Below are 69,870 nucleotides of genomic sequence, written 5' to 3'. Positions count from 1 at the left end.
TGACACATCTGGGGGACTCTTGGAATGGTGGCACGACCCTGGAGTTCCTCTCGCCTTTCCTGTGGAGAGCGCCTCCTCTTGAGATGCGACGGGAACGCCGGGATTTCTTTCCCTACGAAACAGGGAAAGGATCCCTCATCTCGAGCTAGGAGGCGGAAACGGGGCTCCCCTGGATGTGTGCGGTACACCACGTGCTTCCTCTCGAGTGGAGACGGGTATGTCGGGGAACTTCTTGAGTTGCAGCAAGGGTGAGAATGACCCTTTGGATGTTTCAGTGGTTAGATGTGATTAGCCTCGAGAAGCCTCAGCGGAAATGGGCCTCATCTCGCCTGGAGGGCAAAACCTCCTGGATTTTCTCGAGTTGCGGCAGGTGCTCTCGACTTACGACGGGGACCTCAGGGACCCTCTCTGGTGGCCTAAGGAAAGGCCAGTCCCCATGCGAGTTCCTCGGGGGCCTCTCGGGATTCCTCTCCCGTGGATGCCGGGGCCTAAGACCTTGTGTGGAGTCGGGGCCGGAACCTGAGGATTCCTCTCCAGTGCTGACATGGATCTTGGGGTACTTCTGGAGTCTCCCCAGGGGAGTCAGTTCTCGTCTCGAATGCGGGCATGCACTTGCGCTTTCCTCCAGGGCGGTAGGAGCAGTGTCACGCAGTCCGCCGCGTGGATCAAAGGATCTATGGTTTTCCCTCGAGTCTTTCCCACGAGGCTTTCCCACGAGGCTTTCCCACAGGGCTGTCCCACGTGCACACGTGTTGGGAGTCGATCATCGGCTTGAACGTCAAGGCAGTGCAGGGAAAACAGGTTCCTCTGGAATGGACTGACACATCTGGGGGACTCTTGGAATGGTGGCACGACCCTGGATTTCCTCTCGCCTTTCCTGTGGAGAGCGCCTCCTCTTGAGATGCGACGGGAACGCCGGGAATTCTTTCCCTACGAAACATGGAAAGGATCCCTCATCTCGAGCTAGGAGGCGGAAACGGGGCTCCCCTGGATGTGTGCGGGACGCCACGTGCTTCCTCTCGAGTGGAGACGGGTATGTCGGGGAACTTCTTGAGTTGCAGCAAGGGTGTGAAGGACCCTTTGGAAGTTCCAGTGGTTAGACGTGATTAGCCTCGAGAAGCCTCAGCGGAAATGTGCCTCATCTCGCCTGGAGGGCAAAACCTCCTGGATTTTCTCGAGTTGCGGAAGGTGCTCTCGACTTACGACGGGGACCTCAGGGACCCGCTCTGGTGGCCTCTGGAAAGGCCAGTCCCCATGCGAGTTCCTCGGGGGCCTCTCGGGATTCCTCTCCCGTCGATGCCGGGGCCTAAGACATTGTGTGGAGTTGGGGCCGGAACCTGAGGATTCCTCTCCAGTGCTGACATGGATCTTGGGGTACTTCTGGAGTCTCCCCAGGGGAGTCAGTCCTCGACTCGAATGCGGGCATGCACTTGCGCTTTCCTCCAGAGCGGTAGCAGCAGTGTCACGCAGTCCGCCGCGTGGATCAAAGGATCTATGGTTTTCCCTCGAGTCTTTCCCACGAGGCTTTCCCACGAGGCTTTCCCACACGGCTGTCCCACGTGCACACGTGGTGGGAGTCGATCCTCGGCTTGAACGTCAAGGCAGTGCAGGGAAAACAGGTTCCTCTGGAATGGACTGACACATCTGGGGGACTCTTGGAATGGTGGCACGACCCTGGAGTTCCTCTCCCCTTTCCTGTGGAGAGCGACTCCTCTTGAGATGCGACGGGAACGCCGGGAATTCTTTCCCTACGAAACAGGGAAAGGATCCCTCATCTCGAGCTAGGAGGCCGAAACGGGGCTCCCCTGGATGTGTGCGGGACCCTCGTGCTTCCTCTCGAGTGGAGACGGGTATGTCGGGAACTTCTTGAGTTGCAGCAAGGGTGTGAAGGACCCTTTGGAAGTTCCAGTGGTTAGACGTGATTAGCCTCGAGAAGCCTCAGCGGAAATGGGCCTCATCTCGCCTGGAGGGCAAAACCTCCTGGATTTTCTCGAGTTGCGGCAGGTGCTCTCGACTTACGACGGGGACCTCAGGGACCCGCTCTGGTGGCCTCAGGAAAGGCCAGTCCCCATGCGAGTTCCTCGGGGGCCTCTCGGGATTCCTCTCCCGTCGATGCCGGGGCCTAAGACCTTGTGTGGAGTCGGGGCCGGAACCTGAGGCTTCCTCTCCAGTGCTGACATGGATCTTGGGGTACTTCTGGAGTCTCCCCAGGGGAGTCAGTCCTCGTCTCGAATGCGGGCATGCACTTGCGCTTTCCTCCAGAGCGGTAGCAGCAGTGTCACGCAGTCCGCCGCGTGGATCAAAGGATCTATGGTTTTCCCTCGAGTCTTTCACACGAGGCTTTCCCACGAGGCTTTCCCACAGGGCTGTCCCACGTGCACACGTGGTGGGAGTGGCTCCTCGGCTTGAACGTCAAGGCAGTGCAGGGAAAACAGGTTCCTCTGGAATGGACTGACACATCTGGGGGACTCTTGGAATGGTGGCACGACCCTTGAGTTAATCTCGCCTTTCCTGTGGAGAGCGCCTTCTCTTGAGATGCGACGGAAACGCCGGGAATTCTTTCCCTACGAAACAGGGAAAGGATCCCTCATCTCGAGCTAGGAGGCGGAAACGGGTCTCCCCTGGATGTGTGCGGGACCCCACGTGCTTCCTCTCGAGTGGAGACGGGTATGTCGGGGAACTTCTTGACTTGCAACAAGGGTGTGAAGGTCCCTTTGGAAGTTCCAGTGGTTAGACGTGATTAGCCTCGAGAAGCCTCAGCGAAAATGGGCCTCATGTCGCCTGGAGGGCAAAACCTCCTTGATTTTCTCGAGTTGCGGCAGGTGCTCCCGACTTACGACGGGGACCTCAGGGACCCGCTCTGGTGGCCTCAGGAAAGGCCAGTCCCCATGCGAGTTCCTTGGGGGCCTCTCGGGATTCCTCTCCCGTCGATGCCGGGGCCTAAGACCTTGTGTGGAGTCGGGGCCGGAACCTGAGGATTCCTCTCCAGTGCTGACATGGATCTTGGGGTACTTCTGGAGTTTCCCCAGGGGAGTCTGTACTCGTCTCGAATGCGGGCATGCACTTGCGCTTTCCTCCAGAGCGGTAGCAGCAGTGTCACGCAGTCCGCCGCCTGGATCAAAGGATCTATGGTTTTCCCTCGAGTCTTTCCCACGAAGCTTTCCTACGAGGCTTTCCCACAGGGCTGTCCCACGTGCACACGTGTTGGGAGTCGATCCTCGGCTTGAACGTCAAGGCAGTGCAGGGAAAACAGGTTCCTCTGGAATGGACTGACACATCTGGGGGACTCTTGGAATGGTGGCACGATCCTTTAGTTCCTCTCGCCTTTCCTGTGGAGAGCGCCTCCTCTTGAGATGCGACGGGAACGCCGGGAATTCTTTCCCTACGAAACAGGGAAAGGATCCCTCATCTCGAGCTAGGAGGTGGAAACGGGGCTCCCCTGGATGTGTGCGGGACCCTCGTGCTTCCTCTAGAGTGGAGTCGGGTATGTCGGGGAACTTCTTGAGTTGCAGCAAGGGTGAGAAGGACCCTTTGGATGTTCCAGTGGTTAGATGTGTTTAGCCTCGAGAAGCCTCAGCGGAAATGGGCCTCATCTCGCCTGGAGGGCAAAACCTCCTGGATTTTCTCGAGTTGCGGCAGGTGCTCTCGACTTACGACGGAAACCTCAGGGACGCGCTCTGGTGGCCTCAGGAAAGGCCAGTCCCCATGCGAGTTCCTCGGGGGCCTCTCGGGATTCCTCTCCCGTGGATGCCGGGGCCTAAGACCTTGTGTGGAGTCGGGGCCGGAACCTGAGGATTCCTCTCCAGTGCTGACATGGATCTTGGGGTACTTCTGGAGTCTCCCCAGGGGAGTCAGTCCTCGACTCGAATGCGGGCATGCACTTGCGCTTTCCTCCAGAGCGGTAGCAGCAGTGTCACGCAGTCCGCCGCGTGGATCAAAGGATCTATGGTTTTCCCTCGAGTCTTTCCCACGAGGCTTTCCCACGAGGCTTTCCCACACGGCTGTCCCACGTGCACACGTGGTGGGAGTCGATCCTCGGCTTGAACGTCAAGGCAGTGCAGGGAAAACAGGTTCCTCTGGAATGGACTGACACATCTGGGGGACTCTTGGAATGGTGGCACGACCCTGGAGTTCCTCTCCCCTTTCCTGTGGAGAGCGACTCCTCTTGAGATGCGACGGGAACGCCGGGAATTCTTTCCCTACGAAACAGGGAAAGGATCCCTCATCTCGAGCTAGGAGGCCGAAACGATGCTCCCCTGGATGTGTGCGGGACCCCAAGTGCTTCCTCTCGAGTGGAGACGGGTATGTCGGGAACTTCTTGAGTTGCAGCAAGGGTGTGAAGGACCCTTTGGAAATTCCAGTGGTTAGATGTGATTTGCCTGGAGAAGCCTCAGCGGAAATGGGCCTCATCTCACCTGGAGGGCAAAACCTCCTGGATTTTCTCGAGTTGCGGCAGGTGCTCTCGACTTACGACGGGGACATCAGGGACCCGCTCTGGTGGCCTCAGGAAAGGCCAGTCCCCATGCGAGTTCCTCGGGGGCCTCTCGGGATTCCTCTCCTGTCGATGCCGTGGACTAAGACCTTGTGTGGAGTCGGGGCCGGAACCTGAGGATTCCTCTCCAGTGCTGACATGGATCTTGGGGTTCTTCTGGAGTCTCCCCAGGGGAGTCAGTCCTCGTCTCGAATACGGGCATGCACTTGCGCTTTCCTCCAGAGCGGTAGCAGCAGTGTCACGCAGTCCGCCGCGTGGATCAAAGGATCTATGGTTTTCCCTCGAGTCTTTCCCACGAGGCTTTCCCACGAGGCTTTCCCACAGGGCTGTCCCACGTGCACACGTGGTGCGAGTCGATCCTCGGCTTGAACGTCAAGGCAGTGCAGGGAAAACAGGTTCCTCTGGAATGGACTGACACATCTGGGGGACTCTTGGAATGGTGGCACGACCCTGGAGTTCCTCTCACCTTTCCTGTTGAGAGCGCCTCCTCTTGAGATGCGACGGGAACGCCGGGAATTCTTTCCCTACGAAACAGGGAAAGGATCCCTCATCTCGAGCTAGGAGGCGGAAACGGGGCTCCCCTGGATGTGTGCGGGACCCCACGTGCTTCCTCTCGAGTGGAGACGGGTATGTCGGGGAACTTCTTGAGTTGCAGCAAGGGTGTGAAGGACCCTTTGGAAGTTCCAGTGGTTAGATGTGATTAGCCTCGAGAAGCCTCAGCGGAAATGGGCCTCATCTCGCCTGGAGGGCAAAACCTCCTGGATTTTCTCGAGTTGCGGGAGGTGCTCTCGACTTACCACGGGGACCTCAGGGACCCGCTCTGGTGACCTCAGGAAAGGCCAGTCCCCATGCTAGTTCCTCGGGGGCCTCTCGGGATTCCTCTCCCGTCGATGCCGGGGCCTAAGACCTTGTGTGGAGTCGGGGCCGGAACCTGAGGATTCCTCTCCAGTGCTGACATGGATCTTGGGGTACTTCTGGAGTCTCCCCAGGGGAGTCAGTCCTCGTCTCGAATGCGGGCATGCACTTGCGCTTTCCTCCAGAGCGGTAGCAGCAGTGTCACGCAGTCCGCCCCGTGAATCAAAGGATCTATGGTTTTCCCTCGAGTCTTTCCCACGAGGCTTTCCCACGAGGCTTTCCCACAGGGCTGTCCCACGTGCACACGTGGTGGGAGTCGATCCTCGGCTTGAACGTCAAGGCAGTGCAGGGAAAACAGGTTCCTCTGGAATGGACTGACACATCTGGGGGACTCTTGAAATGGTGGCACGACCCTTGAGTTCCTCTCGCCTTTCCTGTGGAGAGCGCCTCCTCTTGAGATGCGACGGGAACGCCGGGAATTCTTTCCCTACGAAACAGGGAAAGGATCCCTCATCTCGAGCTAGGAGGCGGAAACGGGGCTCCCCTGGATGTGTGCGGGACCCGCGTGCTTCCTCTCGAGTGGAGACGGGTATGTCGGGGAACTTCTTGAGTTGCAGCAAGGGTGTGAATGACCCTTTGGAAGTTCCAGTGGTTAGACGTGATTAGCCTAGAGAAGCCTCAGCGGAAATGGGCCTCATCTCGCCTGGAGGGCAAAACCTCCTGGATTTTCTCGAGTTGCGGCAGGTGCTCTCGACTTACGACGGGGACCTCAGGGACCCGCTCTGGTGGCCTCAGGAAAGGCCAGTCCCCATGCGAGTTCCTCGGGGGCCTCTCGGGATTCCTCTCCCGTCGATGCCGGGGCCTAAGACCTTGTGTGGAGTCGGGGCCGGAACCTGAGGATTCCTCTCCAGTGCTGACATGGACCTTGGGGTACTTCTGGAGTCTCCCCAGGGGAGTCAGTCCTCGTCTCGAATGCGGGCATGCACTTGCGCTTTCCTCCAGAGCGGTAGCAGCAGTGTCACGCAGTCCGCCGCGTGGATCAAAGGATCTATGGTTTTCCCTCGAGTCTTTCCCACGAGGCTTTCCCACGAGGCTTTCCCACAGGGCTGTCCCAGGTGCACACGTGGTGGGAGTCGATCCTCAGCTTGAACGTCAAGGCAGTGCAGGGAAAACAGGTTCCTCTGGAATGGACTGACACATCTGGGGGACTCTTGGAATGGTGGCACGACCCTGGAGTTCCTCTCGCCTTTCCTGTGGAGAGCGCCTCCTCTTGAGATGCGACGGGAACGCCGGGAATTCTTTCCCTACGAAACAGGGAAAGGATCCCTCATCTCGAGCTAGGAGGCGGAAACGGGGCTCCCCTGGATGTGTGCGGGACACCTCGTGCTTCCTCTCGAGTGAAGACGGGTATGTCGGGGAACTTCTTGAGTTGCAGCAATGGTGTGAAGGACCCTTTGGAAGTTCCAGTGGTTAGATGTGATTGGCCTCGAGATGCCTCAGCGGAAATGGGCCTCATCTCGCCTGGAGGGCAAAACCTCCTGGATTTTCTCGAGTTGCGGCAGGTGCTCTCGACTTACGACGGGGACCTCAGGGACCCGCTCTGGTGGCCTCAGGAAAGGCCAGTCCCCATGCGAGTTCCTCGGGGGCCTCTCGGGATTCCTCTCCCGTCGATGCCGGGGCCTAAGACCTTGTGTGGAGTCGGGGCCGGAACCTGAGTATTCCTCTCCAGTGCTGACATGGATCTTGGGGTACTTCTGGAGTCACCCCAGGGGAGTCAGTCCTCGTCTCGAATACGGGCATGCACTTGCGCTTTCCTCCAGAGCGGTAGCAGCAGTGTCACGCAGTCCGCCCAATGGATCATAGGATCTATGGTTTTCCCTCGAGTCTTTCCCAAGAGGCTTTCCCACGAGGCTTTCCCACAGGGCTGTCCCACGTGCACACGTGGTGGGAGTCGATCCTCGGCTTGAACGTCAAGGCAGTGCAGGGAAAACAGGTTCCTCTGGAATGGACTGACACATCTGGGGGACTCTTGGAATGGTGGCACGACCCTGGAGTTCCTCTCGCCTTTCCTGTGGAGAGCGCCTCCTCTTGAGATGCGACGGAACGCCAGGAATTCTTTCCCTACGAAACAGGGAAAGGATCCCTCATCTCGAGCTAGGAGGCGGAAACGGGGCTCCCTAGGATGTGTGCGGGACCCACGTGCTTCCTCTCGAGTGGAGACGGGTGTGTCGGGGAACTTCTTGAGTTGCAGCAAGGGTGTGAAGGACCCTTTGGAAGTTCCAGTGGTTAGACGTGATTAGGCTCGAGAAGCCTCAGAGGAAATGGGCCTCATCTCGCCTGGAGGGCAAAACCGCCTGGATTTTCTCGAGTTGCGGCAGGTGCTCTCGACTTACGACGGGGACCTCAGGGACCCGCTCTGGTGGCCTCAGGAAAGGCCAGTCCCCATGCGAGTTCCTCGGGGGCCTCTCGGGATTCCTCTCCCGTCGATGCCGGGGCCTAAGACCTTGTGTGGAGTCGGGGCCGGAACCTGAGGATTCCTCTCCAGTGCTGACATGGATCTTGGGGTACTTCTGGAGTCTCCCCAGGGGAGTCAGTCCTCGTCTCGAATGCGGGCATGCACTTGCGCTTTCCTCCAGAGCGGTAGCAGCAGTGTCACGCATTCCGCCGCGTGGATCAAAGGATCTATGGTTTTCCCTCGAGGCTTTCGCACGAGGCTTTCCCACGAGGCTTTCCCACAGGGCTGTCCCACGTGCACACGTGGTGGGAGTCGATCCTTGGCTTGAACGTCAAGGCAGTGCAGGGAAAACAGGTTCCTCTGGAATGGACTGACACATCTGGGGGACTCTTGGAATGCTGGCATGACCCTGGAGTTCCTCTCGCCTTTCCTGTGGAGAGCGCCTCCTCTTGAGATGCGACGGGAACGCCGGGAATTCTTTCCCTACGAAACAGGGAAAGGATCCCTCATCTCGAGCTAGGAGGCGGAAAAGGGGCTCCCCTGGATGTGTGCGGGACACCACGTGCTTCCTCTCGGGTGCAGACGGGTATGTCGGGGAAGTTCTTAAGTTGCAGCAAGGGTGTGAAGGACCCTTTGGAAGTTCCAGTGGTTAGATGTGATTGGCCTCGAGAAGCCTCAGCGGAAATGGGCCTCATCTCGCCTGGAGGGCAAAACCTCCTGGATTTTCTCGAGTTGCAGCAGGTGCTCTCGACTTACGACGGGGACCTCAGGGACCCGCTCTGGTGGCCTCAGGAAAGGCCAGTCCCCATGCGAGTTCCTCGGGGGCCTCTCGGGATTCCTCTCCCATCGATGCCGGGGCCTAAGACCTTGTGTGGAGTCGGGGCCGGAACCTGAGGATTCCTCTCCAGTGCTGACATGGATCTTGGGGTACTTCTGGAGTCTCCCCAGGGGAGTCAGTCCTCGTCTCGAATGCGGACATTCACTTGCGCTTTCCTCCAGAGCGGTAGCAGCAGTGTCACGCAGTCCGCCGCGTGGATCAAAGGATCTATGGTTTTCCCTCGAGTCTTTCCCACGAGGCTTTCCCACGAGGCTTTCCCACAGGGCTGTCCCACGTGCACACGTGGTGGGAGTCGTTCCTCGGCTTGAACGTCAAGGCAGTGCAGGGAAAACAGGTTCCTCTGGAATGGACTGACACATCTGGGGGACTCTTGGAATGGTGTCACGACCCTGGAGTTCCTCTCGCCTTTCCTGTGGAGAGCGCCTCCTCTTGAGATGCGACTGGAACGCCGGGAATTCTTTCCCTACGAAAAAGGGAAGGATCCCTCATCTCGAGCTAGGAGGCAGAAACAGGGCTCCCCTGGATGTGTGAGGGACCCCACGTGCTTCCTCTCGAGTGGAGACGGGTATGTCGGGGAACTTCTTGAGTTGCAGCAAGGGTGTGAAGGACCCTTTGGAAGTTCCAGTGGTTAGACGTGATTAGCCTTGAGAAGCCTCAGCGGAAATGGGCCTCATCTCGCCTGGAGGGCAAAACCTCCTGGATTTTCTCGAGTTGCGGCAGGTGCTCTCGACTTACGACGGGGACCTCAGGGACCCGCTCTGGTGGCCTCAGGAAAGGCCAGTCCCCATGCGAGTTCCTCGGGGGCCTCTCGGGATTCCTCTCCCGTCGATGCCGGGGCCTAAGACCTTGTGTGGAGTCGGGGCCGGAACCTGAGGATTCCTCTCCAGTGCTGACATGGATCTTGGGGTACTTCTGGAGTCTCCCCAGGGGAGTCAGTCCTCGTCTCGAATGCGGGCATGCACTTGCGATTTCCTCCAGAGCGGTAGCGGCAGTGTCACGCAGTCCGCCGCGTGGATCAAAGGATCTATGGTTTTCCCTCGAGTCTTTCCCCCGAGGCTTTCCCACGAGGCTTTCCCACAGGGCTGTCCCACGTGCACACGTGGTGGGAGTCGATCCTCGGCTTGAACGTCAAGGCAGTGCAGGGAAAACAGTTTCCTCTGGAATGGACTGACACATCTGGGGGACTCTTGGAATGGTGGCATGACCCTGGAGTTCCTCTCGCCTTTCCTGTGGAGAGCGCCTCCTCTTGAGATGCGACGGGAACCCCGGGAATTCTTTCCCTACGAAACAGGGAAAGGATCCCTCATCTCGAGCTAGGAGGCGGAAACGGGGCTCCCCTGGATGTGTGCGGGACCCCACGTGCTTCCTCTCGAGTGGAGACGGGTATGTCGGGGAACTTCTTGAGTTGCAGCAATGGTGTGAAGGACCCTTTGGAAGTTCCAGTGGTTAGATGTGATTGGCCTCGAGAAGCCTCAGCGGAAATGGGCCTCATCTCGCCTGGAGGGCAAAACCTCCTGGATTTTCTCGAGTTGCGGCAGGTGCTCTCGACTTACGACGGGGACCTCAGGGAACCGCTCTGGTGGCCTCAGGAAAGGCCAGTCCCCATGCGAGTTCCTCGGGGGCCTCTCGGGATTCCTCTCCCGTCGATGCCGGGGCCTAAGACCTTGTGTGGAGTCGGGGCCGGAACCTGAGGATTCCTCTCCAGTGCTGACATGGATCTTGGGGTACTTCTGGAGTCTCCCCAGGGGAGTCAGTCCTCGTCTCGAATGCGGGCATGCACTTGCGCTTTCCTCCAGAGCGGTAGCAGCAGTGTCACGCAGTCCGCCGCGTGGATCAAAGGATCTATGGTTTTCCCTCGAGTCTTTCCCCCGAGGCTTTCCCACGAGGCTTTCCCACAGGGCTGTCCCACGTGCACACGTGGTGGGAGTGGATCCTCGGCTTGAACGTCAAGGCAGTGCAGGGAAAACAGGTTCCTCTGGAATGGACTGACACATCTGGGGGACTCTTGGAATGGTGGCATGACCCTGGAGTTCCTCTCGCCTTCCCTGTGGAGAGCGCCTCCTCTTGAGATGCGACGGGAACGCCCGGAATTCTTTCCCTACGAAACAGGGAAAGGATCCCTCATCTCGAGCTAGGAGGCGGAAACGGGGCTCCCCTGGATGTGTGCGGGACACCACGTGCTTCCTCTCGAGTGCAGACGGGTATGTCGGGGAACTTCTTGAGTTGCAGCAAGGGTGTGAAGGACCCTTTGGAAGTTCCAGTGGTTAGATCTGATTGGCCTCGAGAAGCCTCAGCGGAAATGGGCCTCATCTCGCCTGGAGGGCAAAACCTCCTGGATTTTCTCGAGTTGCGGAAGGTGCTCTCGATTTACGACGGGGACCTCAGGGACCCGCTATGGCGGCCTCAGGAAAGGCCAGTCCCCATGCGAGTTCCTCGGGGGCCTCTCGGGATTCCTCTCCCGTCGATGCCGGGGCCTAAGACCTTGTGTGGAGTCGGGGCCGGAACCTGAGGATTCCTCTCCAGTGCTGACATGGATCTTGGGGTACTTCTGGAGTCTCCCCAGGGGAGTCAGTCCTCGTCTCGAATGCGGGCATGCACTTGCGCTTTCCTCCAGAGCGGTAGCAGCAGTGTCACGCAGTCCGCCGCGTGGATCAAAGGATCTATGGTTTTCCCTCGAGTCTTTCCCACGAGGCTTTCCCACGAGGCTTTCCCACAGGGCTGTCCCACGTGCACACGTGGTGGGAGTCGATCCTCGGCTTGAACGTCAAGGCAGTGCAGGGAAAACAGGTTCCTCTGGAATGGACTGACACATCTGGGGGACTCTTGGAATGGTGGCATGACCCTGGAGTTCCTCTCGCCTTCCCTGTGGAGAGCGCCTCCTCTTGAGATGCGACGGGAACGCCGGGAATTCTTTCCCTACGAAACAGGGAAAGGATCCCTCATCTCGAGCTAGGAGGCGGAAACGGGGCTCCCCTGGATGTGTGCGGGACACCACGTGCTTCCTCTCGAGTGCAGACGGGTATGTCGGGGAACTTCTTGAGTTGCAGCAAGGGTGTGAAGGACCCTTTGGAAGTTCCAGTGGTTAGATATGATTGGCCTCGAGAAGCCTCAGCGGAAATGGGCCTCATCTCGCCTGGAGGGCAAAACCTCCTGGATTTTCTCGAGTTGCGGCAGGTGCTCTCGACTTACGACGGGGACCTCAGGGACCCACTCTGGTGGCCTCAGGAAAGGCCAGTCCCCATGCGAGTTCCTCGGGGGCCTCTCGGGATTCCTCTCCCGTCGATGCCGGGGCCTAAGACCGTGCGTGGAGTCGGGGCCGGAACCTGAGGATTCCTCTCCAGTGCTGACATGGATATTTGGGTACTTCTGGAGCCTCCCCAGGGGAGTCAGTCCTCGTCTCGAATGCGGGCATGCACTTGCGCTTTCCTCCAGAGCGGTAGCAGCAGTGTCACGCAGTCCGCCGCGTGGATCAAAGGATCTATGGTTTTCCCTCGAGTCTTTCCCACGAGGCTTTCCCACAGGGCTGTCCCACGTGCACACGTGGTGGGAGTCGATCCTCGGCTTGAACGTCAAGGCAGTGCAGGGAAAACAGGTTCCTCTGGAATGGACTGACACATCTGGGGGACTCTTGGAATGGTGGCACGACCCTGGAGTTCCTCTCGCCTTTCCTGTGGAGAGCGCCTCCTCTTGAGATGCGACGGGAACCCCGGGAATTCTTTCCCTACGAAACAGGGACAGGATCCCTCATCTCGAGCTAGGAGGCGGAAACGGGGCTCCCCTGGATGTGTGCGGGACCCCACGTGCTTCCTCTCGAGTGGAGACGTGTATGTCGGGGAACTTCTTGAGTTGCAGCAATGGTGTGAAGGACCCTTTGGAAGTTCCAGTGGTTAGATGTGATTGGCCTCGAGAAGCCTCAGCGGAAATGGGCCTCATCTCGCCTGGAGGGCAAAACCTCCTGGATTTTCTCGAGTTGCGGCAGGTGCTCTCGACTTACGACGGGGACCTCAGGGAACCGCTCTGGTGGCCTCAGGAAAGGCCAGTCCCCATGCGAGTTCCTCGGGGGCCTCTCGGGATTCCTCTCCCGTCGATGCCGGGGCCTAAGACCTTGTGTGGAGTCGGGGCCGGAACCTGAGGATTCCTCTCCAGTGCTGACATGGATCTTGGGGTACTTCTGGAGTCTCCCCAGGGGAGTCAGTCCTCGTCTCGAATGCGGGCATGCACTTGCGCTTTCCTCCAGAGCGGTAGCGGCAGTGTCACGCAGTCCGCCGCGTGGATCAAAGGATCTATGGTTTTCCCTCGAGTCTTTCCCACGAGGCTTTCCCACGAGGCTTTCCCACAGGGCTGTCCCACGTGCACACGTGGTGGGAGTCGATCCTCGGCTTGAACGTCAAGGCAGTGCAGGGAAAACAGTTTCCTCTGGAATGGACTGACACATCTGGGGGACTCTTGGAATGGTGGCATGACCCTGGAGTTCCTCTCGCCTTCCCTGTGGAGAGCGCCTCCTCTTGAGATGCGACGGGAACGCCGGGAATTCTTTCCCTACGAAACAGGGAAAGGATCCCTCATCTCGAGCTAGGAGGCGGAAACGGGGCTCCCCTGGATGTGTGCGGGACACCACGTGCTTCCTCTCGAGTGCAGACGGGTATGTCGGGGAACTTCTTGAGTTGCAGCAAGGGTGTGAAGGACCCTTTGGAAGTTCCAGTGGTTAGATGTGATTGGCCTCGAGAAGCCTCAGCGGAAATGGGCCTCATCTCGCCTGGAGGGCAAAACCTCCTGGATTTTCTCGAGTTGCGGCAGGTGCTCTCGACTTACGACGGGGACCTCAGGGACCCGCTCTGGTGGCCTCAGGAAAGGCCAGTCCCCATGCGAGTTCCTCTGGGTCCTCTCGGGATTCCTCTCCCGTCGATGCCGGGGCCTAAGACCTTGCGTGGAGTCGGGGCCGGAACCTGAGGATTCCTCTCCAGTGCTGACATGGATCTTTGGGTACTTCTGGAGCCTCCCCAGGGGAGTCAGTCCTCGTCTCGAATGCGGGCATGCTCTTGCGCTTTCCTCCAGAGCGGTAGCAGCAGTTTCACGCAGTCCGCCGCGTGGATCAAAGGATCTATGGTTTTCCCTCGAGTCTTTCCCACGAGACTTTCCCACGAGGCTTTCCCACAGGGCTGTCCCACGTGCACACGTGGTGGGAGTCGATCCTCGGCTTGAACGTCAAGGCAGTGCAGGGAAAACAGGTTCCTCTGGAATGGACTGACACATCTGGGGGACTCTTGGAATGGTGGCACGACCCTGGAGTTCCTCTCGCCTTTCCTGTGGAGAGCGCCTCCTCTTGAGATGCGACGGGAACGCCGGGAATTCTTTCCCTACGAAACAGGGAAAGGATCCCTCATCTCGAGCTAGGAGGCGGAAACGGGGCTCCCCTGGATGTGTGCGGGACCCCACGTGCATCCTCTCGAGTGGAGACGGGTATGTCGGGGAACTTCTTGAGTTGCAGCAAGGGTGTGAAGGACCCTTTGGAAGTTCCAGTGGTTAGATGTGATTGGCCTCGAGAAGCCTCAGCGGAAATGGGCCTCATCTCGCCTGGAGGGCAAAACCTCCTGGATTTTCTCGAGTTGCGGCAGGTGCTCTCGACTTACGACGGGGACCTCAGGGACCCGCTATTGCGGCCTCAGGAAAGGCCAGTCCCCATGCGAGTTCCTCGGGGGCCTCTCGGGATTCCTCTCCCGTCGATGCCGGGGCCTAAGACCTTGTGTGGAGTCGGGGCCGGAACCTGAGGATTCCTCTCCAGTGCTGACATGGATCTTGGGGTACTTCTGGAGTCTCCCCAGGGGAGTCAGTCCTCGTCTCGAATGCGGGCATGCACTTGCGCTTTCCTCCAGAGCGGTAGCAGCAGTTTCATGCAGTCCGCTGCGTGGATCAAAGGATCTATGGTTTTCCCTCGAGTCTTTCCCACGAGACTTTCCCACGAGGCTTTCCCACAGGGCTGTCCCACGTGCACACGTGGTGGGAGTAGATCCTCGGCTTGAACGTCAAGGCAGTGCAGGGAAAACAGGTTCCTCTGGAATGGACTGACACATCTGGGGGACTCTTGGAATGGTGGCATGACCCTGGAGTTCCTCTCGCCTTTCCTGTGGAGAGCGCCTCCTCTTGAGATGCGACGGGAACGCCAGGAATTCTTTCCCTAAGAAACAGGGAAAGGATCCCTCATCTCGAGCTAGGAGGCGGAAACGGGGCTCCCCTGGATGTGTGCGGGACACCACGTGCTTCCTCTCGAGTGGAGACGGGTATGTCGGGGAACTTCTTGATTTGCAGCAAGGGTGTGAAGGACCCTTTGGAAGTTCCAGTGGTTAGATGTGATTGGCCTCGAGAAGCCTCAGCGGAAATGGGCCTCATTTCGCCTGGAGGGCGAAACCTCCTGGATTTTCTCGAGTTGCGGCAGTTGCTCTCGACTTACGATGGGGACCTCAGGGACCCGCTCTTTTGGCCTCAGGAAAGGCCAGTCCCCATGCGAGTTCCTCGGGGGCCTCTCGGGATTCCTCTCCCGTCGATGCCGGGGCCTAAGACCTTGTGTGGAGTCGTGGCCGGAACCTGACGATTCCTCTCCAGTGCTGACATGGATCTTGGGGTACTTCTGGAGTCTCCCCAGGGGAGTCAGTCCTCGTCTCGAATGCGGGCATGCACTTGCGCTTTCCTCCAGAGCGGTAGCAGCAGTGTCACGCATTCCGCCGCGTGGATCAAAGGATCTATGGTTTTCCCTCGAGTCTTTCCCACGAGGCTTTCCCACAGGGCTGTCCCACGTGCACACGTGGTGGGATTCGATCCTCGGCTTTAACGTCAAGGCAGTGCAGGGAAAATAGGTTCCTCTGGAATGGACTGACACATCTGGGGGACTCTTGGAATGGTGGCACGACCCTGGAGTTCCTCTCGCCTTTCCTGTGGAGAGCGCCTCCTCTTGAGATGCGACGGGAACGCCGGGAATTCTTTCCCTACGAAACAGGGAAAGGATCCCTCATCTCGAGCTAGGAGGCGAAACGGGGCTCCCCTGGATGTGTGCGGGACACCACGTGCTTCCTCTAGAGTGGAGACGGGTATGTCGGGGAACTTCTTGAGTTGCAGCAATGGTGTGAAGGACCCTTTGGAAGTTCCAGTGGTTAGATGTGATTGGCCTCGAGAAGCCTCAGCGGAAATGGGCCTCATCTCGCCTGGAGGGCAAAACCTCCTGGATTTTCTCGAGTTGCGGCAGGTGCTCTCGACATACGACGGGGACCTCAGGGACCCGCTCTGGTGGCCTCAGGAAAGGCCAGTCCCCATGCGAGTTCCTCGGGGGCCTCTCGGGATTCCACTCCCGTCGATGCCGGGGCCTAAGACCTTGTGTGGAGTCGGGGCCGGAACCTGAGGATTCCTCTCCAGTGCTGACATGGATCTTGGGGTACTTCTGGAGTCTCCCCAGGGGAGTCAGTCCTCGTCTCGAATGCGGGCATGCACTTGCGATTTCCTCCAGAGCGGTAGCGGCAGTGTCACGCAGTCCGCCGCGTGGATCAAAGGATCTATGGTTTTCCCTCGAGTCTTTCCCCCGAGGCTTTCCCACGAGGCTTTCCCACAGGGCTGTCCCACGTGCACACGTGGTGGGACTCGATCCTCGGCTTGAACGTCAAGACAGTGCAGGGAAAACAGGTTCCTCTGGAATGGACTGACACATCTGGGGGACTCTTGGAATGGTGTCACGACCCTGGAGTTCCTCTCGCCTTTCCTGTGGAGAGCGCCTCCTCTTGAGATGCGACGGGAACGCCGGGAATTCTTTCCCTACGAAACAGGGAAAGGATCCCTCATCTCGAGCTAGGAGGCGGAAACGGGGCTCCCCTGGATGTGTGCGGGACCCCACGTTCTTCCTCTCGAGTGGAGACGGGTATGTCGGGGAACTTCTTCAGTTGCAGCAAGGGTGTGAAGGACCCTTTGAAAGTTCCAGGGGTTAGACGTGATTAGCCTCGAGAAGCCTCAGCGGAAATGGGCCTCATCTCGCCTGGAGGGCAAAACCTCCTGGATTTTCTCGAGTTGCGGCAGGTGCTCTCGACTTACGAAGGGGCCCTCAGGGACACGCTCTGGTGGCCTCAGGAAAGGCCAGTCCCCATGCGAGTTCCTCGGGGGCGTCTCGGGATTCCTCTCCCGTCGATGCCGGGGCCTAAGACCTTGTGTGGAGTCGGGGCCGGAACCTGAGGATTCCTCTCCAGTGCTGACATGGATCTTGGGGTACGTCTGGAGTCTCCCCAGGAGAGTCAGTCCTCGTCTCGAATGCGGGAATGCACTTGCGCTTTCCTCCAGAGCGGTAGCAGCAGTGTCACGCAGTCCGCCGCGTGGATCAAAGGATCTATGGTTTTCCCTCGAGTCTTTCCCACGAGGCTTTCCCACGAGGCTTTCCCACAGGGCTGTCCCACGTGCACACGTGGTGGGAGTCGATCCTCGGCTTGAACGTCAAGGCAGTGCAGGGAAAACAGGTTCCTCTGGAATGGACTGACACATCTGGGGGACTCTTGGAATGGTGGCACGACCCTTCAGTTCCTCTCGCCTTTCCTGTGGAGAGCGCCTCCTCTTGAGATGCGACGGGAACGCCGGGAATTCTTTCCCTACGAAACAGGGAATGGATCCCTCATCTCGAGTTAGGAGGCGAAACGGGGCTCCCCTGGATGTGTGCGGTACCCACGTGCTTCCTCTCGAGTGGAGACGGGTATGTCGGGGAACTTCTTGAGTTGCAGCAAGGGTGTGAAGGACCCGTTGGAAGTTCCAGTGGTTAGACGTGATTAGCCTCGAGAAGCCTCAGCGGAAATGGGCCTCATCTCGCCTGGAGGGCAAAACCGCCTGGATTTTCTCGAGTTGCGGCAGGTGCTCTCGACTTACGACGGGGACCTCAGGGACCCGCTCTGGTGGCCTCAGGAAAGGCCAGTCCCCATGTGAGTTCCTCGGGGGCCTCTCGGGATTCCTCTCCCGTCGATGCCGGGTCCTAAGACCTTGTGTGGAGTCGGGGCCGGAACCTGAGGATTCCTCTCCAGTGCTGACATGGATCTTGGGGTACTTCTGGAGTCTCCCCAGGGGAGTCAGTCCTCGTCTCGAATGCTGGCATGCACTTGCGCTTTCCTCCAGAGCGGTAGCAGCAGTGTCACGCAGTCCGCCGCGTGGATCAAAGGATCTATGGTTTTCCCTCGAGTCTTTCCCACGAGGCTTTCCCACGAGGCTTTCCCACAGGGCTGTCCCACGTGCACACGTGGTGGGAGTCGATCCTCGGCTTGAACGTCAAGGCAGTGCAGGGAAAACAGGTTCCTCTGGAATGGACTGACACATCTGGGGGACTCTTGAAATGGTGGCACGACCCTTGAGTTCCTCTCGCCTTTCCTGTGGAGAGCGCCTCCTCTTGAGATGCGACGGGAACGCCGGGAATTCTTTCCCTACGAAACAGGGAAAGGATCCCTCATCTCAAGCTAAGAGGCGGAAACGGGGCTCCCCTGGATGTGTGCGGGACCCGCGTGCTTCCTCTCGAGTGGAGACGGGTATGTCGGGGAACTTCTTGAGTTGCAGCAAGGGTGTGAAGGACCCTTTGGAAGTTCCAGTGGTTAGACGTGATTAGCCTAGAGAAGCCTCAGCGGAAATGGGCCTCATCTCGCCTGGAGGGCAAAACCTCCTGGATTTTCTCGAGTTGCGGCACGTGCTCTCGACTTACGACGGGGACCTCAGGGACCCGCTCTGGTGGCCTCAGGAAAGGCCAGTCCCCATGCGTGTTCCTCGGGGGCCTCTCGGGATTCCTCTCCCGTCGATGCCGGGGCCTAAGACCTTGTGTGGAGTCGGGGCCGGAACCTGAGGATTCCTCTCCAGTGCTGACATGGACCTTGGGGTACTTCTGGAGTCTCCCCAGGGGAGTCAGTCCTCGTCTCGAATGCGGGCATGCACTTGCGCTTTCCTCCAGAGCGGTAGCAGCAGTGTCACGCAGTCCGCCGCGTGGATCAAAGGATCTATGGATTTCCCTGGAGTCTTTCCCACGAGGCTTTCCCACGAGGCTTTCCCACAGGGCTGTCCCACGTGCACACGTGGTGGGACTCGATCCTCGGCTTGAACGTCAAGGTAGTGCAGGGAAAACAGGTTCCTCTGGAATGGACTGACCCATCTCGAGGTCTCTTGGAATGGTGGCACCACCCTGGAGTTCCTCTTGCCTTTCCTGTGGAGAGCGCCTCCTCTTGAGATGCGACAGGAACGCCGGGAATTCTTTCCATATGAAACAGGGAAAGGATCCCTCATCTCGAGCTAGGAGGCGGAAACGGGGCTCCCCTGGATGTGTGCGGGACCCCACGTGCTTCCTCTCGAGTGGAGACGGGTATGTCGCGGAACTGCTTGAGTTGCAGCAAGGTTGTGAAAGACCCTTTGGAAGTTCCGGTGGTTAGATATGATTAGCCTCCAGAAGCCTCAGCGGAAATGGGCCTCATCTTGCCTGGAGGGCAAAACCTCCTGGATTTACTAGAGTTGCGGCAGGTGCTCTCGACTTACGACGGGGACCTCAGGGACCCGCTCTGGTGGCCTCAGGAAAGGCCAGACCCCATGCGAGTTCCTCGGGGGCCTCTCGGGATTCCTCTCCCGTCGATGCCGGGGCCTAAGACCTTGTGTGGAGTCGGGGCCGGAACCTGAGGATTCCTCTCCAGTGCAGACATGGACCTTGGGGTACTTCTGGAGTCTCCCCAGGGGAGTCAGTCCTCGTCGCGAAGGCGGGCATGCACTTGGGCTTTCCTCCAGAGCGGTAGCAGCAGTGTCACGCAGTCCGCCGTGTGGATCAAAGGATCTATGGTTTTCCCTCGAGTCTTTCCCACGAGGCTTTCCCACAGGGCTGTCCCATGTGCACACGTGGTGGGAGTCGATCCTCGGCTTGAACGTCAAGGCAGTGCAGGGAAAACAGTTTCCTCTGGAATGGACTGACACATCTGGGGGACTCTTGGAATGGTGGCAAGACCCTGGAGTTCCTCTCCCCTTTCCTGTGGAGAGCGCCTCCTCTTGAGATGCGATGGGAACGCCGGGAATTCTTTCCCTACGAAACAGGGAAAGGATCCCTCATCTCGAGCTAGGAGGCGGAAACGGGGCTCCCTTGGATGTGTGCGGGACCCCACGTGCTTCCTCTCGAGTGGAGACGGGTATGTCGGGGAACTTCCTGAGTTGCAGCAAAGGTGTGAAGGACCCTTTGGAAGTTCCAGTGGTTAGATGTGATTAGCCTCGAGAAGCCTCAGCGGAAATGGGCCTCATCTCGCCTGGAGGGCAAAACCTCCTGGATTTTCTCGAGTTGCGGCAGGTGCTCTCGACTTACGACTGGGACCTCAGGGACCCGCTCTGGTGGCCTCAAGAAAGGCCAGTCCCCATGCGAGTTCCTCGGGGGCCTCTCGGGATTCCTCTCCCGTCGATGCCGGGGCCTAAGACCTTGTGTGGAGTCGGGGCTGGAACCTGAGGATTCCTCTCCAGTGCTGACATGGATCTTGGGGTACTTCTGGAGTCTCCCCAGTGGAGTCAGTCCTCGTCTCGAATGCGGGCATGCACTTGCGCTTTCCTCCAGAGCGGTAGCAGCAGTGTCACGCAGTCCGCCGCGTGGATCAAAGGATCTATGGATTTCCCTCGAGTCTTTCCCACGAGGCTTTCCCACGAGGCTTTCCCACAGGGCTGTCCCACGTGCACACGTGGTGGGAGTCGATCATCGGCTTGAACGTCAAGGCAGTGCAGGGAAAACAGGTTCCTCTGGAATGGACTGACACCTCTGGTGGACTCTTGGAATGGTGGCACGACCCTGGAGTTCCTCTCGCCTTTCCTGTGGATAGCGCCTCCTCTTGAGATGCGACGGGAACGCCGGGAATTCTTTCCCTACGAAACAGGGAAAGGATCCCTCATCTCTAGCTAGGAGGCGGAAACGGGGCTCCCCTGGATGTGTGCGGGACCCCACGTGCTTCCTCTCGAGTGGAGACGGGTATGTCGCGGAACTGCTTGATTTGCAGCAAGGTTGTGAAGGACCCTTTGGAAGTTCCGGTGGTTAGATATGATTAGCCTCCAGAAGCCTCAGCGGAAATGTGCCTCATCTCGCCTGGAGGGCAAAACCTCCTGGATTTTCTCGAGTTGCGGCAGGTGCTCTCGACTTACGACGGGGACCTCAGGGACCCGCTCTGGTGGCCTCAGGAAAGGCCAATCCCCATGCGAGTTCCTCGGGGGCCTCTCGGGATTCCTCTCCCGTCGATGCCGGGGCCTAAGACCTTGTGTGGAGTCGGGGCCGGAACCTGAGGATTCCTCTCCAGTGCTGACATGGACCTTGGGGTACTTCTAAGTCTCCCCAGGGGAGTCAGTCCTCGTCTCGAATGCGGGCATGCACTTGCGCTTTCCTCAAGAGCGGTAGCAGCAGTGTCACGCAGTCCGCCGCGTGGATCAAAGGATCTATGGATTTCCCTCGAGTCTTTCCCACGAGGCTTTCCCACGAGGCTTTCCCACATGGCTGTCCCACGTGCACACGTGGTGGGAGTCGATCCTCGGCTTGAACGTCAAGGCAGTGCAGGGAAAACAGGTTCCTCTGGAATGGACTGACACATCTGGTGGACTCTTGGAATGGTGGCACGACCCTGGAGTTCCTCTCGCCTTTCCTGTGGAGAGCGCCTCCTCTTGAGATGCGACGGGAACGCCGGGAATTCTTTCCCTACGAAACACGGAAAGGATCCCTCATCTCGAGCTAGGAGGCGGAAACGGGGCTCCCCTGGATGTGTGCGGGACCCCACGTGATTCCTCTCGAGTGGAGACGGGTATGTCGGGGAACGTCTCGAGTTGCAGCAAGGGTGTGAAGGACCCTTTGGAAGTTCCAGTGGTTAGATGTGATTAGCCTCGAGAAGCCACAGCGGAAATGGGCCTCATCCCGCCTGGAGGGCAAAACCTCCTGGATTTTCTCGAGTTGCGGCAGGTGCTCTCGACTTACGACGGGGACCTCAGGGACCCGCTCTGGAGGCCTCAGGAAAGGCCTGTCCCCATGCGAGTTCCTCGGGGGCCTCTCGGGATTCCTCTCCCGTCGATGCCGGGGCCTAAGACCTTGTGTGGAGTCGGGGCCGGAACCTGAGGATTCCTCTCCAGTGCTGACATGGATCTTGGGGTACTTCTGGAGTCTCCCCAGGGGAGTCAGTCCTCGTCTCGAATGCGGGCATGCACTTGAGCTTTCCTCCAGAGCCGTAGGAGCAGTGTCACGCTGTCCGCCGCGTGGATCAAAGGATCTATGGTTTTCCCTCGAGTCTTTCCCACGAGGCTTTCCCACGAGGCTTTCCCACACGGCTGTCCCACGTGCACATGTGGTGGGAGTCGATCCTCGGCTTGAACGCCAAGGCAGTGCAGGGAAAACAGGTTCCTCTGGAATGGACTGACACATCTGGGGGTCTCTTGGAATGGTGCCACGACCCTGGAGTTCCTCTCCTCTTTCCTGAGGAGAGCGCCTCCTCTTGAGATGCGACGGGAACGCCGGGAATTCTTTCCCTACGAAACAGGGAAAGGATCCCTCATCTCGAGCTAGGAGGCGGAAACGGGGCTCCCCTGGATGTGTGCGGGACCCCACGTGCTTCCTCTCGAGTGGAGACGGGTATGTCGGGAACTTCTTGAGGTGCAGCAAGGGTGTGAAGGACCCTTTGGAAATTCCAGTGGTTAGATGTGATTAGACTCGAGAAGCCTCAGCGGAAATGGGCCTCATCTCACCTGGAGGGCAAAACCTCCTGGATTTTCTCGAGTTGCGGCAGGTGCTCTCGACTTACGACGGGGACCTCAGGGACCCGCTCTGGTGGCCTCAGGAAAGGCCAGGCCCCATGCGAGTTCCTCGGGGGCCTCTCGGGATTCCTCTCCTGTCGATGCCGGGGCCTAAGACCTTGTGTGGACACGGGGCCGGAACCTGAGGATTCCTCTCCAGTGCTGACATGGATCTTGGGGTACTTCTGGAGTCTCCCCAGGGGAGTCAGTCCTCGTCTCGAATGCGGGCATGCACTTGCGCTTTCCTCCAGAGCGGTAGCAGCAGTGTCACGCAGTCCGCTGCGTGGATCAAAGGATCTATGGTTTTCCCTCGAGTCTTTCCCACGAGGCTTTCCCATGAGGCTTTCCCACAGGGCTGTCCCACGTGCACACGTGGTGGGAGTCGATCCTCGGCTTGAACGTCAAGGCAGTGCAGGGAAAACAGGTTCCTCTGGAATGGACTGACACATCTGGGGGTCTCTTGGAATGGTGCCACGATCCTGGAGTTCCTCTCGCCTTTCCTGTGGAGAGCGCCTCCTCTTGAGATGCGCCGGGAATGCCGGGAATTCTTTCCCTACGAAACAGGGAAAGGATCCCTTATCTCGAGCTAGGAGGCGGAAACGGGGTTCCCCTGGATGTGTGCGGGACCCCACGTGCTTCCTCTCGAGTGGAGACGGGTATGTCGGGGAACTTCTTGAGTTGCAGCAAGGGTGTGAAGGACCCTTTGGAAGTTCCAGTGGTTAGATGTGATTAGCCTCGAGAAGCCTCAGCGGAAATGTGCCTCATCTCGCCTGGAGGGCAAAACCTCCTGGATTTTCTCGAGTTGCGGCAGGTGCACTCGACTTACGACGGGGACCTCAGGGACCCGCTCTGGTGGCCTCAGGAAAGGCCAGTCCCCATGCGAGTTCCTCGGGGGCCTCTCGGGATTCCTCTCCCGTCGATGCCGGGGATTAAGACCTTGTGTGGAGTCGGGGCCGGAACCTGAGGATTCCTCTCCAGTGCTGACATGGATCTTGTGGTACTTCTGGAGTCTCCCCAGGGGAGTCAGTCATCGTCTCGAATGCGGGCATGCACTTGCGCTTTCCTCCAGAGCGGTAGCAGCAGTGCCACGCAGTCCGCCGCGTGGATCAAAGGATCTATGGTTTTCCCTCGAGTCTTTCCCACGAGGCTTTCCCACGAGGCTTTCCCACAGGGCTGTCCCACGTGCACACGTGGTGGGAGTCGATCCTCGGCTTGAACGTCAAGGCAGTGCAGGGAAAACAGGTTCGTCTGGAATGGACTGACACATCTGGGGGACTCTTGGAATGGTGGCACGACCCTGGAGTTCCTCTCGCCTTTCCTGTGGAGAGCGCCTCCTCTTGAGATGCGACGGGAACGCCGGGAATTCTTTCCCTACGAAACAGGGAAAGGATCCCTCATCTCGAGCTAGGAGGCGGAAACGGGGCTCCCCTGGATTTGTGCGGGACCCCACGTGCTTCCTCTCGAGTGGAGACGGGTATGTCGCGGAACTGCTTGATTTGCACCAAGGTTGTGAAGGACCCTTTGGAAGTTCCGGTGGTTAGATATGATTAGCCTCCAGAAGCCTCAGCGGAAATGTGCCTCATCTCGCCTGGAGGGCAAAACCTCCTGGATTTTCTCGAGTTGCGGCAGGTGCTCTCGACTTACGACGGGGACCTCAGGGACCCGCTCTGGTGGCCTCAGGAAAGGCCAATCCCCATGCGAGTTCCTCTGGGGCCTCTCGGGATTCCTCTCCCGTCGATGCCGGGGCCTAAGACCTTGTGTGGAGTCGGGGCCGGAACCTGAGGATTCCTCTCCAGTGCTGACATGGACCTTGGGGTACTTCTAAGTCTCCCCAGGGGAGTCAGTCCTCGTCTCGAATGCGGGCATGCACTTGCGCTTTCCTCCAGAGCGGTGCAGCAGTGTCACGCAGTCCGCCGCGTGGATCAAAGGATCTATGGTTTTCCCTCGAGTCTTTCCCACGAGGCTTTCCCACGAGGCTATCCCACAGGGCTGTCCCACGTGCACACGTGGTGGGACTCGATCCTCGGCTTGAACGTCAAGGCAGTACAGGGAAAACAGGTTCCTCTGGAATGGACTGACACATCTGGGGGTCTCTTGGAATGGTGGCACGACCCTGGAGTTCCTCTCGCCTTTCGTGTGGAGAGCGCCTCCTCTTGAGATGCGACGGGAACGCCGGGAATTCTTTCCCTACGAAACAGGGAAAGGATCCCTCATCTCGAGCTAGGAGGCAGAAACGGGGCTCCCCTGGATGTGTGTGGGACCCCACGTGCTTCCTCTCGAGTGGAGACGGGTATGTCGGGGAACGTCTCGAGTTGCAGCAAGGGTGTGAAGGACCTTTTGGAATTTCCAGTGGTTAGATGTGATTAGCCTCGAGAAGCATCAGCGGAAATGGGCCTCATCTCGCCTGGAGGGCAAAACCTCCTGGATTTTCTCGAGTTGCGGCAGGTGCTATTGACTTACGATGGGGACCTCATGGACCCGCTCTGGTGGCCTCAGGAAAGGCCAGTCCCCATGCGAGTTCCTCGGGGGCCTCTCGGGATTCCTCTCCCGTCAATGCCGGGGACTAAGACCTTGTGTGGAGTCGGGGCCGGAACCTGAGGATTCCTCTCCAGTGCTGACATGGATCTTGGGGTACTTCTGGAGTCTCCCCAGGGGAGTCAGTCCTCGTCTCGCATGCGGGCATGCAATTGCGCTTTACTCCAGAGCGTTAGCAGCAGTGTCACGCAGTCCGCCGTGTGGATCAAAGGATCTATGGTTTTCCCTCGAGTCTTTCCCACGAGGCTTTCCCACAGGGCTGTCCCATGTGCACACGTGGTGGGAGTCGATTCTCGGCTTGAACGTCAAGGCAGTGCAGGGAAAACAGTTTCCTTTGGAATGGACTGACACATCTGGGGGACTCTTGGAATGGTGGCAAGACCCTGGAGTTCCTCTCGCCTTTCCTGTGGAGAGCGCCTCCTCTTGAGATGCGATGGGAACGCCGGGAATTCTTTCCCTACGAAACAGGGAAAGGATCCCTCATCTCGAGCTAGGAGGCGGAAACGGGGCTCCCTTGGATGTGTGCGGGACCCCACGTGCTTCCTCTCGAGTGGAGACGGGTATGTCGGGGAACTTCTTGAGTTGCAGCAAAGGTGTGAAGGACCCTTTGGAAGTTCCAGTGGTTAGATGTGATTAGCCTCGAGAAGCCTCAGCGGAAATGGGCCTCATCTCGCCTGGAGGGCAAAACCTCCTGGATTTTCTCGAGTTGCGGCAGGTGCTCTCGACTTACGACGGGGACCTCAGGGACCCGCTCTGGTGGCCTCAGGAAAGGCCAGTCCCCATGCGAGTTCCTCGGGGGCCTCTCGGGATTCCTCTCCCGTCGATGCCGGGGCCTAAGACCTTGTGTGGAGTCGGGGCCGGAACCTGAGGTTCCTCTCCAGTGCTGACATGGATCTTGGGGTACTTCTGGAGTCTCCCCAGTGGAGTCAGTCCTCGTCTCGAATGCGGGCATGCACTTGCGCTTTCCTCCAGAGCGGTAGCAGCAGTGTCACGCAGTCCGCCGCGTGGATCAAAGGATCTATGGATTTCCCTCGAGTCTTTCCCACGAGGCTTTCCCACGAGGCTTTCCCACATGGCTGTCCCACGTGCACACATGGTGGGAGTCGAACCTCGGCTTGAACGTCAAGGCAGTGCAGGGAAAACAGGTTCCTCTGGAATGGACTGACACATCTGGTGGACTCTTGGAATGGTGGCACGACCCTGGAGTTCCTCTCGCCTTTCCTGTGGAGAGCGCCTCCTCTTGAGATGCGACGGGAACGCCGGGAATTCTTTCCCTACGAAACAGGGAAAGGATCCCTCATCTCGAGCTAGGAGGCGGAAACGGGGCTCCCCTGGATGTGTGCGGGACCCCACGTGATTCCTCTCGAGTGGAGACGGGTATGTCGGGGAACTTCTTGAGTTGCAGCAAGGGTGTGAAGGACCCTTTGGAAGTTCCAGTGGTTAGATGTGATTAGCCTCGAGAAACCTCAGCGGAAATGGGCCTCATCTCGCCTGGAGGGAAAAACCTCCTGGATTTTCTCGAGTTGCGGCAGGTGCTCTCGACTTACGACGGGGACCTCAGGGACCCGCTCTGGTGGCCTCAGGAAAGGCCAGTCCCCATGCGAGTTCCTCGGGGGCCTCTCGGGATTCCTCTCCCGTCAATGCCGGGGCCTAAGACCTTGTGTGGAGTCAGGGCCGGAACCTGAGGATTCCTCTCCAGTGCTGACATGGATCTTGGGGTACTTCTGGAGTCTCCCCAGGGGAGTCAGTCCTCGTCTCGAATGCGGGCATGCACTTGCGCTTTCCTCCAGAGCAGTAGCAGCAGTGTCACGCAGTACGCAGCGTGGATCAAAGGATCTATGGTTTTCCCTCGAGTCTTTCCCACGAGACTTTCCCACGAGGCTTTCCCACAGGGCTTTCCCACGTGCACACGTGGTGGGAGTCGATCCTCGGCTTGAACGTCAAGGCAGTGCAGGGAAAACAGGTTCCTCTGGAATGGACTGACACATCTGGGGGACTCTTGGAATGGTGGCACGACCCTGGAGTTCCTCTCGCCTTTCCTGTGGAGAGCGCCTCCTCTTGAGATGCGACGGGAACGCCGGGAATTCTTTCCCTACGAAACAGGGAAAGGATCCCTCATCTCGAGCTAGGAGGCGGAAACGGGGCTCCCCTGGATGTGTGCGGGACCCCACGTGCTTCCTCTCGAGTGGAGACGGGTATGTCGGGGAACTTCTTGAGTTGCAGCAAGGGTGTGAAGCACCCATAGGAAGTTCCAGTGGTTAGACGTGATTAGCCTCGAGAAGCCTCAGCGGAAATGGGCCTCATCTCGCCTGGAGGGCAAAACCTCCTGGATTTTCTCGAGTTGCGGCAGGTGCTCTCGACTTACGACGGGGACCTCAGGGCCCCGCTCTGGTGGCCTCAGGAAAGGCCAGTCCCCATGCGAGTTCCTCGGGGGCCTCTCGGGATTCCTCTCCCGTAGATGCCGGGGCCTAAGACCTTGTGTGGAGTCGGGGCCGGAACCTGAGGTTCCTCTCCAGTGCTGACATGGATCTTGGGGTACTTCTGGAGTCTCCCCAGGGGAGTCAGTCCTCGTCTCTAATGTGGGCATGCCCTTGCGCTTTCCTCCAGAGCGGTAGCAGCAGTATCACGCAGTCCGCCGCGTGGATCAAAGGATCTATGGTTTTCCCTCGAGTCTTTCCCACGAGGCTTTCCCACGAGGCTTTCCCAAACGGCTGTCCCACGTGCACACGTGGTGGGAGTCGATCCTCGGCTTGAACGTCAAGGCAGTGCAGGGAAAACAGGTTCCTCTGGAATGGACTGACACATCTGGGGGACTCTTGGAATGGTGGCACGACCCTGGAGTTCCTCTCGCCTTTCCTGTGGAGAGCGCCTCCTCTTGAGATGCGACGGGAACGCCGGGAATCTTTCCCTACGAAACAGGGAAAGGATCCGTCATCTCGAGCTAGGAGGCGGAAACGGGGCTCCCCTGGATGTGTGCGGGACCCCACGTGCTTCCTCTCGAGTGGAGACGGGTATGTCGGGGAACTTCTTGAGTTGCAGCAAGGGTGTGAAAGACCCTTTGGAAGTTCCAGTGGTTAGACGTGATTGGCCTCGAGAAGCCTCAGCGGAAATGGGCCTCATCTCGCCTGGAGGGCAAAACCTCCTGGATTTTTTCTAGTTGCGGCAGGTGCTCTCGACTTACGACGCGGACCACAGGGACCCGCTCTGGTGGCCTCAGGAAAGGCCAGTCCCCATGCGAGTCCCTCGGGGGCCTCTCGGGATTCCTCTCCCGTCGATGCCGGGGCCTAAGACCTTGTGTGGAGTCGGGGCCGGAACCTGAGGATTCCTCTCCAGTGCTGACATGGATCTTGGGGTACTTCTGGAGTCTCCGCAGGGGAGTCAGTCCTCGTCTCGAATGCGGGCATGCACTTGGGCTTTCCTCCAGAGCGGTAGCAGCAGTGTCACGCAGTCCGCCGCGTGGATCAAAGGATCTATGGTTTTCCCTCGAGTCTTTCCCACGAGGCTTTCCCACGAGGCTTTCCCACAGGGCTGTCCCACGTGTACACGTGGTGGGAGTCGATCCTCGGCTTGAACGTCAAGGCAGTGCAGGGAAAACAGGTTCCTCTGGAATGGACTGACACATCTGGGGGACTCTTGGAATGGTGGCAAGACCCTGGAGTTCCTCTCCCCTTTCCTGTGGAGAGCGCCTCCTCTTGAGATGCGATGGGAACGCCGGGAATTCTTTCCCTACGAAACAGGGAAAGGATCCCTCATCTCGAGCTAGGAGGCGGAAACGGGGCTCCCTTGGATGTGTGCGGGACCCCACGTGCTTCCTCTCGAGTGGAGACGGGTATGTAGGGGAACTTCTTGAGTTGCAGCAAAGGTGTGAAGGACCCTTTGGAAGTTCCAGTGGTTAGATGTGATTAGCCTCGAGATGCCTCAGCGGAAATGGGCCGCATCTCGCCTGGAGGGCAAAACCTCCTGGATTTTCTCGAGTTGCGGCAGGTGCTCTCGACTTACGACTGGGACCTCAGGGACCCGCTCTGGTGGCCTCAGGAAAGGCCAGTCCCCATGCGAGTTCCTAGGGGGCCTCTCGGGATTCCTCTCCCGTCGATGCCGGGGCCTAAGACCTTGTGTGGAGTCGGGGCCGGAACCTGAGGTTCCTCTCCAGTGCTGACATGGATCTTGGGGTACTTCTGGAGTCTCCCCAGTGGAGTCAGTCCTCGTCTCGAATGCGGGCATGCACTTGCGCTTTCCTCCAGAGCGGTAGCAGCAGTGTCAAGCAGTCCGCCGCGTGGATCAAAGGATCTATGGATTTCCCTCGAGTCTTTCCCACGAGGCTTTCCCACGAGGCTTTCCCACATGGCTGTCCCACGTGCACACGTGGTGGGAGTCGATCCTCGGCTTGAACGTCAAGGCAGTGCAGGGAAAACAGGTTCCTCTGGAATGGACTGACACATCTGGTGGACTCTTGGAATGGTGGCACGACCCTGGAGTTCCTCTCGCCTTTCCTGTGGAGAGCGCCTCCTCTTGAGATGCGACGGGAACGCCGGGAATTCTTTCCCTACGAAACAGGGAAAGGATCCCTCATCTCGAGCTAGGAGGCGGAAACGGGGCTCCCCTGGATGTGTGCGGGACCCCACGTGATTCCTCTCGAGTGGAGACGGGTATGTCGGGGAACTTCTTGAGTTGCAGCAAGGGTGTGAAGGACCCCTTGGAAGTTCCAGTGGTTAGATGTGATTAGCCTCGAGAAACCTCAGCGGAAATGGGCCTCATCTCGCCTGGAGGGAAAAACCTCCTGGATTTTCTCGAGTTGCGGCAGGTGCTCTCGACTTACGACGGGGACCTCAGGGACCCGCTCTGGTGGCCTCAGGAAAGGCCAGTCCCCATGCGAGTTCCTCGGAGGCCTCTCGGGATTCCTCTCCCGTCAATGCCGGGGCCTAAGACCTTGTGTGGAGTCGGGGCCGGAACCTGAGGATTACTCTCCAGTGCTGACATGGATCTTGGGGTACTTCTGGAGTCTCCCCAGGGGAGTCAGTCCTCGTCTCGAATGCGGGCATGCACTTGCGCTTTCCTCCAGAGCAGTAGCAGCAGTGTCACGCAGTACGCAGCGTGGATCAAAGGATCTATGGTTTTCCCTCGAGTCTTTCCCACGAGACTTTCCCACGAGGCTTTCCCACAGGGCTTTCCCACGTGCACACGTGGTGGGAGTCGATCCTCGGCTTGAACGTCAAGGCAGTGCAGGGAAAACAGGTTCCTCTGGAATGGACTGACACATCTGTGGGTCTCTTGGAATGGTGGCACGACCCTGGAGTTCCTCTCGCCTTTCCTGTGGAGAGCGCCTCCTCTTGAGATGCGACGGGAACGCCGGGAATTCTTTCCCTACTAAACAGGGAAAGGATCCCTCATCTCAAGCTAGGAGGCGGAAACGGGGCTCCCCTGGATGTGTGCGGGACCCCACGTGCTTCCTCTCGAGTGGAGACGGGTATGTCGGGGAACGTCTCGAGTTGCAGCAAGGGTGTGAAGGACCCTTTGGAAGTTCCAGTGGTTAGATGTGATTAGCCTCGAGATGCCTCAGCGGAAATGGGCCTCATCTCGCCTGGAGGGCAAAACCTCCTGGATTTTCTCGAGTTGCGGCAGGTGCTCTCGACTTACGACGGGGACCTCAGGGACCCGCTCTGGAGGCCTCAGGAAAGGCCTGTCCCCATGCGAGTTCCTCGGGGGCCTCTCGGGATTCCTCTCCCGTCGATGCCGGGGCCTAAGACCTTGTGTGGAGTCGGGGCCGGAACCTGAGGATTCCTCTCCAGTGCTGACATGGATCTTGGGGTACTTCTGGAGTCTCCCCAGGGGAGTCAGTCCTCGTCTCGAATGCGGGCATGCACTTGAGCTTTCCTCCAGAGCCGTAGGAGCAGTGTCACGCTGTCCGCCGCGTGGATCAAAGGATCTATGGTTTTCCCTCGAGTCTTTCCTACGAGGCTTTCCCACGAGACTTTCCCACAGGGCTGTCCCACGTGCACACGTGGTCGGAGTCGATCCTCGGCTTGAACGTCAAGGCAGTGCAGGGAAAACAGGTTCCTCTGGAATGGACTGACACATCTGGGGGACTCTTAGAATGGTGGCACGACCCTGGAGTTCCTCTCGCCTTTCCTGTGGAGAGCGCCTCCTCTTGAGATGCGACGGGAACGCCGGGAATTCTTTCCCTACGAAACAGGGAAAGGATCCCTCATCTCGAGCTAGGAGGCGGAAACGGGGCTCCCCTGGATGTGTGCGGGACCCCACGTGCTTCCTCTCGAGTGGAGACGGGTATGTCGGGGAACTTCTTGAGTTGCAGCAAGGGTGTGAAGCACCCATAGGAAGTTCCAGTGGTTAGAGGTGATTAGCCTCGAGAAGCCTCAGCGGAAATGGGCCTCATCTCGCCTGGAGGGCAAAACCTCCTGGATTTTCTCGAGTTGCGGCAGGTGCTCTCGACTTACGACGGGGACCTCAGGGCCCCGCTCTGGTGGCCTCAGGAAAGGCCAGTCCCCATGCGAGTTCCTCGGGGGCCTCTCGGGATTCCTCTCCCGTAGATGCCGGGGCCTAAGACCTTGTGTGGAGTCGGGGCCGGAACCTGAGGTTCCTCTCCAGTGCTGACATGGATCTTGGGGTACTTCTGGAGTCTCCCCAGGGGAGTCAGTCCTCGTCTCGAATGTGGGCATGCCCTTGCGCTTTCCTCCAGAGCGGTAGCAGCAGTGTCACGCAGTCCGCCGCGTGGATCAAAGGATCTATGGTTTTCCCTCGAGTCTTTCCCACGAGGCTTTCCCACGAGGCTTTCCCACAGGGCTGTCCCACGTGCACACGTGGTGGGAGTCGATCCTCGGCTTGAACGTCAAGGCAGTGCAGGGAAAACAGGTTCCTCTGGAATGGACTGACACATCTGGGGGACTCTTGGAATGGTGGCACGACCCTGGAGTTCCTCTCGCCTTTCCTGTGGAGAGCGCCTCCTCTTGAGATGCGACGGGAACGCCGGGAATCTTTCCCTACGAAACAGGGAAAGGATCCCTCATCTCGAGCTAGGAGGCGGAAACGGGGCTCCCCTGGATGTGTGCGGGACCCCACGTGCTTCCTCTCGAGTGGAGACGGGTATGTCGGGGAACTTCTTGAGTTGCAGCAAGGGTGTGAAGGACCCTTTGGAAGTTCCAGTGGTTAGACGTGATTGGCCTCGAGAAGCCTCAGCGGAAATGGGCCTCATCTCGCCTGGAGGGCAAAACCTCCTGGATTTTTTCTAGTTGCGGCAGGTGCTCTCGACTTACGACGCGGACCACAGGGACCCGCTCTGGTGGCCTCAGGAAAGGCCAGTCCCCATGCGAGTTCCTCGGGGGCCTCTCGGGATTCCTCTCCCGTCGATGCCGGGGCCTAAGACCTTGTGTGGAGTCGGGGCCGGAACCTGAGGATTCCTCTCCAGTGCTGACATGGATCTTGGGGTACTTCTGGAGTCTCCGCAGGGGAGTCAGTCCTCGTCTCGAATGCGGGCATGCACTTGGGCTTTCCTCCAGAGCGGTAGCAGCAGTGTCACGCAGTCCGCCGCGTGGATCAAAGGATCTATGGTTTTCCCTCGAGTCTTTCCCACGAGGCTTTCCCACGAGGCTTTCCCACAGGGCTGTCCCACGTGCACACGTGGTGGGAGTCGATCCTCGGCTTGAACGTCAAGGCAGTGCAGGGAAAACAGGTTCCTCTGGAATGGACAGACACATCTGGGGACTCTTTGAATGGTGGCACGACCCTGGAGTTCCTCTCGCCTTTCCTGTGGAGAGCGCCTCCTCTTGAGATGCGACGGGAACGCCGGGAATTCTTTCCCTACGAAACAGGGAAAGGATCCCTCATCTCGAGCTAGGAGGCGGAAACGGGGCTCCCCTGGATGTGTGCGGGACCCCACGTGCTTCCTCTCGAGTGGAGACGGGTATGTCGGGGAACTTCTTGAGTTGCAGCAAGGGTGTGAAGGACCCTTTGGAAGTTCCAGTGGTCAGATGTGATTAGCCTCGAGAAGCCTCAGCGGAAATGGGCCTCATCTCGCCTGGAGGGCAAAACCTCCTGGATTTTCTCGAGTTGCGGGAGGTGCTCTCGACTTACGACGGGAACCTCAGGGACCCGCTCTGGTGGCCTCAGGAAAGGCCCGTCCCCATGCGAGTTCCTCGGGGGCCTTTCGGGATTCCTCTCCCGTCGATGCCGGGGCCTAAGACCTTGTGTGGAGTCGGGGCCGGAACCTGAGGATTCCTCTCCAGTGCTGACATGGATCTTGGGGTACTTCTGGAGTCTCCCCAGGGGAGTCAGTCCTCGTCTCGAATGCGGGCATGCACTTGCGCTTTCTTCCAGAGCGGTAGCAGCAGTGTCACGCAGTCCGCCGCGTGGATCAAAGGATCTATGGTTTTCCCTCGTGTCTTTCCCACGAGGCTTTCCCACGAGGCTTTCCCACAGGGCTGTCCCACGTGCACACGTGGTGGGAGTCGATCCTCGGCTTGAACGTCAAGGCAGTGCAGGGAAAACAGGTTCCTCTGGAATGGACTGACATATCTGGGGGACTCTTGGAATGGTGGCACGACACTTGAGTTCCTCTCGCCTTTCCTGTGGAGAGCGCCTTCTCTTGAGATGCGACGGGAACGCCGGGAATTCTTTCCCTAAGAAACAGGGAAAGGATCCCTCATCTCGAGCTAGGAGGAGGAAACGGGGCTCCCCTGGATGTGTGCGGGACGCCACGTGCTTCCTCTCGAGTGGAGACGGGTATGTCGGGGAACTTCTTGAGTTGCAGCAAGGGTGTGAAGGACCCTTTGTAAGTTCCAGTGCTTAGACGTGATTAGCCTCGAGAAGCCTCATCGGAAATGTGCCTCATCTCGCCTGGAGGGCAAAACCTCCTGGATTTTCTCGAGTTGCGGCAGGTGCTCTCGACTTACGACGGGAACCTCAGGGACCCGCTCTGGTGGCCTCAGGAAAGGCCAGTCTCCATGCGAGTTCCTCGTGGGCCTCTCGGGATTCCTCTCCCGTCGATGCCGGTGCTTAAGACGTTGTGTGGAGTAGGGGCCGGAACCTGAGGATTCCTCTCCAGTGCTGACATGGATCTTGGGGTACTTCTGGAGTCTCCCCAGGGGAGTCAGTCCTCGTCTCGAATGCGGGCATGCACTTGCGCTTTCCTCCAGAGCGGTAGCAGCAGTTTCAGGCAGTCCGCCGCGTGGATCAAAGGATCTATGGTTTTCCCTCGAGTCTTTCCCACGAGGCTTTCCCACGAGGCTTTCCCACAGGGCTGTCCCACGTGCACACGTGGTGGGAGTCGATCCTCGGCTTGAACGTCAAGGCAGTGCAGGGAAAACAGGTTACTCTGGAATGGACTGAGACATCTGGCGGACTCTTGGAATGGTGGCACGACCCTGGAGTTCCTCTCGCCTTTCCTGTGGAGAACGCCTCCTCTTGAGATGCGACGGGAACGCCAGGAATTCTTTCCCTACGAAACAGGGAAAGGATCCCTCATCTCGAGCTAGGAGGCGGAAACGGGGCTCCCCTGGATGTGTGCGGGACCCCACTTGCTTCCTCTCGAGTGGAGACGGGTATGTCGGGGAACTTCTTGAGTTGCAGCAAGGGTGTGAAGGACCCTTTGGAAGTTCCAGTGGTTAGACATGATTAGCCTCGAGAAGCCTCAGCGGAAATGGGCCTCATCTCGCCTGGAGGGCAAAACCTCCTGGATTTTCTCGAGTTGCGGCAGGTGCTCTCGACTTACGACGGGGACCTCAGGGACCCGCTCTGATGGCCTCAGGAAAGTCCTGTCCCCATGCGAGTTCCTCGGGGGCCTCTCGTGATTCCTCTCCCGTCGATGCCGGGGCCTAAGACCTTGTGTGGAGTCGGGGCCGGAACCTGAGGATTCCTCTCCAGTGCTGACATGGATCTTGGGGTACTTCTGGAGTCTCCCCAGGGGAGTCAGTCCTCGTCTCGAATGCGGGCATGCACTTGCGCTTTCCTCCAGAGCGGTAGCAGCAGTGTCACGCAGTCCGCCGCGTGGATCAAAGGATCTATGGTTTTCCCTCGAGTCTTTCAAACGAGGCTTTCCCACGAGGCTTTCCCACAGGGCTGTCCCACGTGCACACGTGGTGGGAGTCGATCCTCAGCTTGAACGTCAAGGCAGTGCAGGGAAAACATGTTCCTCTGGAATGGACTGACACATCTGGGGGACTCTTGGAATGGTGGCACGACCCTGGAGTTCCTCTCGCCTTTCCTGTGGAGAGCGCCTCCTCTTGAGATGCGACGGGAACGCCGGGAATTCTTTCCCTACGAAACAGGGAAAGGATCCCTCATCTCGAGCTAGGAGGCGGAAATGGGGCTCCCCTGGATGTGTGCGGGACCCTCGTACTTCCTCTCGAGTGGAGACGGGTATGTCGGGGAACTTCTTGAGTTGCAGCAAGGGTGAGAAGGACCCTTTGGATGTTCCAGTGGTTAGATGTGATTAGCCTCGTGAAGCCTCAGCGGAAATGAGCCTCATCTCGCCTGGAGGGCAAAACCTCCTGGATTTTCTCGAGTTGCGGCAGGTGCTCTCGACTTACGACGGGGACCTCAGGGACCCGCTCTGGTGGCCTCAGGAAAGGCCAGTCCCCATGCGAGTTCCTCGGGGGCCTCTCGGGATTCCTCTCCCGTCGATGCCGGGGCCTTAGACCTTGTGTGGAATCGGGGCCGGAACCTGAGGATTCCTCTCCAGTGCTGACATGGATCTTGGGGTAATTCTGGAGTCTCCCCAGGGGAGTCAGTCCTCGTCTCGAATGCGGGCATGCACTTGCGCTTTCCTCCAGGGCGGTAGCAGCAGTGTCACGCAGTCCGCCGCGTGGATCAAAGGATCTATGGTTTTCCCTCGAGTATTTCCCACGAGGCTTTCCCACGAGGCTTTCCCACAGGGCTGTCCCACGTGCACACGTGGTGGGAGTCGATCCTCGGCTTGAACGTCAAGGCAGTGCAGGGAAAACAGGTTCTTCTGGAATGGACTGACACATCTGGGGGACTCTTGGAATGGTGGCACGACCCTGGAGTTCCTCTCGCCTTTCCTGTGGAGAGCGCCTCCTCTTGAGATGCGACGGGAATGCCGGGAATTCTTTCCCTAGGAAACAGGGAAAGGATCCCTCATCTCGAGCTAGGAGGCGGAAACGGGGCTCCCCTGGATGTGTGCGGGACCCCACGTGCTTCCTCTCGAGTGGAGACGGGTATGTCGGGGAACTTCTTGAGTTGAGGCAAGGGTGTGAAGGACCCTTTGGAAGTTCCAGTGGTTAGACGTGATTAGCCTCGAGAAGCCTCAGCGGAAATGGGCCTCATCTCGCCTGGAGAGCAAAACCTCCTGGATTTTCTCGAGTTGCGGCAGGTGCTCTCGACTTACGATGGGGACCTCAGGGACCCGCTCTGGTGGCCTCAGGAATGGCCAGTCCCCATGCGAGTTCCTCGGGGGCCTCTCGGGATTCCTCTCCCGTCGATGCCGGGGCCTAAGACCTTGTGTGGATTCGGGGCCGGAAAGTGAGGATTCCTCTCCAGTGCTGACATGGATCTTGGGGTACTTCTGGAGTCTCCCCAGGGGAGTCAGTCCTCGTCTCGAATGCGGGCATGCACTTGCGCTTTCCTCCAAAGCGGTAGCAGCAGTGTCACGCAGTCCGCCGCGCGGATCAAAGGATCTATGGTTTTCCCTCGAGTCTTTCCCACGAGGCTTTCCCACGAGGCTTTCCCACACGGCTGTCCCACGTGCACATGTGGTGGGAGTCGATCCTCGGCTTGAACGCCAAGGCAGTGCAGGGAAAACAGGTTCCTCTGGAATGGACTGACACATCTGGGGGTCTCTTGGAATGGTGCCACGACCCTGGAGTTCCTCTCCTCTTTCCTGTGGAGAGTGCCTCCTCTTGAGATGCGACGGGAACGCCGGGAATTCTTTCCCAACGAAACAGGGAAAGGATCCCTCATCTCGAGCTAGGAGGCGGAAACGGGGCTCCCCTGGATGTGTGCGGGACCCCACGTGCTTCCTCTCGAGTGGAGACGGGTATGTCGGGGAACTTCTTGAGGTGCAGCAAGGGTGTGAAGGACCCTTTGGAAATTCCAGTGGTTAGATGTGATTAGACTCGAGAAGCCTCAGCGGAAATGGGCCTCATCTCACCTGGAGGGCAAAACCTCCTGGATTTTCTCGAGTTGCGGCAGGTGCTCTCGACTTACGACGGGGACCTCAGGGACCCGCTCTGGTGGCCTCAGGAAAGGCCAGGCCCCATGCGAGTTCCTCGGGGGCCTCTCGGGATTCCTCTCCTGTCGATGCCGGGGCCTAAGACCTTGTGTGGAGTCGGGGCCGGAACCTGAGGTTCCTCTCCAGTGCTGACATGGATCTTGGGGTACTTCTGGAGTCTCCCCAGGGGAGTCAGTCCTCGTCTCGAATGTGGGCATGCCCTTGCGCTTTCCTCCAGAGCGGTAGCAGCAGTATCACGCAGTCCGCCGCGTGGATCAAAGGATCTATGGTTTTCCCTCGAGTCTTTCCCACGAGGCTTTCCCACGAGGCTTTCCCACAGGGCTGTCCCACGTGCACACGTGGTGGGAGTCGATCCTCGGCTTGAACGTCAAGGCAGTGCAGGGAAAACAGGTTCCTCTGGAATGGACTGACACATCTGGGGGACTCTTGGAATGGTGGCACGACCCTGGAGTTCCTCTCGCCTTTCCTGTGGAGAGCGCCTCCTCTTGAGATGCGACGGGAACGCCGGGAATCTTTCCCTACGAAACAGGGAAAGGATCCGTCATCTCGAGCTAGGAGGCGGAAACGGGGCTCCCCTGGATGTGTGCGGGACCCCACGTGCTTCCTCTCGAGTGGAGACGGGTATGTCGGGGAACTTCTTGAGTTGCAGCAAGGGTGTGAAGGACCCTTTGGAAGTTCCAGTGGTTAGACGTGATTGGCCTCGAGAAGCCTCAGCGGAAATGGGCCTCATCTCGCCTGGAGGGCAAAACCTCCTGGATTTTCTCGATTTGCGGCAGGTGCTCTCGACTTACGACGGGGACCTCAGGGACCCGCTCTGGTGGCCTCAGGAAAGGCCAGTCCCCATGCGAGTTCCTCGGGGGCCTCTCGGGATTCCTCTCCCGTCGATACCGGGGCCTAGAACCTTGTGTGGAGTCGGGGCCGGAACCTGAGGCTTCCTCTCCAGTGCTGACATGGATCTTGGGGTACTTCTGGAGTCTCCCCAGGGGAGTCAGTCCTCGTCTCGAATGCGGGCATGCACTTGCGCTTTCCTCCAGAGCGGTAGCAGCAGTGTCACGCAGTCCGCCGCGTGGATCAAAGGATCTATGGTTTTCCCTCGAGTCTTTCCCACGAGGCTTTCCCACGAGGCTTTCCCACAGGGCTGTCCCACGTGCACACGTGGTGGGAGTCGATCCTCGGCTTGAACGTCAAGGCAGTGCAGGGAAAACAGGTTCCTCTGGAATGGACTGACACATCTGGGGGACTCTTGGAATGGTGGCACGACCCTGGAGTTCCTCTCGCCTTTCCTGTGGAGAGCGCCTCCTCTTGAGATGCGACGGGAACGCCGGGAATTCTTTCCCTATGAAACAGGGAAAGGATCCCTCATCTCGAGCTAGGAGGCGGAAACGGGGCTCCTCTAGATGTGTGCGGGACCCTCGTGCTTCCTCTCTTGTGGAGACGGGTATGTCGGGGAACTTCTTGAGTTGCAGCAAGGGTGAGAAGGACCCTTTGGATGTTCCAGTGGTTAGATGTGATCAGCCTCGAGAAGCCTCAGCGGAAATGGGCCTCATCTCGCCTGGAGGGCAAAACCTCCTGGATTTTCTCGAGTTGTGGCAGGTGCTCTCGACTTACGACGCGGACCTCAGGGACCCGCTCTGGTGGCCTCAGGAAAGGCCAGTCCCCATGCGAGTTCCTCGGGGGCCTCTCGGGATTCCTCTCCCGTCGATGCCGGGGCCTAAGACCTTGTGTGGAGTCGGGGCCGGAACCTGAGGCTTCCTCTCCAGTGCTGACTTGGATCTTGGGGTACTTCTGGAGTCTCCCCAGGGGAGTCAGTGCTCGTCTCGAATGCGGGCATGCACTTGCGCTTTCCTCCAGGGCGGTAGGAGCAGTGTCACGCAGTCCGCTGCGTGGATCAAAGGATCTATGGTTTTCCCTCGAGTCTTTCCCACGAGGCTTTCCCACGAGGCTTGCCCACAGGGCTGTCCCACGTGCACACGTGGTGGGAGTCGATCATCGGCTTGAACGTCAAGGCAGTGCAGGGAAAACAGGTTCCTCTGGAATGGACTGACACATCTGGGGGACTCTTGGAATGGTGGCACGACCCTGGAGTTCCTCTCGCCTTTCCTGTGGAGAGCGCCTCCTCTTTAGATGCGACGGGAACGCCGGGAATTCTTTCCCTACGAAACAGGGAAAGGATCCCTCATCTCGAGCTAGGAGGCGGAAACGGGGCTCCCCTGGATGTCTGCGGGACCCCACGTGCTTCCTCTCGAGTGGAGACGGGTATGTCGTGGAACTTCTTGAGTTGCAGCAAGGGTGAGAAGGACCCTTTTGATGTTCATGTGGTTAGATGTGATTAGCCTCAAGAAGCCTCAGCGGAAATGGGCCTCATCTCGCCTGGAGGGCAAAACCTCCTGGATTTTCTCGGGTTGCGCCAGGTGCTCTCGACTTACGACACGGACCTCAGGGACCCGCTCTGGTGGCCTCAGGAAAGGCCAGTCCCCATGCGAGTTCCTCGGGGGCCTCTCGGGATTCCTCTCCCTTCGATGCCGGGGCCTAAGACCTTGTGTGGAGTCGGGGCCGGAACCTGAGGCTTCCTCTCCAGTGCTGACATGGATCTTGGGGTACTTCTGGAGTCTCCCCAGGGGAGTCAGTTCTCGTCTCGAATGCGGGCATGCACTTGCGCTTTCCTCCAGGGCGGTAGGAGCAGTGTCACGCAGTCCGCCGCGTGGATCAAAGGATCTATGGTTTTCCCTCGAGTCTTTCCCACGAGGCTTTCCCACGAGGCTTTCCCACAGGGCTGTCCCACGTGCACACGTGGTGGGAGTGGATCCTCGGCTTGAACGTCAAGGCAGTGCAGGGAAAACAGGTTCCTCTGGAATGGACTGACACATCTGGGGGACTCTTGGAATGGTGGCACGACCCTTGAGTTAATCTCGCCTTTCCTGTGGAGAGCGCCTTCTCTTGAGATGCGACGGAAACGCCGGGAATTCTTTCCCTACGAAACAGGGAAAGGATCCCTCATCTCGAGCTAGGAGGCGGAAACGGGGCTCCCCTGGATGTGTGCGGGACCCCACGTGCTTCCTCTCGAGTGGAGACGGGTATGTCGGGGAACTTCTTGACTTGCAGCAAGGGTGTGAAGGTCCCTTTGGAAGTTCCAGTGGTTAGACGTGATTGGCCTCCAGAAGCCTCAGCAGAAATGGGCCTCATCTCGCCTGGAGGGCAAAACCTCCTGGATTTTCTCGATTTGCGGCAGGTGCTCTCGACTTACGACGGGGACCTCAGGGACCCGCTCTGGTGGCCTCAGGAAAGGCCAGTCCCCATGCGAGTTCCTCTGGGGCCTCTCGGGATTCCTCTCCCGTCGATACCGGGGCCTAGAACCTTGTGTGGAGTCGGGGCCGGAACCTGAGGCTTCCTCTCCAGTGCTGACATGGATCTTGGGGTACTTCTGGAGTCTCCCCAGGGGAGTCAGTCCTCGTCTCGAATGCGGGCATGCACTTGCGCTTTCCTCCAGAGCGGTAGCAGCAGTGTCACGCAGTCCGCCGCGTGGATCAAAGGATCTATGGTTTTCCCTCGAGTCTTTCCCACGAGGCTTTCCCACGAGGCTTTCCCACAGGGCTGTCCCACGTGCACACGTGGTGGGAGTCGATCCTCGGCTTGAACGTCAAGGCAGTGCAGGGAAAACAGGTTCCTCTGGAATGGACTGACACATTTGGGGGACTCTTGGAATGGTGGCACGACCCTGGAGTTCCTCTCGCCTTTCCTGTGGAGAGCGCCTCCTCTTGAGATGCGACGGGAACGCCGGGAATTCTTTACCTACGAAACAGGGAAAGGATCCCTCATCTCGAGCTAGGAGGCGGAAACGGGGCTCCTCTAGATGTGTGCGGGACCCTCGTGCTTCCTCTCTTGTGGAGACGGGTATGTCGGGGAACTTCTTGAGTTGCAGCAAGGGTGAGAAGGACCCTTTGGATGTTCCAGTGGTTAGATGTGATCAGCCTCGAGAAGCCTCAGCGGAAATGGGCCTCATCTCGCCTGGAGGGCAAAACCTCCTGGATTTTCTCGAGTTGTGGCAGGTGCTCTCGACTTACGACGCGGACCTCAGGGACCCGCTCTGGTGGCCTCAGGAAAGGCCAGTCCCCATGCGAGTTCCTCGGGGGCCTCTCGGGATTCCTCTCCCGTCGATGCCGGGGCCTAAGACCTTGTGTGGAGTCGGGGCCGGAACCTGAGGCTTCCTCTCCAGTGCTGACTTGGATCTTGGGGTACTTCTGGAGTCTCCCCAGGGGAGTCAGTGCTCGTCGCGAATGCGGGCATGCACTTGCGCTTTCCTCCAGGGCGGTAGAAGCAGTGTCACGCAGTCCGCCGCGTGGATCAAAGGATCTATGGTTTTCCCTCGAGTCTTTCCCACGAGGCTCTCCCACGAGGCTTGCCCACAGGGCTGTCCCACGTGCACACGTGGTGGGAGTCGATCATCGGCTTGAACGTCAAGGCAGTGCAGGGAAAACAGGTTCCTCTGGAATGGACTGACACATCTGGGGGACTCTTGGAATGGTGGCACGACCCTGGAGTTCCTCTCGCCTTTCCTGTGGAGAGCGCCTCCTCTTGAGATGCGACGGGAACGCCGGGAATTCTTTCCCTACGAAACAGGGAAAGGATCCCTCATCTCGAGCTAGGAGGCGGAAACGGGGCTCCCCTGGATGTCTGCGGGACCCCACGTGCTTCCTCTCGAGTGGAGACGGGTATGTCGTGGAACTTCTTGAGTTGCAGCAAGGGTGAGAAGGACCCTTTGGATGTTCTAGTGGTTAGATGTGATTAGCCTCGAGAAGCCTCAGCGGAAATGGGCCTCATCTCCCCTGGAGGGCAAAACCTCCTGGATTTTCTCGGGTTGCGCCAGGTGCTCTCGACTTACGACACGGACCTCAGGGACCCGCTCTGGTGGCCTCAGGAAAGGCCAGTCCCCATGCGAGTTCCTCGGGGGCCTCTCGGGATTCCTCTCCCTTCGATGCCGGGGCCTAAGACCTTGTGTGGAGTCGGGGCCGGAACCTGAGGCTTCCTCTCCAGTGCTGACATGGATCTTGGGGTACTTCTGGAGTCTCCCCAGGGGAGTCAGTTCTCGTCTCGAATGCGGGCATGCACTTGCGCTTTCCTCCAGGGCGGTAGGAGCAGTGTCACGCAGTCCGCCGCGTGGATCAAAGGATCTATGGTTTTCCCTCGAGTCTTTCCCACGAGGCTTTCCCACGAGGCTTTCCCACAGGGCTGTCCCACGTGCACACGTGGTGGGAGTGGATCCTCGGCTTGAACGTCAAGGCAGTGCAGGGAAAACAGGTTCCTCTGGAATGGACTGACACATCTGGGGGACTCTTGGAATGGTGGCACGACCCTTGAGTTAATCTCGCCTTTCCTGTGGAGAGCGCCTTCTCTTGAGATGCGACAGAAACGCCGGGAATTCTTTCCCTACGAAACAGGGAAAGGATCCCTTATCTCGAGCAAGGAGGCGGAAGCGGGGCTCCCCTGGATGTGTGCGGGACCCCACGTGCTTCCTCTCGAGTGGAGACGGGTATGTCGGGGAACTTCTTGACTTGCAGCAAGGGTGTGAAGGTCCCTTTGGAAGTTCCAGTGGTTAGACGTGATTAGCCTCGAGAAGCCTCAGCGGAAATGGGCCTCATCTCGCCTGGAGGGCAAAACCTCCTGGATTTTCTCGAGTTGCGGCAGGTGCTCCCGACTTACGACGGGGACCTCAGGGACCCGCTCTGGTGGCCTCAGGAAAGGCCAGTCCCCATGCGAGTTCCTCGGGGGCCTCTCGGGATTCCTCTCCCGTCGATGCCGGGGCCTAAGACCTTGTGTGGAGTCGGGGCCGGAACCTGAGGCTTCCTCTCCAGTGCTGACATGGATCTTGGGGTACTTCTGGAGTCTCCCCAGGGGAGTCAGTCCTGGTCTCAATGCGGGCATGCACTTGCGCTTTCCTCCAGAGCGGTAGCAGCAGTGTCACGCAGTCCGCCGCGTGGATCAAAGGATCTATGGTTTTCCCTCGAGTCTTTCACACGAGGCTTTCCCACGAGGCTTTCCCACAGGGCTGTCCCACGTGCACACGTGGTGGGAGTGGATCCTCGGCTTGAACGTCAAGGCAGTGCAGGGAAAACAGGTTCTCTGGAATGGACTGACACATCTGGGGGACTCTTGGAATGGTAGCACGACCCTTGAGTTAATCTCGCCTTTCCTGTGGAGAGTGCCTTCTCTTGAGATGCGACGGAAACGCCGGGAATTCTTTCCCTACGAAACAGGGAAAGGATCCCTCATCTCGAGCTAGGAGGCGGAAACGGGGCTCCCCTGGATGTGTGCGGGACCCCACGTGCTTCCTCTCGAGTGGAGACGGGTATGTCGGGGAACTTCTTGACTTGCAGCAAGGGTGTGCAGGTCCCTTTGGAAGTTCCAGTGGTTAGACGTGATTAGCGTCGAGAAGCCTCAGCGGAAATGGGCCTCATCTCGCCTGGAGGGCAAAACCTCCTGGATTTTCTCGAGTTGCGGCAGGTGCTCCCGACTTACGACGGGGACCTCAGGGACCCGCTCTGGTGGCCTCAGGAAAGGCCAGTCCCCATGCGAGTTCCTCGGGGGCCTCTCGGGATTCCTCTCCCGTCGATGCCGGGGCCTAAGACCTTGTGTGGAGTCGGGGCCGGAACCTGAGGATTCCTCTCCAGTGCTGACATGGATCTTGGGGTACTTCTGGAGTTTCCCCAGGGGAGTCAGTACTCGTCTCGAATGCGGGCATGCACTTGCGCTTTCCTCCAGAGCGGTAGCAGCAGTGTCACGCAGTCCGCCGCCTGGATCAAAGGATCTATGGTTTTCCCTCGAGTCTTTCCCACGAAGCTTTCCCACGAGGCTTTCCCACAGGGCTGTCCCACGTGCACACGTGTTGGGAGTCGATCCTCGGCTTGAACGTCAAGGCAGTGCAGGGAAAACAGGTTCCTCTGGAATGGACTGACACATCTGGGGGACTCTTGGAATGGTGGCACGACCCTTTAGTTCCTCTCGCCTTTCCTGTGGAGAGCGCCTCCTCTTGAGATGCGACGGGAACGCCGGGAATTCTTTCCCTACGAAACAGGGAAAGGATCCCTCATCTCGAGCTAGGAGGCGGAAACGGGCCTCCCCTGGATGTGTGCGGGACCCACGTGCTTCCTCTCTTGTGGAGACGGGTATGTCGGGGAACTTCTTGAGTTGCAGCAAGGGTGAGAAGGACCCTTTGGATGTTCCAGTGGTTAGATGTGATTAGCCTCGAGAAGCCTCAGCGGACATGGGCCTCATCTCGTCTGGAGGGCAAAACCTCCTGGATTTTCTCGAGTTGCGGCAGGTGCTCTCGACTTACGACGGGGACCTCAGGGACCCGCTCTGGTGGCCTCAGGAAAGGCCAGTCCCCATGCGAGTTCCTCGGGGGCCTCTCGGGATTCCTCTCCCTTCGATGCCGGGGCCTAACACCTTGTGTGGAGTCGGGGCCGGAACCTGAGGATTCCTCTCCAGTGCTGACATGGATCTTGGGGTACTTCTGGAGTCTCCCCAGGGGAGTCAGTCCTCGTCTCGAATGCGGGCATGCACTTGCGCTTTCCTCCAGGGCGGTAGGAGCAGTTTCACGCAGTCCGCCGCGTGGATCAAAGGATCTATGGTTTTCCCTCGAGTCTTTCCCACGAGGCTTTCCCACGAGGCTTTCCCACAGGGCTGTCCCACGTGCACACGTGGTGGGAGTCGATCATCGGCTTGAACGTCAAGGCCGTGCAGGGAAAACAGGTTCCTCTGGAATGGACTGACACATCTGGGGGACTCTTGGAATGGTGGCACGACCCTGGATTTCCTCTCGCCTTTCCTGTGGAGAGCGCCTCCTCTTGAGATGCGACGGGAACGCCGGGAATTCTTTCCCTACGAAACATGGAAAGGATCCCTCATCTCGAGCTAGGAGGCGGAAACGGGGCTCCCCTGGATGTGTGCGGGACCCCACGTGCTTCCTCTCGAGTGGAGACGGGTATGTCGGGGAACTTGTTGAGTTGCAGCAAGGGTGTGAAGGACCCTTTGGAAGTTCCAGTGGTTAGACGTGATTAGCCTCGAGAAGCCTCAGCGGAAATGTGCCTCATCTCGCCTGGAGGGCAAAACCTCCTGGATTTTCTCGAGTTGCGGCAGGTGCTCTCGACTTACGACTGGGACCTCAGGGACCCGCTCTGGTGGCCTCAGGAAAGGCCAGTCCCCATGCGAGTTCCTCGGGGGCCTCTCGGGATTCCTCTCCCGTCGATGCCGGGGCCTAAGACATTGTGTGGAGTCGGGCCGGAACCTAAGGATTCCTCTCCAGTGCTGACATGGATCTTGGGGTACTTCTGGAGTCTCCCCAGGGGAGTCAGTGCTCGTCGTCTCGAATGCGGGCATGCACTTGCGCTTTCCTCCAGGGCGGTAGCAGCAGTGTCACGCAGTCCGCCGCCTGGATCAAAGGATCTATAGTTTTCCCTCGAGTCTTTCCCACGAGGCTTTCCCACGAGGCTTTCCCACAGGGCTGTCCCACGTGCACACGTGGTGGGAGTCGATCCTCGGCTTGAACGTCAAGGCAGTGCAGGGAAAACAGGTTCCTCTGGAATGGACTGACACATCTGGGGGACTCTTGGAATGGTGGCACGACCCTGGAGTTCCTCTCGCCTTTCCTGTGGAGAGCGCCTCCTCTTGAGATGCGACGGGAACGCCGGGAATTCTTTCCCTACAAAACAGGGAAAGGATCCCTCATCTCGAGCTAGGAGGCGGAAACGGGGCTCCCCTGGATGTGTGCGGGACCCTCGTGCTTCCTCTAGAGTGGAGACGGGTATGTCGGGGAACTTCTTGAGTTGCAGCAAGGGTGAGAAGGACCCTTTGGATGTTCCAGTGGTTAGATGTGTTTAGCCTCGAGAAGCCTCAGCGGAAATGGGCCTCATCTCGCCTGGAGGGCAAAACCTCCTGGATTTTCTCGAGTTGCGGCAGGTGCTCTCGACTTACGACGGGGACCTCAGGGACCCGCTCTGGTGGCCTCAGGAAAGGTCAGTCCCCATGCGAGTTTCTCGGGGGCCTCTCGGGATTCCTCTCCCTTCGATGCCGGGGCCTAACACCTTGTGTGGAGTCGGGGCCGGAACCTGAGGATTCCTCTCCAGTGCTGACATGGATCTTGGGGTACGTCTGGAGTCTCCCCAGGAGAGTCAGTCCTCGTCTCGAATGCGGGAATGCACTTGCGCTTTCCTCCAGAGCGGTAGCAGCAGTGTCACGCAGTCCGCCGCGTGGATCAAAGGATCTATGGTTTTCCCTCGAGTCTTTCCCACGAGGCTTTCCCACGAGGCTTTCCCACAGGGCTGTCCCACGTGCACACGTGGTGGGAGTCGATCATCGGCTTGAACGTCAAGGCAGTGCAGGGAAAACAGGTTCCTCTGGAATGGACTGACACATCTGGGGGACTGTTGGAATGGTGGCACGACCCTGGATTTCCTCTCGCCTTTCCTGTGGAGAGCGCCTCCTCTTGAGATGCGACGGGAACGCCGGGAATTCTTTCCCTACGAAACATGGAAAGGATCCCTCATCTCGAGCTAGGAGGCGGAAACGGGGCTCACCTGGAAGTGTGCGGGACCCCACGTGCTTCCTCTCGAGTGGAGACGGGTATGTCGGGGAACTTCTTGAGTTGCAGCAAGGGTGTGAAGGACCCTTTGGAAGTTCCAGTGGTTAGACGTGATTAGCCTCGAGAAGCCTCAGCGGAAATGTGCCTCATCTCGCCTGGAGGGCAAAACCTCCTGGATTTTCTCGAGTTGCGGCAGGTGCTCTCGACTTACGACGGGGACCTCAGGGACCCGCTCTGGTGGCCTCAGGAAAGGCCAGTCCCCATGCGAGTTCCTCGGGGGCCTCTCGGGAGTCCTCTCCCGTCGATGCCGGGGCCTAAGACATTGTGTGGAGTTGGGGCCGGAACCTGAGGATTCCTCTCCAGTGCTGACATGTATCTTGGGGTACTTCTGGAGTCTCCCCAGGGGAGTCAGTCCTCGACTCGAATGCGGGCATGCACTTGCGCTTTCCTCCAGAGCGGTAGCAGCAGTGTCACGCAGTCCGCCGCGTGGATCAAAGGATCTATGGTTTTCCCTCGAGTCTTTCCCACGAGGCTTTCCCACGAGGCTTTCCCACACGGCTGTCCCACGTGCACACGTGGTGGGAGTCGATCCTCGGCTTGAACGTCAAGGCAGTGCAGGGAAAACAGGTTCCTCTGGAATGGACTGACACATCTGGGGGACTCTTGGAATGGTGGCACGACCCTGGAGTTCCTCTCCCCTTTCCTGTGGAGAGCGACTCCTCTTGAGATGCGACGGGAACGCCGGGAATTCTTTCCCTACGAAACAGGGAAAGGATCCCTCATCTCGAGCTAGGAGGCGGAAACGGGGCTCCCCTGGATGTGTGCGGGACCCTCGTGCTTCCTCTCGAGTGGAGACGGGTATGTCGGGGAACTTCTTGAGTTGCAGCAAGGGTGAGAAGGACCCTTTGGATGTTCCAGTGGTTAGATGTGATTAGCCTGGAGAAGCCTCAGCGGAAATGGGCCTCATCTCGCCTGGAGGGCAAAACCTCCTGGATTTTCTCGAGTTGCGGCAGGTGTTCTCGACTTACGACGGGGATCTCAGGGACCCGCTCTGGTGGCCTCAGGAAAGGCCAGTCCCCATGCGAGTTCCTCGGGGGCCTCTCGGGATTCCTCTCCCATCGATGCCGGGGCTTAACACCTTGTGTGGAGTCGGGGCCGGAACCTGAGGATTCCTCTCCAGTGCTGACATGGATCTTCGGGTACTTCTGGAGTCTCCCCAGGGGAGTCAGTCCTCGTCTCGAATGCGGGCATGCACTTGCGCTTTCCTCCAGGGCGGTAGGAGCAGTGTCACGCAGTCCGCCGCGTGGATCAAAGGATCTATGGTTTTCCCTCGAGTCTTTCCCACGAGGCTTTCCCACGAGGCTTTCCCACACGGCTGTCCCACGTGCACACGTGGTGGGAGTCGATCCTCGGCTTGAACGTCAAGGCAGTGCAGGGAAAACAGGTTCCTCTGGAATGGACTGACACATCTGGGGGACTCTTGGAATGGTGGCACGACCCTGGAGTTCCTCTCGCCTTTCCTGTGGAGAGCGCCTCCTCTTGAGATGCGACGGGAATGCCGGGAATTCTTTCCCTACGAAACAGGGAAAGGATCCCTCATCTCGAGCTAGGAGGCGGAAACGGGGCTCCCCTGGATGTGTGCGGGACCCCACGTGCTTCCTCTCGAGTGGAGACGGGTATGTCGGGGAACTTCTTGAGTTGAGGCAAGGGTGTGAAGGACCCTTTGGAAGTTCCAGTGGTTAGACGTGATTAGCCTCGAGAAGCCTCAGCGGAAATGGGCCTCATCTCGCCTGGAGGGCAAAACCTCCTGGATTTTCTCGAGTTGCGGCAGGTGCTCTCGACTTACGATGGGGACCTCAGGGACCCGCTCTGGTGGCCTCAGGAAAGGCCAGTCCCCATGCGAGTTCCTGGGGGGCCTCTCGGGATTCCTGTTCTGTCGATGCCGGGGCCTAAGACCTTGTGTGGAATCGGGGCTGGAACCTGAGGATTCCTCTCCAGTGCTGACATGGATCTTGGGGTAATTCTGGAGTCTCCCCAGGGGAGTCAGTCCTCGTCTCGAATGCGGGCATGCACTTGCGCTTTCCTCCAGGGCGGTAGCAGCAGTGTCACGCAGTCCGCCGCGTGGATCAAAGGATCTATGGTTTTCCCTCGAGTCTTTCCCACGAGGCTTTCCCACGAGGCTTTCCCACAGGGCTGTCCCACGTGCACACGTGGTGGGAGTGGCTCCTCGGCTTGAACGTCAAGGCAGTGCAGGGAAAACAGGTTCCTCTGGAATGGACTGACACATCTGGGGGACTCTTGGAATGGTGGCACGACCCTGGAGTTCCTCTCGCCTTTCCTGTGGAGAGCGCCTCCTCTTGAGATGCGACGGGAACGCCGGGAATTCTTTCCCTACCAAACAGGGAAAGGATCCCTCATCTCGAGCTAGGAGGCGGAAACGGGGCTCCCCTGGATGTGTGCGAGACCCTCGTGCTTCCTCTCTTGTGGAGACGGGTATGTCGGGGAACTTCTTGAGTTGCAGCAAGGGTGAGAAGGACCCTTTGGATGTTCCAGTGGTTAGATGTGATTAGCCTGGAGAAGCCTCAGCGGAAATGGGCCTCATCTCGCCTGCAGGGCAAAACCTCCTGGATTTTCTCGAGTTGCGGCAGGTGCTCTCCACTTATGACGGGGACCTCAGGGACCCGCTCTGGTGGCCTCAGGAAAGGCCAGTCCCCATGCGTGTTCCTCGGGGGCCTCTCGGGATTCCTCTCCCGTCGATGCCGGGGCCTAAGACCTTGTGTGGAGTCGGGGCCGGAACCTGAGGATTCCTCTCCAGTGCTGACATGGATCTTGGGGTACTTCTGGAGTCTCCCCAGGGGAGTCAGTCCTCGTCTCGAATGCGGGCATGCACTTGCGCTTTCCTCCAGGGCGGTAGAAGCAGTGTCACGCAGTCCGCCGCGTGGATCAAAGGATCTATGGTTTTCCCTCGAGTCTTTCCCACGAGGCTTTCCCACGAGGCTTTCCCACACGGCTGTCCCACGTGCACACGTGGAGGGAGTCGATCCTCGGTTTGAACGTCAAGGCAGTGCAGGGAAAACAGGTTCCTCTGGAATGGACTGACACATCTGGGGGACTCTTGGAATGGTGGCACGACCCTGGAGTTCCTCTCGCCTTTCCTGTGGAGAGCGCCTCCTCTTGAGATGCTACGGGAATGCCGGGAATTCTTTCCCTAGGAAACAGGGAAAGGATCCCTCATCTCGAGCTAGGAGGCGGAAACGGGGCTCCCCTGGATGTGTGCGGGACCCCACGTGCTTCCTCTCGAGTGGAGACGGGTATGTCGGGGAACTTCTTGAGTTGAGGCAAGGGTGTGAAGGACCCTTTGGAAGTTCCAGTGGTTAGACGTGATTAGCCTCGAGAAGCCTCAGCGGAAATGGGCCTCATCTCGCCTGGAGGGCAAAACCTCCTGGATTTTCTCGAGTTGCGGCAGGTGCTCTCGACTTACGATGGGGACCTCAGGGACCCGCTCTGGTGGCCTCAGGAAAGGCCAGTCCCCATGCGAGTTCCTGGGGGGCCTCTCGGGATTCCTGTCCTGTCGATGCCGGGGCCTAAGACCTTGTGTGGAATCGGGGCCGGAACCTGAGGATTCCTCTCCAGTGCTGACATGGATCTTGGGGTACTTCTGGAGTCTCCCCAGGGGAGTCAGTCCTCGTCTCGAATGCGGGCATGCACTTGCGCTTTCCTCCAGGGCGGTAGCAGCAGTGTCACGCAGTCCGCCGCGTGGATCAAAGGATCTATGGTTTTCCCTCGAGTCTTTCCCACGAGGCTTTCCCACGAGGCTTTCCCACAGGGCTGTCCCACGTGCACACGTGGTGGGAGTGGCTCCTCGGCTTGAACGTCAAGGCAGTGCAGGGAAAACAGGTTCCTCTGGAATGGACTGACACATCTGGGGGACTCTTGGAATGGTGGCACGACCCTGGAGTTCCTCTCGCCTTTCCTGTGGAGAGCGCCTCCTCTTGAGATGCGACGGGAACGCCGGGAATTCTTTCCCTACCAAACAGGGAAAGGATCCCTCATCTCGAGCTAGGAGGCGGAAACGGGGCTCCCCTGGATGTGTGCGAGACCCTCGTGCTTCCTCTCTTGTGGAGACGGGTATGTCGGGGAACTTCTTGAGTTGCAGCAAGGGTGAGAAGGACCCTTTGGATGTTCCAGTGGTTAGATGTGATTAGCCTCGAGAAGCCTCAGCGGAAATGGGCCTCATCTCGCCTGCAGGGCAAAACCTCCTGGATTTTCTCGAGTTGCGGCAGGTGCTCTCCACTTATGACGGGGACCTCAGGGACCCGCTCTGGTGGCCTCAGGAAAGGCCAGTCCCCATGCGTGTTCCTCGTGGGCCTCTCGGGATTCCTCTCCCGTCGATCCCGGGGCCTAAGACCTTGTGTGGATTCGGGGCCGGAACCTGAGGATTCCTCTCCAGTGCTGACATGGATCTTGGGGTACTTCTGGAGTCTCCCCAGGGGAGTCAGTCCTCGTCTCGAATGCGGGCATGCACTTGCGCTTTCCTCCAAAGCGGTAGCAGCAGTTTCACGCAGTCCGCCGCGCGGATCAAAGGATCTATGGTTTTCCCTCGAGTCTTTCCCACGAGGCTTTCCCACGAGGCTTTCCCACACGGCTGTCCCACGTGCACATGTGGTGGGAGTCGATCCTCGGATTGAACGCCAAGGCAGTGCAGGGAAAACAGGTTCCTCTGGAATGGACTGACACATCTGGGGGTCTCTTGGAATGGTGCCACGACCCTGGAGTTCCTCTCCTCTTTCCTGTGGAGAGCGCCTCCTCTTGAGATGCGACGGGAACGCCGGGAATTCTTTCCCTACGAAACAGGGAAAGGATCCCTCATCTCGAGCTAGGAGGCGGAAACGGGGCTCCCCTGGATGTGTGCGGGACCCCACGTGCTTCCTCTCGAGTGGAGACGGGTATGTCGGGAACTTCTTGAGTTGCAGCAAGGGTGTGAAGGACCCTTTGGAAATTCCAGTGGTTAGATGTGATTAGACTCGAGAAGCCTCAGCGGAAATGGGCCTCATCTCACCTGAAGGGCAAAACCTCCTGGATTTTCTCGAGTTGCGGCAGGTGCTCTCGACTTACGACGGGGACCTCATGGACCCGCTCTGGTGGCCTCAGGAAAGGCCAGTCCCCATGCGAGTTCCTCGGGGGCCTCTCGGGATTCCTCTCCCGTCGATGCCGGGGCCTAAGACCTTGTGTGGAGTCGGGGCCGGAACCTGAGGCTTCCTCTCCAGTGCTGACATGGATCTTGGGGTACTTCTGGAGTCTCCCCAGGGGAGTCAGTCCTCGTCTCAATGCGGGCATGCACTTGCGCTTTCCTCCAGAGCGGTAGCAGCAGTGTCACGCAGTCCGCCGCGTGGATCAAAGGATCTATGGTTTTCCCTCGAGTCTTTCACACGAGGCTTTCCCACGAGGCTTTCCCACAGGGCTGTCCCACGTGCACACGTGGTGGGAGTGGATCCTCGGCTTGAACGTCAAGGCAGTGCAGGGAAAACAGGTTCCTCTGGAATGGACTGACACATCTGGGGGACTCTTGGAATGGTGGCACGACCCTGGAGTTAATCTCGCCTTTCCTGTGGAGAGCGCCTTCTCTTGAGATGCGACGGAAACGCCGGGAATTCTTTCCCTAGGAAACAGGGAAAGGATCCCTCATCTCGAGCTAGGAGGCGGAAACGGGGCTCCCCTGGATGTGTGCGGGACCCCACGTGCTTCCTCTCGAGTGGAGACGGGTATGTCGGGGAACTTCTTGACTTGCAGCAAGGGTGTGAAGGTCCCTTTGGAAGTTCCAGTGGTTAGACGTGATTAGCCTCGAGAAGCCTCAGCGAAAATGGGCCTCATCTCGCCTGGAGGGCAAAACCTCCTGGATTTTCTCGAGTTGCGGCAGGTGCTCCCGACTTACGACGGGGACCTCAGGGACCCGCTCTGGTGGCCTCAGGAAAGGCCAGTCCCCATGCGAGTTCCTCGGGGGCCTCTCGGGATTCCTCTCCCGTCGATGCCGGGGCCTAAGACCTTGTGTGGAGTCGGGGCCGGAACCTGAGGATTCCTCTCCAGTGCTGACATGGATCTTGGGGTACTTCTGGAGTTTCCCCAGGGGAGTCAGTACTCGTCTCGAATGCGGGCATGCACTTGCGCTTTCCTCCAGAGCGGTAGCAGCAGTGTCACGCAGTCCGCCGCCTGGATCAAAGGATCTATGGTTTTCCCTCGAGTCTTTCCCACGAAGCTTTCCCACGAGGCTTTCCCACAGGGCTGTCCCACGTGCACACGTGTTGGGAGTCGATCCTCGGCTTGAACGTCAAGGCAGTGCAGGGAAAACAGGTTCCTCTGGAATGGACTGACACATCTGGGGGACTCTTGGAATGGTGGCACGACCCTGGAGTTCCTCTCGCCTTTCCTGTGGAGAGCGCCTCCTCTTGAGATGCGACGGGAACGCCGGGAATTCTTTCCCTACGAAACAGGGAAAGGATCCCTCATCTCGAGCTAGGAGGCGGAAACGGGGCTCCCCTGGATGTGTGCGGGACCCTCGTGCTTCCTCTAGAGTGGAGACGGGTATGTCGGGGAACTTCTTGAGTTGCAGCAAGGGTGAGAAGGACCCTTTGGATGTTCCAGTGGTTAGATGTGTTTAGCCTCGAGAAGCCTCAGCGGAAATGGGCCTCATCTCGCCTGGAGGGCAAAACCTCCTGGATTTTCTCGAGTTGCGGCAGGTGCTCTCGACTTACGACGGAAACCTCAGGGACGCGCTCTGGTGGCCTCAGGAAAGGCCAGTCCCCATGCGAGTTCCTCGGGGGCCTCTCGGGATTCCTCTCCCGTCGATGCCGGGGCCTAAGACCTTGTGTGGAATCGGGACCGGAACCTGAGGATTCCTCTCCAGTGCTGACATGGATCTTGGGGTACTTCTGGAGTCTCCCCAGGGGAGTCAGTCCTCGTCTCGAATGCGGGCATGCACTTGCGCTTTCCTCCAGGGCGGTAGCAGCAGTGTCACGCACTCCGCCGCGTGGATCAAAGGATCTATGGTTTTCCCTCGAGTCTTTCCCACGAGGCTTTCCCACGAGGCGTTCCCACAGGGCTGTCCCACGTGCACACGTGGTGGGAGTCGATCCTCGGCTTGAACGTCAAGGCAGTGCAGGGAAAACAGGTTCCTCTGGAATGGACTGACACATCTGGGGGACTCTTGGAATGGTGGCACGACCCTGGAGTTCCTCTCGCCTTTCCTGTGGAGAGCGCCTCCTCTTGAGATGCGACGGGAACGCCGGGAATTCTTTCCCTACGAAACAGGGAAAGGATCCCTCATCTCGAGCTAGGAGGCGGAAACGGGGCTCCCCTGGATGTGTGCGGGACCCTCGTGCTTCCTCTCTTGTGGAGACGGGTATGTCGGGGAACTTCTTGAGTTGCAGCAAGGGTGAGAATGACCCTTTGGATGTTTCAGTGGTTAGATGTGATTAGCCTCGAGAAGCCTCAGCGGAAATGGGCCTCATCTCGCCTCGAGGGCAAAACCTCCTGGATTTTCTCGAGTTGCGGCAGGTGCTCTCGACTTACGACGGGGACCTCAGGGACCCGCTCTGGTGGCCTCAGGAAAGGCCAGTCCCCATGCGAGTTCCTCGGGGGCCTCTCGGGATTCCTCTCCCGTGGATGCCGGTTCCTAACACCTTGTGTGGAGTCGGGGCCGGAACCTGAGGATTCCTCTCCAGTGCTGACATGGATCTTGGGGTACTTCTGGAGTCTCCCCAGGGGAGTCAGTCCTCGACTCGAATGCGGGCATGCACTTGCGCTTTCCTCCAGAGCGGTAGCAGCAGTGTCACGCAGTCCGCCGCGTGGATCAAAGGATCTATGGTTTTCCCTCGAGTCTTTCCCACGAGGCTTTCCCACGAGGCTTTCCCACACGGCTGTCCCACGTGCACACGTGGTGGGAGTCGATCCTCGGCTTGAACGTCAAGGCAGTGCAGGGAAAACAGGTTCCTCTGGAATGGACTGACACATCTGGGGGACTCTTGGAATGGTGGCACGACCCTGGAGTTCCTCTCCCCTTTCCTGTGGAGAGCGACTCCTCTTGAGATGCGACGGGAACGCCGGGAATTCTTTCCCTACGAAACAGGGAAAGGATCCCTCATCTCGAGCTAGGAGGCCGAAACGGGGCTCCCCTGGATGTGTGCGGGACCCTCGTGCTTCCTCTCGAGTGGAGACGGGTATGTCGGGGAACTTCTTGAGTTGCAGCAAGGGTGAGAAGGACCCTTTGGATGTTCCAGTGGTTAGATGTGATTAGCCTGGAGAAGCCTCAGCGGAAATGGGCCTCATCTCGCCTGGAGGGCAAAACCTCCTGGATTTTCTCGAGTTGCGGCAGGTGCTCTCGACTTACGACGGGGACCTCAGGGACCCGCTCTGGTGGCCTCAGGAAAGGCCAGTCCCCATGCGAGTTCCTCGGGGGCCTCTCGGGATTCCTCTTCCTTCGATGCCGGGGCTTAACACCTTGTGTGGAGTCGGGGCCGGAACCTGAGGATTCCTTTCCAGTGCTGACATGGATCTTGGGGTACTTCTGGAGTCTCCCCAGGGGAGTCAGTCCTCGTCTCGAATGCGGGCATGCACTTGCGCTTTCCTCCAGGGCGGTAGGAGCAGTTTCACGCAGTCCGCCGCGTGGATCAAAGGATCTATGGTTTTCCCTCGAGTCTTTCCCACGAGGCTTTCCCACGAGGCTTTCCCACAGGGCTGTCCCACGTGCACACGTGGTGGGAGTCGATCCTCGGCTTGAACGCCAAGGCAGTGCAGGGAAAACAGGTTCCTCTGGAATGGACTGACACATCTGGGGGTCTCTTGGAATGGTGCCACGACCCTGGAGTTCCTCTCCTCTTTCCTGTGGAGAGCGCCTCCTCTTGAGATGCGACGGGAACGCCGGGAATTCTTTCCCTACGAAACAGGGAAAGGATCCCTCATCTCGAGCTAGGAGGCGGAAACGGGGCTCCTCTGGATGTGTGCGGGACCCGACGTGCTTCCTCTCGACTGGAGACGGGTATGTCGGGAACTTCTTGAGTTGCAGCAAGGGTGTGAAGGACCCTTTGGAAATTCCAGTGGTTAGATGTGATTAGACTCGAGAAGCCTCAGCGGAAATGGGCCTCATCTCACCTGGAGGGCAAAACCTCCTGGATTTTCTCGAGTTGCGGCAGGTGCTCTCGACTTACGACCGGGACCTCAGGGACCCGCTCTGGTGGCCTCAGGAAAGGCCAGGCCCCATGCGAGTTCCTCGGGGGCCTCTCGGGATTCCTCTCCCGTCGATGCCGGGGCCTAAGACCTTGTGTGGATTCGGGGCCGGAACCTGAGGATTCCTCTCCAGTGCTGACATGGATCTTGGGGTACTTCTGGAGTCTCCCCAGGGGAGTCAGTCCTCGTCTCGAATGCGGGCATGCACTTGCGCTTTCCTCCAAAGCGGTAGCAGCAGTGTCACGCAGTCCGCCGCGCGGATCAAAGGATCTATGGTTTTCCCTCGAGTCTTTCCCACGAGGCTTTCCCACGAAGCTTTCCCACACGGCTGTCCCACGTGCACATGTGGTGGGAGTCGATCCTCGGCTTGAACGCCAAGGCAGTGCAGGGAAAACAGGTTCCTCTGGAATGGACTGACACATCTGGGGGTCTCTTGGAATGGTGCCACGACCCTGGAGTTCCTCTCCTCTTTCCTGAGGAGAGCGCCTCCTCTTGAGATGCGACGGGAACGCCGGGAATTCTTTCCCTACGAAACAGGGAAAGGATCCCTCATCTCGAGCTAGGAGGCGGAAACGGGGCTCCCCTGGATGTGTGCGGGACCCCACGTGCTTCCTCTCGAGTGGAGACGGGTATGTCGGGAACTTCTTGAGTTGCAGCAAGGGTGTGAAGGACCCTTTGGAAATTCCAGTGGTTAGATGTGATTAGACTCGAGAAGCCTCAGCGGAAATGGGCCTCATCTCACCTGAAGGGCAAAACCTCCTGGATTTTCTCGAGTTGCGGCAGGTGCTCTCGACTTACGACCGGGACCTCAGGGACCCGCTCTGGTGGCCTCAGGAAAGGCCAGGCCCCATGCGAGTTCCTCGGGGGCCTCTCGGGATTCCTCTCCCGTCGATGCCGGGGCCTAAGACCTTGTGTGGAGTCGGGGCCGGAACCTGAGGCTTCCTCTCCAGTGCTGACATGGATCTTGGGGTACTTCTGGAGTCTCCCCAGGGGAGTCAGTGCTCGTCTCGAATGCGGGCATGCACTTGCGCTTTCCTCCAGGGCGGTAGGAGCAGTGTCACGCAGTCCGCCGCGTGGATCAAAGGATCTATGGTTTTCCCTGGAGTCTTTCCCACGAGGCTTTCCCACGAGGCTTGCCCACAGGGCTGTCCCACGTGCACACGTGGTGGGAGTCGATCATCGGCTTGAACGTCAAGGCAGTGCAGGGAAAACAGGTTCCTCTGGAATGGACTGACACATCTGGGGGACTCTTGGAATGGTGGCACGACCCTGGAGTTCCTCTCGCCTTTCCTGTGGAGAGCGCCTCCTCTTGAGATGCGACGGGAACGCCGGGAATTCTTTCCCTACGAAACAGGGAAAGGATCCCTCATCTCGAGCTAGGAGGCGGAAACGGGGCTCCCCTGGATGTGTGCGGGACCCCACGTGCTTCCTCTCGAGTGGAGACGGGTATGTCGGGGAACATCTTGAGTTGCAGCAAGGGTGTGAAGGACCCTTTGGAAGTTCCAGTGGTTAGACGTGATTAGCCTCGAGAAGCCTCAGCGGAAATGGGCCTCATCTCGCCTGGAGGGCAAAACCTCCTGGATTTTCTCGAGTTGCGGCAGGTGCTCTCGACTTACGACGGGGACCTCAGGGACCCGCTCTGGTGGCCTCAGGAAAGGCCAGTCCCCATGCGAGTTCCTCGGGGGCCTCTCGGGATTCCTCTCCCTTCGATGCCGGGGCCTAAGACCTTGTGTGGAGTCGGGGCCGGAACCTGAGGCTTCCTCTCCAGTGCTGACATGGATCTTGGGGTACTTCTGGAGTCTCCCCAGGGGAGTCAGTCCTCGTCTCAATGCGGGCATGCACTTGCGCTTTCCTCCAGAGCGGTAGCAGCAGTGTCACGCAGTCCGCCGCGTGGATCAAAGGATCTATGGTTTTCCCTCGAGTCTTTCACACGAGGCTTTCCCACGAGGCTTTCCCACAGGGCTGTCCCACGTGCACACGTGGTGGGAGTGGATCCTCGGCTTGAACGTCAAGGCAGTGCAGGGAAAACAGGTTCCTCTGGAATGGACTGACACATCTGGGGGTCTCTTGGAATGGTGGCACGACCCTTGAGTTAATCTCGCCTTTCCTGTGGAGAGCGCCTTCTCTTGAGATGCGACGGAAACGCCGGGAATTCTTTCCCTAGGAAACAGGGAAAGGATCCCTCATCTCGAGCTAGGAGGCGGAAACGGGGCTCCCCTGGATGTGTGCGGGACCCCACGTGCTTCCTCTCGAGTGGAGACGGGTATGTCGGGGAACTTCTTGACTTGCAGCAAGGGTGTGAAGGTCCCTTTGGAAGTTCCAGTGGTTAGACGTGATTAGCCTCGAGAAGCCTCAGCGGAAATGGGCCTCATCTCGCCTGGAGGGCAAAACCTCCTGGATTTTCTCGAGTTGCGGCAGGTGCTCCCGACTTACGACGGGGACCTCAGGGACCCGCTCTGGTGGCCTCAGGAAAGGCCAGTCCCCATGCGAGTTCCTTGGGGGCCTCTCGGGATTCCTCTCCCGTCGATGCCGGGGCCTAAGACCTTGTGTGGAGTCGGGGCCGGAACCTGAGGATTCCTCTCCAGTGCTGACATGGATCTTGGGGTACTTCTGGAGTTTCCCCAGGGGAGTCAGTACTCGTCTCGAATGCGGGCATGCACTTGCGCTTTCCTCCAGAGCGGTAGCAGCAGTGTCACGCAGTCCGCCGCCTGGATCAAAGGATCTATGGTTTTCCCTCGAGTCTTTCCCACGAGGCTTTCCCACGAGGCGTTCCCACAGGGCTGTCCCACGTGCACACGTGGTGGGAGTCGATCCTCGGCTTGAACGTCAAGGCAGTGCAGGGAAAACAGGTTCCTCTGGAATGGACTGACACATCTGGGGGACTCTTGGAATGGTGGCACGACCCTGGAGTTCCTCTCGCCTTTCCTGTGGAGAGCGCCTCCTCTTGAGATGCGACGGGAACGCCGGGAATTCTTTCCCTACGAAACAGGGAAAGGATCCCTCATCTCGAGCTAGGAGGCGGAAACGGGGCTCCCCTGGATGTGTGCGGTACACCACGTGCTTCCTCTCGAGTGGAGACGGGTATGTCGGGGAACTTCTTGAGTTGCAGCAAGGGTGAGAATGACCCTTTGGATGTTTCAGTGGTTAGATGTGATTAGCCTCGAGAAGCCTCAGCGGAAATGGGCCTCATCTCGCCTGGAGGGCAAAACCTCCTGGATTTTCTCGAGTTGCGGCAGGTGCTCTCGACTTACGACGGGGACCTCAGGGACCCGCTCTGGTGGCCTCAGGAAAGGCCAGTCCCCATGCGAGTTCCTCGGGGGCCTCTCGGGATTCCTCTCCCGTGGATGCCGGGGCCTAAGACCTTGTGTGGAGTCGAGGCCGGAACCTGAGGATTCCTCTCCAGTGCTGACATGGATCTTGGGGTACTTCTGGAGTCTCCCCAGGGGAGTCAGTTCTCGTCTCGAATGCGGGCATGCACTTGCGCTTTCCTCCAGGGCGGTAGGAGCAGTTTCACGCAGTCCGCCGCGTGGATCAAAGGATCTATGGTTTTCCCTCGAGTCTTTCCCACGAGGCTTTCCCACGAGGCTTTCCCACAGGGCTGTCCCACGTGCACACGTGTTGGGAGTCGATCATCGGCTTGAACGTCAAGGCAGTGCAGGGAAAACAGGTTCCTCTGGAATGGACTGACACATCTGGGGGACTCTTGGAATGGTGGCACGACCCTGGAGTTCCTCTCCCCTTTCCTGTGGAGAGCGACTCCTCTTGAGATGCGACGGGAACGCCGGGAATTCTTTCCCTACGAAACAGGGAAAGGATCCCTCATCTCGAGCTAGGAGGCCGAAACGGGGCTCCCCTGGATGTGTGCGGGACCCTCGTGCTTCCTCTCGAGTGGAGACGGGTATGTCGGGGAACTTCTTGAGTTGCAGCAAGGGTGAGAAGGACCCTTTGGATGTTCCAGTGGTTAGATGTGATTAGCCTGGAGAAGCCTCAGCGGAAATGGGCCTCATCTCGCCTGGAGGGCAAAACCTCCTGGATTTTCTCGAGTTGCGGCAGGTGCTCTCGACTTACGACGGGGACCTCAGGGACCCGCTCTGGTGGCCTCAGGAAAGGCCAGTCCCCATGCGAGTTCCTCGGGGGCCTCTCGGGATTCCTCTTCCTTCGATGCCGGGGCTTAACACCTTGTGTGGAGTCGGGGCCGGAACCTGAGGATTCCTTTCCAGTGCTGACATGGATCTTGGGGTACTTCTGGAGTCTCCCCAGGGGAGTCAGTCCTCGTCTCGAATGCGGGCATGCACTTGCGCTTTCCTCCAGGGCGGTAGGAGCAGTGTCACGCAGTCCGCCGCGTGGATCAAAGGATCTATGGTTTTCCCTGGAGTCTTTCCCACGAGGCTTTCCCACGAGGCTTGCCCACAGGGCTGTCCCACGTGCACACGTGGTGGGAGTCGATCATCGGCTTGAACGTCAAGGCAGTGCAGGGAAAACAGGTTCCTCTGGAATGGACTGACACATCTGGGGGACTCTTGGAATGGTGGCACGACCCTGGAGTTCCTCTCGCCTTTCCTGTGGAGAGCGCCTCCTCTTGAGATGCGACGGGAACGCCGGGAATTCTTTCCCTACGAAACAGGGAAAGGATCCCTCATCTCGAGCTAGGAGGCGGAAACGGGGCTCCCCTGGATGTGTGCGGGACCCCACGTGCTTCCTCTCGAGTGGAGACGGGTATGTCGGGGAACATCTTGAGTTGCAGCAAGGGTGTGAAGGACCCTTTGGAAGTTCCAGTGGTTAGACGTGATTAGCCTCGAGAAGCCTCAGCGGAAATGGGCCTCATCTCGCCTGGAGGGCAAAACCTCCTGGATTTTCTCGAGTTGCGGCAGGTGCTCTCGACTTACGACGGGGACCTCAGGGACCCGCTCTGGTGGCCTCAGGAAAGGCCAGTCCCCATGCGAGTTCCTCGGGGGCCTCTCGGGATTCCTCTCCCTTCGATGCCGGGGCCTAAGACCTTGTGTGGAGTCGGGGCCGGAACCTGAGGCTTCCTCTCCAGTGCTGACATGGATCTTGGGGTACTTCTGGAGTCTCCCCAGGGGAGTCAGTCCTCGTCTCAATGCGGGCATGCACTTGCGCTTTCCTCCAGAGCGGTAGCAGCAGTGTCACGCAGTCCGCCGCGTGGATCAAAGGATCTATGGTTTTCCCTCGAGTCTTTCACACGAGGCTTTCCCACGAGGCTTTCCCACAGGGCTGTCCCACGTGCACACGTGGTGGGAGTGGATCCTCGGCTTGAACGTCAAGGCAGTGCAGGGAAAACAGGTTCCTCTGGAATGGACTGACACATCTGGGGGTCTCTTGGAATGGTGGCACGACCCTTGAGTTAATCTCGCCTTTCCTGTGGAGAGCGCCTTCTCTTGAGATGCGACGGAAACGCCGGGAATTCTTTCCCTAGGAAACAGGGAAAGGATCCCTCATCTCGAGCTAGGAGGCGGAAACGGGGCTCCCCTGGATGTGTGCGGGACCCCACGTGCTTCCTCTCGAGTGGAGACGGGTATGTCGGGGAACTTCTTGACTTGCAGCAAGGGTGTGAAGGTCCCTTTGGAAGTTCCAGTGGTTAGACGTGATTAGCCTCGAGAAGCCTCAGCGGAAATGGGCCTCATCTCGCCTGGAGGGCAAAACCTCCTGGATTTTCTCGAGTTGCGGCAGGTGCTCCCGACTTACGACGGGGACCTCAGGGACCCGCTCTGGTGGCCTCAGGAAAGGCCAGTCCCCATGCGAGTTCCTTGGGGGCCTCTCGGGATTCCTCTCCCGTCGATGCCGGGGCCTAAGACCTTGTGTGGAGTCGGGGCCGGAACCTGAGGATTCCTCTCCAGTGCTGACATGGATCTTGGGGTACTTCTGGAGTTTCCCCAGGGGAGTCAGTACTCGTCTCGAATGCGGGCATGCACTTGCGCTTTCCTCCAGAGCGGTAGCAGCAGTGTCACGCAGTCCGCCGCCTGGATCAAAGGATCTATGGTTTTCCCTCGAGTCTTTCCCACGAGGCTTTCCCACGAGGCGTTCCCACAGGGCTGTCCCACGTGCACACGTGGTGGGAGTCGATCCTCGGCTTGAACGTCAAGGCAGTGCAGGGAAAACAGGTTCCTCTGGAATGGACTGACACATCTGGGGGACTCTTGGAATGGTGGCACGACCCTGGAGTTCCTCTCGCCTTTCCTGTGGAGAGCGCCTCCTCTTGAGATGCGACGGGAACGCCGGGAATTCTTTCCCTACGAAACAGGGAAAGGATCCCTCATCTCGAGCTAGGAGGCGGAAACGGGGCTCCCCTGGATGTGTGCGGTACACCACGTGCTTCCTCTCGAGTGGAGACGGGTATGTCGGGGAACTTCTTGAGTTGCAGCAAGGGTGAGAATGACCCTTTGGATGTTTCAGTGGTTAGATGTGATTAGCCTCGAGAAGCCTCAGCGGAAATGGGCCTCATCTCGCCTGGAGGGCAAAACCTCCTGGATTTTCTCGAGTTGCGGCAGGTGCTCTCGACTTACGACGGGGACCTCAGGGACCCGCTCTGGTGGCCTCAGGAAAGGCCAGTCCCCATGCGAGTTCCTCGGGGGCCTCTCGGGATTCCTCTCCCGTGGATGCCGGGGCCTAAGACCTTGTGTGGAGTCGAGGCCGGAACCTGAGGATTCCTCTCCAGTGCTGACATGGATCTTGGGGTACTTCTGGAGTCTCCCCAGGGGAGTCAGTTCTCGTCTCGAATGCGGGCATGCACTTGCGCTTTCCTCCAGGGCGGTAGGAGCAGTTTCACGCAGTCCGCCGCGTGGATCAAAGGATCTATGGTTTTCCCTCGAGTCTTTCCCACGAGGCTTTCCCACGAGGCTTTCCCACAGGGCTGTCCCACGTGCACACGTGTTGGGAGTCGATCATCGGCTTGAACGTCAAGGCAGTGCAGGGAAAACAGGTTCCTCTGGAATGGACTGACACATCTGGGGGACTCTTGGAATGGTGGCACGACCCTGGAGTTCCTCTCCCCTTTCCTGTGGAGAGCGACTCCTCTTGAGATGCGACGGGAACGCCGGGAATTCTTTCCCTACGAAACAGGGAAAGGATCCCTCATCTCGAGCTAGGAGGCCGAAACGGGGCTCCCCTGGATGTGTGCGGGACCCTCGTGCTTCCTCTCGAGTGGAGACGGGTATGTCGGGGAACTTCTTGAGTTGCAGCAAGGGTGAGAAGGACCCTTTGGATGTTCCAGTGGTTAGATGTGATTAGCCTGGAGAAGCCTCAGCGGAAATGGGCCTCATCTCGCCTGGAGGGCAAAACCTCCTGGATTTTCTCGAGTTGCGGCAGGTGCTCTCGACTTACGACGGGGACCTCAGGGACCCGCTCTGGTGGCCTCAGGAAAGGCCAGTCCCCATGCGAGTTCCTCGGGGGCCTCTCGGGATTCCTCTTCCTTCGATGCCGGGGCTTAACACCTTGTGTGGAGTCGGGGCCGGAACCTGAGGATTCCTTTCCAGTGCTGACATGGATCTTGGGGTACTTCTGGAGTCTCCCCAGGGGAGTCAGTCCTCGTCTCGAATGCGGGCATGCACTTGCGCTTTCCTCCAGGGCGGTAGGAGCAGTTTCACGCAGTCCGCCGCGTGGATCAAAGGATCTATGGTTTTCCCTCGAGTCTTTCCCACGAGGCTTTCCCACGAGGCTTTCCCACAGGGCTGTCCCACGTGCACACGTGGTGGGAGTCGATCCTCGGCTTGAACGCCAAGGCAGTGCAGGGAAAACAGGTTCCTCTGGAATGGACTGACACATCTGGGGGTCTCTTGGAATGGTGCCACGACCCTGGAGTTCCTCTCCTCTTTCCTGTGGAGAGCGCCTCCTCTTGAGATGCGACGGGAACGCCGGGAATTCTTTCCCTACGAAACAGGGAAAGGATCCCTCATCTCGAGCTAGGAGGCGGAAACGGGGCTCCTCTGGATGTGTGCGGGACCCCACGTGCTTCCTCTCGAGTGGAGACGGGTATGTCGGGGAACTTCTTGAGTTGCAGCAAGGGTGTGAAGGACCCTTTGGAAATTCCAGTGGTTAGATGTGATTAGACTCGAGAAGCCTCAGCGGAAATGGGCCTCATCTCACCTGGAGGGCAAAACCTCCTGGATTTTCTCGAGTTGCGGCAGGTGCTCTCGACTTACGACCGGGACCTCAGGGACCCGCTCTGGTGGCCTCAGGAAAGGCCAGGCCCCATGCGAGTTCCTCGGGGGCCTCTCGGGATTCCTCTCCCGTCGATGCCGGGGCCTAAGACCTTGTGTGGATTCGGGGCCGGAACCTGAGGATTCCTCTCCAGTGCTGACATGGATCTTGGGGTACTTCTGGAGTCTCCCCAGGGGAGTCAGTCCTCGTCTCGAATGCGGGCATGCACTTGCGCTTTCCTCCAAAGCGGTAGCAGCAGTGTCACGCAGTCCGCCGCGCGGACCAAAGGATCTATGGTTTTCCCTCGAGTCTTTCCCACGAGGCTTTCCCACGAAGCTTTCCCACACGGCTGTCCCACGTGCACATGTGGTGGGAGTCGATCCTCGGCTTGAACGCCAAGGCAGTGCAGGGAAAACAGGTTCCTCTGGAATGGACTGACACATCTGGGGGTCTCTTGGAATGGTGCCACGACCCTGGAGTTCCTCTCCTCTTTCCTGTGGAGAGCGCCTCCTCTTGAGATGCGACGGGAACGCCGGGAATTCTTTCCCTACGAAACAGGGAAAGGATCCCTCATCTCGAGCTAGGAGGCGGAAACGGGGCTCCCCTGGATGTGTGCGGGACCCCACGTGCTTCCTCTCGAGTGGAGACGGGTATGTCGGGAACTTCTTGAGTTGCAGCAAGGGTGTGAAGGACCCTTTGGAAATTCCAGTGGTTAGATGTGATTAGACTCGAGAAGCCTCAGCGGAAATGGGCCTCATCTCACCTGAAGGGCAAAACCTCCTGGATTTTCTCGAGTTGCGGCAGGTGCTCTCGACTTACGACCGGGACCTCAGGGACCCGCTCTGGTGGCCTCAGGAAAGGCCAGGCCCCATGCGAGTTCCTCGGGGGCCTCTCGGGATTCCTCTCCCGTCGATGCCGGGGCCTAAGACCTTGTGTGGAGTCGGGGCCGGAACCTGAGGCTTCCTCTCCAGTGCTGACATGGATCTTGGGGTACTTCTGGAGTCTCCCCAGGGGAGTCAGTGCTCGTCTCGAATGCGGGCATGCACTTGCGCTTTCCTCCAGGGCGGTAGGAGCAGTGTCACGCAGTCCGCCGCGTGGATCAAAGGATCTATGGTTTTCCCTGGAGTCTTTCCCACGAGGCTTTCCCACGAGGCTTGCCCACAGGGCTGTCCCACGTGCACACGTGGTGGGAGTCGATCATCGGCTTGAACGTCAAGGCAGTGCAGGGAAAACAGGTTCCTCTGGAATGGACTGACACATCTGGGGGACTCTTGGAATGGTGGCACGACCCTGAAGTTCCTCTCGCCTTTCCTGTGGAGAGCGCCTCCTCTTGAGATGCGACGGGAACGCCGGGAATTCTTTCCCTACGAAACAGGGAAAGGATCCCTCATCTCGAGCTAGGAGGCGGAAACGGGGCTCCCCTGGATGTCTGCGGGACCCCACGTGCTTCCTCTCGAGTGGAGACGGGTATGTCGGGGAACATCTTGAGTTGCAGCAAGGGTGTGAAGGACCCTTTGGAAGTTCCAGTGGTTAGACGTGATTAGCCTCGAGAAGCCTCAGCGGAAATGGGCCTCATCTCGCCTGGAGGGCAAAACCTCCTGGATTTTCTCGAGTTGCGGCAGGTGCTCTCGACTTACGACGGGGACCTCAGGGACCCGCTCTGGTGGCCTCAGGAAAGGCCAGTCCCCATGCGAGTTCCTCGGGGGCCTCTCGGGATTCCTCTCCCTTCGATGCCGGGGCCTAAGACCTTGTGTGGAGTCGGGGCCGGAACCTGAGGCTTCCTCTCCAGTGCTGACATGGATCTTGGGGTACTTCTGGAGTCTCCCCAGGGGAGTCAGTCCTCGTCTCAATGCGGGCATGCACTTGCGCTTTCCTCCAGAGCGGTAGCAGCAGTGTCACGCAGTCCGCCGCGTGGATCAAAGGATCTATGGTTTTCCCTCGAGTCTTTCACACGAGGCTTTCCCACGAGGCTTTCCCACAGGGCTGTCCCACGTGCACACGTGGTGGGAGTGGATCCTCGGCTTGAACGTCAAGGCAGTGCAGGGAAAACAGGTTCCTCTGGAATGGACTGACACATCTGGGGGACTCTTGGAATGGTGGCACGACCCTTGAGTTAATCTCGCCTTTCCTGTGGAGAGCGCCTTCTCTTGAGATGCGACGGAAACGCCGGGAATTCTTTCCCTAGGAAACAGGGAAAGGATCCCTCATCTCGAGCTAGGAGGCGGAAACGGGGCTCCCCTGGATGTGTGCGGGACCCCACGTGCTTCCTCTCGAGTGGAGACGGGTATGTCGGGGAACTTCTTGACTTGCAGCAAGGGTGTGAAGGTCCCTTTGGAAGTTCCAGTGGTTAGACGTGATTAGCCTCGAGAAGCCTCAGCGGAAATGGGCCTCATCTCGCCTGGAGGGCAAAACCTCCTGGATTTTCTCGAGTTGCGGCAGGTGCTCCCGACTTACGACGGGGACCTCAGGGACCCGCTCTGGTGGCCTCAGGAAAGGCCAGTCCCCATGCGAGTTTCTTGGGGGCCTCTCGGGATTCCTCTCCCGTCGATGCCGGGGCCTAAGACCTTGTGTGGAGTCGGGGCCGGAACCTGAGGATTCCTCTCCAGTGCTGACATGGATCTTGGGGTACTTCTGGAGTTTCCCCAGGGGAGTCAGTACTCGTCTCGAATGCGGGCATGCACTTGCGCTTTCCTCCAGAGCGGTAGCAGCAGTGTCACGCAGTCCGCCGCCTGGATCAAAGGATCTATGGTTTTCCCGCGAGTCTTTCCCACGAGGCTTTCCCACGAGGCGTTCTCACAGGGCTGTCCCACGTGCACACGTGGTGGGAGTCGATCCTCGGCTTGAACGTCAAGGCAGTGCAGGGAAAACAGGTTCCTCTGGAATGGACTGACACATCTGGGGGACTCTTGGAATGGTGGCACGACCCTGGAGTTCCTCTCGCCTTTCCTGTGGAGAGCGCCTCCTCTTGAGATGCGACGGGAACGCCGGGAATTCTTTCCCTACGAAACAGGGAAAGGATCCCTCATCTCGAGCTAGGAGGCGGAAACGGGGCTCCCCTGGATGTGTGCGGTACACCACGTGCTTCCTCTCGAGTGGAGACGGGTATGTCGGGGAACTTCTTGAGTTGCAGCAAGGGTGAGAATGACCCTTTGGATGTTTCAGTGGTTAGATGTGATTAGCCTCGAGAAGCCTCAGCGGAAATGGGCCTCATCTCGCCTGGAGGGCAAAACCTCCTGGATTTTCTCGAGTTGCGGCAGGTGCTCTCGACTTACGACGGGGACCTCAGGGACCCGCTCTGGTGGCCTCAGGAAAGGCCAGTCCCCATGCGAGTTCCTCGGGGGCCTCTCGGGATTCCTCTCCCGTGGATGCCGGGGCCTAAGACCTTGTGTGGAGTCGAGGCCGGAACCTGAGGATTCCTCTCCAGTGCTGACATGGATCTTGGGGTACTTCTGGAGTCTCCCCAGGGGAGTCAGTTCTCGTCTCGAATGCGGGCATGCACTTGCGCTTTCCTCCAGGGCGGTAGGAGCAGTTTCACGCAGTCCGCCGCGTGGATCAAAGGATCTATGGTTTTCCCTCGAGTCTTTCCCACGAGGCTTTCCCACGAGGCTTTCCCACAGGGCTGTCCCACGTGCACACGTGTTGGGAGTCGATCATCGGCTTGAACGTCAAGGCAGTGCAGGGAAAACAGGTTCCTCTGGAATGGACTGACACATCTGGGGGACTCTTGGAATGGTGGCACGACCCTGGATTTCCTCTCGCCTTTCCTGTGGAGAGCGCCTCCTCTTGAGATGCGACGGGAACGCCGGGAATTCTTTCCCTACGAAACATGGAAAGGATCCCTCATCTCGAGCTAGGAGGCGGAAACGGGGCTCCCCTGGATGTGTGCGGGACGCCACGTGCTTCCTCTCGAGTGGAGACGGGTATGTCGGGGAACTTCTTGAGTTGCAGCAAGGGTGTGAAGGACCCTTTGGAAGTTCCAGTGGTTAGACGTGATTAGCCTCGAGAAGCCTCAGCGGAAATGGGCCTCATCTCGCCTGGATGGCAAAACCTCCTGGATTTTCTCGAGTTGCGGCAGGTGCTCTCGACTTACGACGGGGACCTCAGGGACCCGCTCTGGTGGCCTCTGGAAAGGCCAGTCCCCATGCGAGTTCCTCGGGGGCCTCTCGGGATTCCTCTCCCGTCGATGCCGGGGCCTAAGACATTGTGTGGAGTTGGGGCCGGAACCTGAGGATTCCTCTCCAGTGCTGACATGGATCTTGGGGTACTTCTGGAGTCTCCCCAGGGGAGTCAGTCCTCGACTCGAATGCGGGCATGCACTTGCGCTTTCCTCCAGAGCGGTAGCAGCAGTGTCACGCAGTCCGCCGCGTGGATCAAAGGATCTATGGTTTTCCCTCGAGTCTTTCCCACGAGGCTTTCCCACGAGGCTTTCCCACACGGCTGTCCCACGTGCACACGTGGTGGGAGTCGATCCTCGGCTTGAACGTCAAGGCAGTGCAGGGAAAACAGGTTCCTCTGGAATGGACTGACACATCTGGGGGACTCTTGGAATGGTGGCACGACCCTGGAGTTCCTCTCCCCTTTCCTGTGGAGAGCGACTCCTCTTGAGATGCGACGGGAACGCCGGGAATTCTTTCCCTACGAAACAGGGAAAGGATCCCTCATCTCGAGCTAGGAGGCCGAAACGATGCTCCCCTGGATGTGTGCGGGACCCCAAGTGCTTCCTCTCGAGTGGAGACGGGTATGTCGGGAACTTCTTGAGTTGCAGCAAGGGTGTGAAGGACCCTTTGGAAATTCCAGTGGTTAGATGTGATTTGCCTGGAGAAGCCTCAGCGGAAATGGGCCTCATCTCACCTGGAGGGCAAAACCTCCTGGATTTTCTCGAGTTGCGGCAGGTGCTCTCGACTTACGACGGGGACATCAGGGACCCGCTCTGGTGGCCTCAGGAAAGGCCAGTCCCCATGCGAGTTCCTCGGGGGCCTCTCGGGATTCCTCTCCTGTCGATGCCGTGGACTAAGACCTTGTGTGGAGTCGGGGCCGGAACCTGAGGATTCCTCTCCAGTGCTGACATGGATCTTGGGGTTCTTCTGGAGTCTCCCCAGGGGAGTCAGTCCTCGTCTCGAATACGGGCATGCACTTGCGCTTTCCTCCAGAGCGGTAGCAGCAGTGTCACGCAGTCCGCCGCGTGGATCAAAGGATCTATGGTTTTCCCTCGAGCCTTTCCCACGAGGCTTTCCCACGAGGCTTTCCCACAGGGCTGTCCCACGTGCACACGTGGTGCGAGTCGATCCTCGGCTTGAACGTCAAGGCAGTGCAGGGAAAACAGGTTCCTCTGGAATGGACTGACACATCTGGGGGACTCTTGGAATGGTGGCACGACCCTGGAGTTCCTCTCAACTTTCCTGTTGAGAGCGCCTCCTCTTGAGATGCGACGGGAACGCCGGGAATTCTTTCCCTACGAAACAGGGAAAGGATCCCTCATCTCGAGCTAGGAGGCGGAAACGGGGCTCCCCTGGATGTGTGCGGGACCCCACGTGCTTCCTCTCGAGTGGAGACGGGTATGTCGGGGAACTTCTTGAGTTGCAGCAAGGGTGTGAAGGACCCTTTGGAAGTTCCAGTGGTTAGACGTGATTAGCCTAGAGAAGCCTCAGCGGAAATGGGCCTCATCTCGCCTGGAGGGCAAAACCTCCTGGATTTTCTCGAGTTGCGGCAGGTGCTCTCGACTTACGACGGGGACCTCAGGGACCCGCTCTGGTGGCCTCAGGAAAGGCCAGTCCCCATG

Source organism: Ovis canadensis, chromosome 8 (assembly GCF_042477335.2).
Source record: "Ovis canadensis isolate MfBH-ARS-UI-01 breed Bighorn chromosome 8, ARS-UI_OviCan_v2, whole genome shotgun sequence".
NCBI lineage: Eukaryota > Metazoa > Chordata > Mammalia > Artiodactyla > Bovidae > Ovis > Ovis canadensis.
Note: the sequence above shows the minus strand (reverse complement) of the source record.